The sequence below is a fragment of the Nicotiana tomentosiformis genome, chromosome 5 (genome assembly GCF_000390325.3).
Source record: "Nicotiana tomentosiformis chromosome 5, ASM39032v3, whole genome shotgun sequence".
In the NCBI taxonomy this organism is placed as follows: domain Eukaryota; kingdom Viridiplantae; phylum Streptophyta; class Magnoliopsida; order Solanales; family Solanaceae; genus Nicotiana; species Nicotiana tomentosiformis.
In genome coordinates this window covers 58,831,659-58,903,747 of record NC_090816.1, presented here as the reverse complement: position 1 = coordinate 58,903,747, position 72,089 = coordinate 58,831,659, and the positions used below count along the sequence as shown (strand labels likewise).

At 38.3% G+C, this 72,089-nt stretch overlaps 1 protein-coding gene across 3 annotated transcripts; it reads left to right on the top strand.

Moving 5' to 3' along the window:
- Window positions 1-14,458: 14,458 nt before the first annotated feature.
- On the top strand, window positions 14,459-68,207 carry LOC104113552 (DNA topoisomerase 3-alpha). Of its 3 annotated transcripts, none has more exons than XR_011407815.1 (24): window positions 14,460-14,849; window positions 15,233-15,411; window positions 15,513-15,585; window positions 15,837-15,959; window positions 16,049-16,170; window positions 16,251-16,323; window positions 16,417-16,533; window positions 23,390-23,473; window positions 27,668-27,847; window positions 28,010-28,138; window positions 29,825-29,899; window positions 34,412-34,501; window positions 34,668-34,772; window positions 36,208-36,242; window positions 40,866-40,995; window positions 47,400-47,452; window positions 47,523-47,622; window positions 48,265-48,303; window positions 48,946-49,049; window positions 49,151-49,218; window positions 60,260-60,338; window positions 60,441-60,512; window positions 61,435-61,518; window positions 64,532-64,697. XR_011407815.1 is itself a non-coding variant. In XM_009623754.4 (24 exons), exons 1-24 carry the CDS (start codon window positions 14,538-14,540, stop codon window positions 67,911-67,913), a joined length of 2,742 nt encoding a protein of 913 aa, XP_009622049.1. In that variant the 5' UTR covers window positions 14,471-14,537; the 3' UTR covers window positions 67,914-68,207. The 3 variants fall into 3 exon arrangements, 1 of the variants encoding a protein (XP_009622049.1); XM_009623754.4 differs by lacking the exons at window positions 48,946-49,049; window positions 49,151-49,218 and adding exons at window positions 67,126-67,246; window positions 67,715-68,207 and having other exon boundaries at window positions 14,471-14,849; window positions 64,532-64,699; XR_011407816.1 differs by lacking the exons at window positions 60,441-60,512; window positions 61,435-61,518; window positions 64,532-64,697 and having other exon boundaries at window positions 14,459-14,849; window positions 48,905-49,218.
- Window positions 68,208-72,089: the final 3,882 nt, after the last annotated feature.

The window sequence follows — 72,089 nt, the reverse complement described above, 5'->3', positions numbered from 1 at the left end:
CCTACAGAAATGATAACAAAGCCCTTTTATAGTGGAGGGATTTGGCTCTAAGCATAATAAAATAAATATTCAGTGGGAGACCCATGATAAGTCAGTTTTTCCATAATTTCTGCTAAGATTCTCTCTAGTGGGATTGCAACGGCTTTTGTCTGCGAGCTCGATCTTGCTTAGAACCCTCGATTTTGGTTTGAGCTTGATTTCGGCTCGAACTTGTGATCTTGGTTCGAGCTCGATCCTGGTTCGAGCCCTCGAATTGATTCGAGGTCAATGTTGGTTGGTCTCTGGATTATCAGCATGATATGTCTACTCTGCATCATGGTTCAATTCTTATTCGAGCTTGATAATGATATCGAAATCGACACGGATCAGCCTCCCCGGGTTTGAGGTTAGTTTGTTCCCCCTTCGGGATGTTACTTCGATAAATCACCATTCGAACTCGATCGGACGTGCCAAGGCCGAAATCTATTTCGACCATATACAAATAGTCCCCTCATTTCTCAGAAAGAATGTGGCGAGAAACAATATGATTTTTAACAGCTCGATCGGATTATATCCTATCGTTTCCATAGGGTTCGACCATGACGCATCTGGTAGCTGTCCCGTCGGTTTAGTCTTTCAAGGCATTTAATGCATGTCAGGTGGTGGTCGGCCACTGCTGATACTGAACCGCCATCGCTTGAACCTATAAATAACCCTTACTTTCATCTTTTACCACTTTTACATCTTCTATCTTCCAAAATTTCCCAAGTTCTTCTTCGTACTCTCCAACTTACCAGTAAATCTGTGATTTCTTTCCGCAAAAATCCCTCTTCAATTCTACCAAATCTCTATCACTTTCTTCTCTTCCTTACATTTGAATTCAAAAATGGCGAAAACATCGCAAACCATTCCTCAGAAAGAGAAGGCTTCATCTTCACAGTGTGCTGCCGATGAGACACTGGCAGAACCACGGCCTGAGGAGTGTGTTCCCGGGGCGTGTGTCCTTACTTCAGATTTTAAGGTTGATAAAGGTTTATCGGTCCATGGTCGGTGTGAGCCGGCATCGAGGTACATGTGTTCGATAACCGAGAAGCACCTCGATCAGTTAAAGAAGGATTGAAATTGGGGTGAAAAAGAAATAATAATTCCTACCCCTGACGAAGATATCACTTCTTACGTGAAAGGGTTTTTGAATGTGTATACTTACCCTTTCACTTTGGGTCCCCTCGATTCCGTCATTATTGACTTCTGTCGATAATATCAGGTAACCCTAGGTGAGGTCCATCCTTCTTTATGGCGGATCGTTATCCTGATCCGATATTTTGTCAGCAAAATCGAGGGGATGTCGTTCACTCTCGATCATCTTATCCGATTGTATCGTCCTCGACTTTTTCGAGGAGGGTTAATAAAACTCCAGCGTCGGGCTACCAAAGCTCTATTCTCGAGTATTGACGAGGACATGGACCGGGGTTGGATGGGCAGGTTCGTTCGAGTAAGGACTTCGGACCTGATTCCGACTGACAAAATGCCCTTTCCCGAGGAGTGGAATATGAAACGAAAGTGTGATCTTGTTGTTGCTTCTATTTTGTTCTTTCATTTATTCTCTTATCGACACTCCTTTTTTTTTTGTCATGTAGCGGTTCCCTAGATGCCCGGAGCAGTTCCCGATCTCAAGAACTGGGTACGAGCCCTTGTTTCGACCTCCACATACGCCGAGTGCTCATGGCGTGATTTGTCAAAGGGTCGGTGGGAGGCCAAAAATCACAGTAAGCTCATTTCTCGGACTCTGATGATCCGAACGAGGCATTTTTAAAAATATTTTTTATAAGGTTTTCCATATGCAGGTTTGGGTAAAGACGCGGTCTTGAGGCCCTTGTCCAATGAGGAGGAAATTCCGGCCTCTGTCCCAAAGCCGGTGAAGAAAAATAAAAGGAAGAGAGCCTCGGTTCCCGAATATCCAAAATTGAAGAAGAGGACGGCTCGTAAGCCGAACAAGAATGTCATTCCTTTGACCGTGGAATCCGTTTTGCGTCTAAGGTATGAAGATGAAGATGAAGAAGAAGAGAACGATCAGTCCGCGCTGGCGGTCCGAACGAAGAGAACCAGCGATGCCTTATCGCCGGCTGGATCGATGATGCTCTATAAGGCTCCGCCTCGAACTGAAGATATACCGGAGAAAGATTCGGGTAGAGTCCCCGAACTATCGGATATCGAAGATGCATCTCATCGGAGTCAACCAACAGGGGATATGATCGAAGAGCCCCTCGAACCCCTCCGAACCGAGGGGAACACTCCAAGCGAGTCATTTGGGCCAGCAGCGATCGAGGATTCGCCTTCCTTTCCCGCTTTTTCTGCAGGGTGATTCGGGAAGCTCAAGCTCTGAGAGCCCTCGATCTAGACAGGCCTCACGATGAAGAAGATCTGTTTCGTGACATGTTTACCGGCATTGAGGACGTTGCCGGTGCCGGTGATGAATCGGATCTTTTTCACAGATTGCGGCAGGCTTTGAATCAGGTGAGCTTTTAAAATTATTTTGTCGGTACTATCTTTTTCGTTAACTTCGCTTCTTGTTTCTTTGTAGGCAGCGGCAGTTCATCGAGAATAATGTTCTCAGTCCTAGAATAAGCTGCATCGATACGCGGCCGACCTACAACGGGCTACTGACGAGAGGAACTCCCTTAGACTTTCCTTAGGGCAGAGAGAGCAGGAAATAAAAGACCTCCAAGCTGAGCTGGCCAAGGCTTATCGAGATCAGACCGATTTGTCTGAGCAAGTAATGATGCTTTTGAAATCCTATGGGCTTGATACCGGAACGATAGCTAATATTTCGGTCTCACAGCTGCAGCAAAAAATTGAGATGATAGGGAAGCTTCGTGAGGAGGTCGACATGATAAGAACGGAGTCCTTGCGGTGGAAAGAAGGTATGGACCGCTTTGCTGCAGGAAAAGAGACTGCTCGAGCCCAGTTATCATCGTCCGAAACCCAACTTCAGAAAATAAAGGAAAAAGGACTAGTTCAAGCAAGAAGAATTGAGGAGCTTGAGGCTCGGTTGGCCTCTGTACTTGCCAAGTCCGAATCCGATGCTGAAAAGGCAAAGGCCGATGCGGATGCGCTCGTGGCCATCTATCGGGCCGATGCTAAAGCTACCCAAGGCCAGGCAAGAGAGGTAGCCGAGTCCGCCGATAGTCGAGCGCATTGGGTCGCCGAACTTGCTAAGTGCCGATCCAGAAGGGAAACTCTCGAGGAGATTCATGCTCGTGGATTTGATCTCGCTAAAGAGATAAAAAGGGCCAAAGAACTCGAAGCCGATGCTGAAGCTCTGGTTTCTGATAGCGATGACGATGACGATGGGAGCAAGAGATGATCCAAAAATGGGGGGGGGGGGGGACCTGATAAAAAAGAGACCGCTCCTGGTTGAGAAGTTTAGTTCTTAGTTTTTACGTTGTAACCACCCATGCAGATAAATTTGTATATAGACATATCTCCCTTTTTGCCGACTTGCTTCTGTTTTTGTTTCCCGTCTTGCGAGGACTTTATTCACACCTTATGAATGTTTCCACAATGATTTAAACAACTTAATCAAATTTGGACCTCGTAGCCTCTGTAACCGAGCGAGCGTTTACTCAAACTTGGGGCAATGTAGCCCTTTAGGCTTATTAGTTGTCAATGATTCGATCTTGAAGAAATATAACCCGTAGGCATAATGGTCGAGCGAGTGTTTGCTCGAACTCGAAAATAAAATAGTGAGTGTTAGCTCGAACTCAAAATAAAAGTAGCCCGTAGGCTTAGTCGAGTGAATGATTCGAACTCGAAGTAATGTAGCTCGTAGGCTTAATAGTCGAGTGAGTGTTAGCTCGAACTCGAAGTAGTGTAGCCCATAGGCGTAATGGTCAAGTGAGTGTTTGCTCGAACTCGAAATAAAAATAGCCCGTAGGCTTAGTCGAGTGAATGATTCGAACTCGAAGTAATGTAGCCCGTAGGCTTAATGGTCGAGTGAATGTTTGCTCGAACTCGAAATAAAAATAGCCCGTAGGCTTAGTCGAGTGAATGATTCGAACTCGAAGTAGTGTAGCCTGTAGGCGTAATGGTCGAGTGAGTGTTTGCTCGAACTAGAAATAAAAATAGCCCGTAGGCTTAGTCAAGTGAATGATTCGAACTCGAAGTAGTATAGCCCGTAGGCGTAATGGTCGAGTGAGTGTTTGCTCGAACTCGAAAAAATAGCCCGTAGGCTTAGTCGAGTGAATGATTCGAACTCGAAGTAATGTAGCCCGTAGGCTTAATGGTCGAGTGAGTGTTTGCTCGAACTCGAAATAAAAATAGCTCGTAGGCTTAGTCGAGTGAATGGTTCGAACTCAAAGTAGTGTAGCCCGTAGGCATAATGGTCGAGTGAGTGTTTGCTCGAACTCGAAATAAATATAGCCCGTAGGCTTAGTCGAGTGAATGATTCGAACTCGAAGTAGTGTAGCCCGTAGGTGTAATGATCGAGTGAGTGTTTGCTCAAACTCGAAAAAATAGCCCGTAGGCTTAGTCGAATGAATGATTCGAACTCGAAATAAAAATAGCTCGTAGGCTTAGTCAAGTGAATGATTCAAACTCAAAGTAGTGTAGCCCGTAGGCGTAATGGTCGAGTGAGTGTTTGCTCGAACTCGAAATAAATATAGCCCGTAGGCTTAGTCGAGTGAATGATTCGAACTCGAAGTAGTGTAGCCCGTAGGCGTAATGGTTGAGTGAGTGTTTGCTCGAACTCAAAAAAATAGCCTGTAGGCTTAGTCGAGTGAATGATTCGAACTCGAAGTAATGTAGCCCGTAAGCTTAATGGTCGAGTGAGTATTTGCTCGAACTCGAAATAAAAATAGCCCGTAGGCTTAGTCGAGTGAATGATTCGAACTCAAAGTAGTGTAGCCCGTAGGCGTAATGGTCGAGTGAGTGTTTGCTTGAACTCGAAATAAATATAGCCCGTAGGCTTAGTCGAGTTAATGATTCGAATTCGAAGTAGTGTAGCCCGTAGGCGTAATGGTCGAGTGAGTGTTTGGTCGAACTCGAAAAAATAGCCCGTAGGCTTAGTCGAGTGAATGATTCGAACTCGAAGTAATGTAGCCCGTAGGCTTAATGGTCGAGTGAGTGTTTGCTCGAACTCGAAATAAAAATAGCCTGTAGGCTTAGTCGAGTGAATGATTCGAACTCGAAGTAAGGTAGCCTGTAGGCTTAATGGTCGAGTGAGTGTTTGCTCGAACTCGAAATAAAAATAGCCTGTAGGCTTAGTCGAGTGAATGATTCGAACTCGAAGTAATGTAGCCCGTAGGCTTAATGGTCGAGTGTATCTTAATTCTGATTGCATAATAAATCTAAAAATAGAGGAATTTTCATTGGATATAAGATGCCGATAAAGAAGAGAACTTTCTTCGCACGTTATTACACGCCTGGGTTCGGGCCAATCTATATGAACATGGTTTGCTTAGACCATTTGGCTCTTACAATTTTTCTTATTGGGACCCTGTTGTTGTGAAATAACTTTCTTGCGAGACCTCGGATATTGTTGTAAATGATGCACGATCAATGGTTGCCTTATTAAAAACCTTGCCGAAAAACCCATTTGGGATAAAATCGGTCTAAGGGAAAAAGAGTGCAACGCATGCTTTCAAGCGAGAGATCTATCTTAGCCCTTGTTCGGACTTCTGCAGGGGTCAGTTTTGAGATATAAACGAATATGGAAAGGTTGTACCTTAGCAGTAGTACCGTTTTAGATGTGATACATTCTAGATGCTTGAGAGCTGTTTGCCGTTTATAATGCCGATCTTGTACGATCCCTTTCCGATGTTCTTGAGTACCTGATATGGTCCTTCCCAATTCGATCCTAGTTTCCCTTCATTCGGATTTCGGGTATTGATGGTAATTTTTCTCAACACTAAGTCCCCAGGCTTGAAATGGCGGAGCTTGGTTCTTCGATTATAATATCTTTCTATTCGCTGCTTTTGGGCGGCCAATTGGACGAGAGCAGCTTCTCGTCTTTCGTCCGATAGTTCGAGGCTTGTATTCATAGCCTCGTTATTTGATTCTTCCATCGCGAATCGAAAGTTGGTACTGGGTTTACCAACTTCGACTGGTATCAATGCTTCGGACCCATATACTAAGGAGAATAGGGTCGCCCTCGTACTGGATTTTGACGTTGTCCGATATGCCCAAAGGACTTCGGGCAGGATTTCTCTCCATCTCCCTTTAGCGTCGTTCAACCTCTTCTTTAAGTTTTGAATGACAGTTTTATTTGTTGATTCGGCCTGCCCATTCCCACTAGGGTGGTATGGCGTCGACAGTATCCTTCTTATCTTGTGGTCTTCGAGGAATCTTGTTACTTTGCCGCCAACGAATTATTTTCCATTGTCACATACTATTTCGGCGGGTATCCTGAATCGGCATATGATATGATCCCAAATAAAGTCTATAACTTCTTTCTCTCTTATTTTCTCGAACGCCTGCGCTTCAACCCATTTAGAAAAATAGTCAGTCATAAATAAAATGAATTTGGCTTTACCTGGGTTCGATGGCAGAGGGCCGACGATATCCATTCCCCATTTCATGAATGGCCACGGGGATAGGACTGAGTGGAGTTGCTCTCCGGGCTGGTGGATCATCGGTGCTAACCTTTGACATTTGTCACATTTACGAACAAATTCCTTCGCATCTTTGCCCATATCGATCCAATAATACCTTGCTCTAATTATTTTTCGGACTAATGTATCGGCTCCAGAGTGATTCCCGCAAGTACCCTCGTGCATTTCCCGTAGGACGTAATCGGTATCCCCCAGACCCAAGCATACTGCCAACGGTCCATCGAACGTTCTTCGGTACAGCGTTCCGTCCGAAGCCAACGTGAATCGAGCAACTTTAGTCCGTAGGGTTCTGGAATCTTTAGGGTCCGATGGGAGTTTTCCGCTTTTCAAGTATTCAATATACTTGTTTCTCCAATCCCAGGTTAATCTTGTAGAATTTATCTCGGCGTGACCTTCTTCGATTACCGATCTCGAAAGTTGAACAACATTCCCCGAGACTGTATCATCTACCTCGACCGACAACCCCAAATTCGCAAGCGCATTGGCCTTATTATTCTGTTCCAGTGGTACATGCCATAAAGTCCATTGTTTGAAATGGTGCAAAGTGATAAGTAGTTTATCTAAATACCTTTGCATTCTACCTTCTCGAACTTCGAAGGTTTTGTTTACTTGACTCACCAGCAGCAAGGAGTCGCAATTGGCTTCAATGACTTCTGCTCCCAAGTTTCTAGCGAGCTTGAGACCTGCAATCATGACTTCATACTCGGCCTCGTTGTTAGTCAACCTGATAGTTTTAAGAGATTGCCTAATAGTGCTACCCGTGGGTGGTTTCAAAACTATGCCCAGCCCGGACCCTTTTACGTTCGAAGCCCCGTCCGTAAATATGATCCATACCCCCGATGATGTACCTGATTTCAACAGTTCTTTTTCGACTTCGGGTACGAGGGTTGCGTGAAATCGGCCACGAAGTCTGCTAAAATTTGAGACTTGATGGTCGTGCGGGGTTGATATTCGATATCGTACCCACTGAGTTCGACGGCCTATTTGGCCAGTCGGCCTGATAACTCGGGTTTGTGCAAAATATTACGAAGCGGGTAAGTGGACAATACACATATGGGATGACATTGAAAGTACGACCTTAACTTTCTTGAGGCGCTTATCAGTGCAAGTGCTAATTTTTCTAGGAGCAAAAATCTAGTTTCCACCTCTCCTAAGGTTCGACTCGTATAATAAACGGGGAATTGCGTACCTTGCTCTTCTCAAACTAGGACACCGCTTACGGCGACTTCCGATACTGCCAAGTACAAATAAAGTTTCTCGTCTGTTTTTGGAGTGTGAAGTAGTGGTGGGCTTGATAGATATCGCTTTAGTTCTTCTAATGCTTGTTGGCACTCCGGGGTCCAAGAAAAATCGTTCTTCTTTTTGAGTAGAGAGAAAAATTTATGACTTCGATCAGATGATCTTGAGATGAACTGGCTTAAGGCGGCAATCCGACCAGTTAGCCTTTGCACGGCCTTCACGCTGTCCACAACGACGATGTCTTCGATGGCCTTGATTTTATCCGGGTTAATCTCTATTCCCCGATGTGACACCATGAAGCCGAGGAACTTGCCCGAACCGACCCCGAAAGCACATTTCTCGGGTTGAGCTTCATGTTGTATTTTCTTAAAATCTCGAACGTTTCCTGCAAATGAGTTAAATGGTCCTCTGAGCGTAGGGACTTAACTAACATGTCATCAATATAAACTTCCATTGATTTTCCTATTTGTTCTTCGAACATTTTATTTACTAGGCGTTGCTAAGTAGCCCCTGCATTTTTTAGCCCGAAGAGCATCACATTATAACAATACGTTCCATATTTGGTGACAAATGAAGTCTTTTCCTGGTTCTCCGGGTTCATCTGGATTTGATTATACCCGGAATAGGCATCGAGAAAAGTGAGGATCTCGTGGCCGGCCGTGGCATCGATCATGCGATCGATGTTGGGAAGTGGAAAGGAATATTTGGGGCATACTTTGTTTAAATTCTTATAGTCCACACACATTCTAAGTTTGTTCCCTTTTTTAGGGACTACAACTACGTTGGCTAGCCATTCGGGATATTTCACCTCCCGAATGGACCCTACTTTGAGAAGCTTGGTTACCTCATCCTTTATGAATGCGTGCTTTCTCTCGGACTGGGGTCTTCTCTTTTGCTTCACCGGTCTGAACCTGGGGTCCAAACTTAGTCGATGCGTCGTTATGTCCGGCGGGATCCCTATTATATCTAAATGGGACCAGGCAAAACAATCGATGTTATCGATAAGAAATTGAACGAGTGTCTTCCTGAGTTCGGGGCTCAACTCCGTTCCCAAGTATACCTTTCGCTCGGGCCAGTGATCGATTAATATGACTTGCTCTAGCTCCTCGATTGTTGATTTGGTGGCGTCAGAGTCATTGGGAATCACGAAAGATTGAGGGACCCTTTGATCATCATCCTCTTTGATTTTCTGGTTGTCTGGCTGGGTTGAAGCCGATGTCTGTGATTGCTATTTGGTGTCCCGTTCTCCTTCCGGGCCCGATCCTTTTATTGGCAAAAGTGAGGACATTGGTTTAGCTTCGTCGACGACGAACATTTCCTTTGCGGCTGGTTGTTCTCCGTACACCGTTTTGACACCTCCCGACGTCAGGAATTTAAGGGCCTGGTGTAGGGTCGAAGGCACAGCTCTCATGTTGTGGATCCATGGCCTTCCGAAAAGGGAGTTATATCTCATATCGCCTTCGATCACGTGAAACTTTGTTCCCTGGATGGTTCCGGCCACGTTTATAGGTAGGACTATCTCACCTTTGGTGGTTTCGCATGCCATATTGAACCCGTTTAGGACCAGAGTTGCGATTACAGTCTGATCCTGTAGGCCGAGCTGCTCTACTACCTTCAATCGGATGATGTTGGCCGAGCTACTTGGATCGATTAACACACGCTTAATTTTAGTTTTATTCATGAGTACGGATATTACCAGTGCGTCGTTGTGAGGTTGGATGACCCCCTCTACATCTTCATCATCAAAGGACAGAGTCCTCATGGGTGCGTAATCTTGAGTCCGAGATCGCTTTTCCCTCACCATCGATGTTTTAGTGCGTTTAAGCATTGGTCCCTGAGGGGTATCGATGCCGCCGATGATCATGTGGATGACGTGCTACGGTTCTTCTTGCTCGTTTTGCTTGCTGAAATCCCTGCTTTTAAAATAGTTCTTCGCCCTATCACTCAGAAATTCTCGAAGGTGCCCTTTGTTAAATAAGCGAGCTATTTCCTCTCTTAGTTGCTTGCAATCTTCCGTTCTGTGGCCATGGGTACCATGATATTCGCACGTTTGATTGGGATTTATTCGGGCAGGATAGGTCTGTATTGGTCGAGGCCATTTAGTGTCTTTGATGCATCCGATGGCTGACACGAGAGCGGATGCACCAACGCTGAAGTTATATTCTGATAATCGAGGTGCTTCTATAGGATCGGCATATTTATCGAAGCTGCTCTTACTCATAAGCCCCTGAGAATTTTGTCCTCGATCAATCCTTCGATTGTTCCGAACTGCGTTGCGTGCTGAACCATTATTCACCCGATCTGCGACGTACGGTCGATATCGGTCTCTATTCGACCTTTGTTCTCTGTCGATCTCCTTTTGTTTTTTAATAATTGTCCTGTTCTGATGAACGGGTCCGTACGAGGCTCCCAACTGATCATCCTCGACCCTAATTTTCGATTGATAACGGTTGTGTACATCTGCCCAAGTTACCACTGGATACTCGATCAAATTTTATTTCAGCCGATGTGATGCTGTCGAACTTAGCTCGTTCAACCATTGGGTGAAGGCTTGTACGCCCCAATCGTCTGTGATCGGGGGTAATTCCATGCGTTCCATTTGAAATCGGGATACGAATTCCCTCAGCATTTCATCCTGCCTCTACTTTACTTTGAAGAGGTTTGATTTCCTCGTTGCAACCTTTATGGCACTAGCATGTGCCTTTACGAATGAATCTGCTAACATGGCAAAAGAATCGATGGAATTCGGCGGTAAATTGTGGTACCAGATCATCGCTCCCTTCGATGGGGTCTCCCCGAACCTTTTCAACAACACGAATTCGATCTCATCGTCCTCCAAATCGTTGCATTTTATGGCACATGTGTGAGAGGTGACATGTTCGTTAGGATCGGTCGTACCGTTATATTTGGGAATTTTGGGCATACGGAATTTTTTGGGGATTGGCTTCGGTGCCGCATTCGACGGAAAAGGCTTTTGTATGAATTTTTTCGAATCAAGCCCATTTATCATTGGTGGAGCCCCCGGGATTTGATCGACCATGGCATTGTACGTTTCCACTCTCTTGTCGTTGGCTTTGACTCGTTTTGTGAGTTCCTCGAGCAATTTAGTAATTCCGGGAGTAGTCCTCGATTCTTGCTCGTTAGATTTCACTATGGCGTGCTCTGTTCTAGGGGCGACTTCTCGAGGTGGATTGGAATCCGACCTGCTTTGTGCGCGAGTTTGGCTCTGTAGCTGAGCTATCGCTACTTGTTGGGCTTGTAGCATCTCGAAGATCATACGTAAGATGGCCCCGATTTCCCCCGCATTTTGGGTGTCTCGGGCTACGGATCGAGTACCGCCCTGAATGCTTCTTTCCGGTTCGGAACGCTGGTTCGCCTCCAAAGCTATTTGTGAATTGAGATCCAATGGTATTTCGGCTCGAATTTCGGGTACTTCGATTCGAGCCTTGGGTGCCAAGTTGTTGGTTTCATCTTGAAGGCCAGCTTCGTAATCGATCGGTGAAGCCATTTGATTGGTGGTTATTCGTAGTTGATCCGAAATTCAAGATGTTTTCGGAAATAAGTGCTAAGCACAATGGCGTATTTTTTCAGATTTGTATCAAATGACCACTGTTATCCTCGGCTCCACGGTGGGCGCCAAACTGTTTATCCGAAAAATGGATAGAGCTGAATTTATACGCAATTCCGAGGATATGTGGCGTAACTTAATACAAAATGCAAGGATAAATAAAAATATAAATGTAGATTGGAGAGAATACAAAAATAGATAAGGTTACCATGAACAATGAATCTTAGGATTCAACAAATAGAATCAATCTAAGGAGTCTGAAAGAGCGATTTTTTTACTGTAGAAGAACATAGCACTTTTATTACAATGTAAGCCTCCGGAAAAACTTGTCCTACAGAAATGATAACCAAGCCCTTTTATAGTAGAGAGATTTGGCTCTAAGCATAATAAAATAAACATTCAGTGGGAGATCCATGATAAGTCAGCTTTTTCATAATTTCTGCTAAGATTCTCTCTAGTGGGATTGCAACGGCTTTTGTCTGCGAGATCGATCTTGCTTAGAACCCTCGATTTTGATTTGAGCTTGATTTCGGCTCGAACTTGTGATCTTGGTTCGAGCCCTCGAATTGATTCGAGGTCAATGTTGGTTGGTCTCTGGATTATCAGCATGATAGGTCTACTCTACATCATGGTTCGATTCTTATTCGAGCTTGATAATGATATCGAAATCGACACAGATCGTCCTCCCCGGGTTCGAGGTTAGTTTATTCCCCCTTCGGGATGTTACTTCGATAAATCACCGTTCGAACTCGATCGGACGTGCCAATGCCGAAATCTATTTCGACCGTATACACAAAGGTGAGGGTAGGCGTTTTCTTATGTAATTCCCTGTTTGTGGGTTTTCGTTAGTGAAGATGTATTTTGGAGCCTCTTATTTTTTATTTTATTTTTTAATGATGGAGTGCGCTTGATCACTGATAGTAAGCCATGTGAAATGAGATAGGTGTGCGTTTGAGAATCTTGTCGAATGGAGTCAAGAAATAGGGCTAACTGACGTTGGGCCTTTTTTTTGGTGGGGCTAGGTGACTTTGGGTCGGGCAATGGATAATATAAGGATGTGTCTTTTTTAGAAAAACTACCAGCTATGTCCATTTATAAGTAACTCATCCATGAAATTTTTTTTTCCGTCTTGCATCTAATGTTGCTGGTCACGCTTAAAAATATAGAAGGATATCTTTGCGTGTGTTTCTTGGAGAGAAAGAACCTTATTTATTTGGTTTTTCAATCTTTATACGTGGTTGACTAGTTTTGGTAAGTCTATGATTAATTGCTAGAGGTTGTTAAGTTGGAACTTATTTGGAATATTTATGTAAGATTCCCATATTTTTAATCAAGTGCAACCACGTGGAATTCCATCCAAAATAAGGATATATATGCTCTATAGTATAACGGTAGGGTCTAAAATGACATATTACAGAGGGTATATTTAAACTAATTTTGATAATACAGAGATATATCTTGCCCTTTTCCATTTATAAAATCTATGTCCAGCATTGGTAAGAATAAACAATGTAAAATAATTCGTAATCAGTCCACGTCCACAATAGTATCTATGTGACTTAGTTGGGTCACGAGAAGAAACTGAAGATTCAGACAATGATGAACTCTAAAAGAACTAATTTTACAGAAGGTGTAAATGGGAGAAATTGAAGAAAAAAGAGCAAGACGAAAACCCATAAGCTTATTTTTAGAGAAAATAATAGGCGAAATACATAAACAATCACTTTAAGTTGTCCACAACGATCAGACAAACACCTTAACTAACCCCTTTACCATTTAGACACTTCAAATAGGCTACTAAGTGTGTCAAGTAAACACATGTTGCTTATGTGGCATATGCATGTTTGCTAACAATATTTTGAGGGCGTGAGTCATTTTTTCAGTAGTCAAATCAGAAAATTAAAAGATTTAAATTAATTACGAAAATTTCAACAAAAAAAAGTCAGTGTAAGTGCTTTGTTATGCACTTCATTCTCGGGTGTTGAAATTATGAATTGAGTAAAATTTAATCCTTGCTATTGCTCTCGACCTCGAATCTGGAACGAAGTATCCGAAACCCATCTTAAATTCTGAAAATATGAGTTCGAGTTCCATCGTTCTTCACCGCCCGACATTGTGAAAGAAGATGAGCTATTTGGATCTGAAAATTGGAGGTCGAAATCAATTGGATTTTCGAAATCTTTGTTGAAAGCTTCTTTGTGAAGCGGAATCTATAGATTTAGGTCGATTTTAGCTGATTCGATAGGCTTTGGTTTGATTTTTGAAGTCAGTTCGAAGAAAATGATGGCCTGGTCTGTTCGAAGAAGACAAAATTTCAGGGTCTGTTCAAAGTCTATCGAAGAAGATGGGTCAGTTCGAAATTTCTGGTTCTGTTCGACGACTGATACTGGGTTTGTTCGAAGTCTGTTGAAAAAGACAAAATTTCTGGAATTTAGTTTGAAGAATCATAGCCTATGAAATCATCCCTACCAAATTCGAGTTGCTTTTAATTGTTTAGGAATGATTTGAGAAAATGAAGCTTGGAAGGGGGACGCAAACGGGGAAAGCAAGAAGATGGTGATTTGGGGGGGGGGGGTTGGCGCTGATTTGGAAAAGTTTTCTTTTTCTTGTTTAAATGTATATTTTTGTAAATATGTATCAAATATTTGTTACAAATTACACGTGTCATTCTTTAATTGGTTCATTTAATACATCATAGCAAGTGTAACTCATTTAGCTGCGCTCAAGTGTTTACTTGATATATTTAGTAGCCTATTTAAAGTGTCTGAATGGTAAAGGGGTGAGTTAAGATATTTGTGTGATAGTTGAAGACAACTTAAATAGGCTCTTTATTTCGCCAAATAATACTTAGATGAAGAAAGAAAAGAAGGTAAGACAAAATGGAGGAAAGAAACGGCTTGGGGCTCTTTTTTTAGGAGAATTCGGGTCGAGGTGGTATACGTGGGTCGAATGGGTGGAAATTTTAATTTAGATTTGAGTAAAAAAGGGAGCAATAATTGAGTGCCACGTAAAGGTTCTGTTTATAATGGTAGGGGTATTCAAAAGGTTAACCAAATTGAATAGGTTGGGGGCATTTTTAGCCCTTTTCCGAAAAACGTATAAAAAGAGGTTTGGTTAAGTTAAGCGGGGAAAATCCTATTGGAATGGCGGGAGGCGGAGGCGGAGGGCGGGTGATAAGGGTGCTGAACGTGGCAGAAAAGCCATCGGTGGCGAAGGCAGTGTCGGGGATACTATCGAGGAATCAAGGAGGTGGGATGAGAGTGAGAGACGGACGTTCCAGGTACAACAAAATCTTCGAGTTCAACTACACCATTCGGAACCAGCCTTGCCAGATGCTCTTTACCTCTGTCACCGGCCACCTCATGGAGCTTGAGTTTGACGATCGTTTCCGCAAATGGCACTCCTGTGACCCCCTCCACCTCTACGATGCCCCTGTTCGCAAGTATGTCCCTCAGGTACTACAGTTTCTTTTTGTTGGAAAAGAATTGATATTTCTTCTAGATGCAGAATTGGTATTTCTAATCTTCCGCTTCTTGCCCTTCAAGTATTCTTCTAGTCCTGCCTCTCCAAAATATACACAATGGCGTAACCTTCCCCCGCATCCCAAAGGGAAGTTCTAGATGCAAATTATGTATCCCCAATTTAAAATGTTTCCATATTTTGTATTCATGTCAAATATTGTTGTATTTGTTTCCTCCCTCTTGCTATGTTGTAAAGTGAGAAAAATATAAATGTTTTTCTCCTTTGGTTTATCGCAACATTGTTGTGATTGAAATTGAGACGTCATTTGTAAAAGAATATGAAAATATGGCCTATAATATTTTCTGGTCATTTGTAGGATAAATTGGATATCAAAAGGACACTGGAGGAAGAAGCCAGTAGATGTCAGTGGATTATATTGTGGCTTGATTGTGATAGAGAAGGAGAAAATATTGCATTTGAAGTGTTGGAAGTATGTAGACAAGCGAATCATAACCTTAATGTGTGGAGAGCTCGTTTCTCTGCCTTAATTGACAGGTTCTGCCAGCTACCTGACATCTTGTGTTCCATATTAAGGTTTTACGTGCTACTCATGAATTGTCATTTTACTTCCTGAAAAATACTTCTGAGATCACCAGGGAAATTCACCAATCAGCGCAGACCCTTGTTCAGCCAAACCAGTTATTTTCTGATGCTGTAGATGTTCGGCAAGTGAGTTCCGTTCCACAAGTCATTCTATTTTAAGACAGTGAAAAGCTTCCTTAGGTCTGAGACACCCAACTAGAGCTTGACCATCATCTTCCTTTGGCAATAAAATTGCAATAACCTTTTTAAATAATAAATTAAGTGCTAACCATTATATTTTACAGGTGGAGTCTTTATTACTGGTTGGTCAAGTATGACAGAATGCTCTAATATAGTTCTTTGTTTCTCATACTGTATTTTTCTATTTGAATTTGAAGGAGATAGATCTTCGTATTGGAGCTTCTTTTACAAGATTTCAGACAATGCTTCTGAGAGATGCATTTGTCCTTGATTTTGCAACTGATGATAGAAATCTTGTCTTAAGCTACGGTCCCTGCCAGGTAACAGATAGTATAACATTTTCACAAGGTGGATTTTATTTTACAGTGTGAGGTGTAAAATTTTGCTGTGTACATCGTATTTTCTGCAGTTCCCTACACTTGGCTTTGTTGTGGAGCGTTATTGGGAAATACAAGCACATGAGCCTGAAGAGTTTTGGACAATCAATTGTACTCACAATTTCGATGAAGGCAGTGCTACGTTTAACTGGATGTAATGTTGCACTTGGTTCCATCATAAGATTATTTCTGAAATAGATGGTCAACGTACCTATACTAATTTTGACTTGGCAGGCGTGGTCATCTGTTTGATTACACATGTGCAGTAACAATTTATGAGATGTGCATCCAGGAACCCACTGCAACAGTGAGCTCTAAAAAGCCAATTCTCATAGCTAAACCTTTTTATAGACCAGAAATTGAGGTTGCGAAGCTTAATTGATTATGTTGATTTGGGAAGGTTTCCAAAGTTAAACAGCAGGAGAAACTCAAATACCCCCCTCATCCATTAAGTACGATTGAGCTTGAAAAGCGTGCATCCAGATACTTCCGTATGAGTTCCGAGCAGACAATGAAGGTTGGCATTGTTCAAAAGTTTTTTTACTGGAAATGTCTCTTTTGCTGTTTTGCACATATTCTTTTCTTTAATTTCCTTATTATGGAAATATTGTTAGTTTTCCTTTTCTTTTCTTTTATTTTCCTCTTTGGTTTTTTTGTAGAATTGAGGCCCGCAATTAATATAGGTAAACTAAGGTATAAAATTTACACGACCGTTATATTAGGTGATTATAATCAGCTTCAAGCGCTAAGTTCTTTATTTGAGGCTTTGCAGATGAAGCTTCATATCCCAAGGTCATGGACTTTGTTGCTGTTAAACTCAAGGATCATCCTGTCGTTTTCTGTTGCTAATAGTTTTATGCATTTGTTTTCTTGATCTTAATGTTCAGATAATCCTTGGCATTTGGTGATGTACTTTCAAGGTTTTGCACCTCTCAAGCACAAAGAAGAGAGAAAAACAAAAGCACCCCGCTAAAGTTTTTTACAAAACTAGCGAAAGTGTTCTTCAAACTCACGTGAGAAGAATGTAAGATGAAAGGAACTTTACTCACACGTTCTTCAATCCTGCAAGATTGCAAGAAGCGTTGAATAAAGGAAGAAGAAATACACAAAAGAGAAATCACGTTTTTGAAGCAAGAGCTTAGAAAATCTAATCACCAATGTTTATTTTCAGCATATTGAGCTCTTTAAATAGGCGCTACAATGAGTAAAATTGATAAGGTTAAGGAAAACTAATCCTAATTAAACTAGAATAAGAATAAGGCTAAGAAAAACTTATTCTAACTAAAATAGAAAAAAGAATTCTAGTAGGAATGGAATACAACTAATCCTACTAAAATAAGAATTAAGAAATCCTAATCTTTAAGGAAAAGAAATCCTAATCTTGAATGAACTCTTGGACTTCTTCAATTTTATGAGATTCTTGGGCCTCAATTGGACTAAGTCTAATTAGTGTAAGCATTTTAAATTTGTGACCCAATTCTCCAAATCCATTGGCACCTTCGTGAGCCGAATAAGCCTCCATTGTTGTAGAAAACATGGCCTCCACTTGTGCTTCTCTAGCATCACGATTTGAGCTTGTATGTTCATCATTCTCCCCTGGTTGAAAAGGAATCGCTCTCGAGTCATCGAAATAGTAGAGAGCAAGATCTGCTACATTGAAGATAAGTGATATCTCAAAGTCATTGAGAAGCTCCAAGTGATAAGCATTATTACCAATCATTTGATGCACCTTAAAAGGTCCATTAGCTCACTTTTGTAATTTCGGAAACTTGCGGTTTGGAAACTCTCCTTACTCAAATGAACCCAAACCAAGTCGCCTTCCTTGAGCACCACATGTTTCCTATGCGTATTGGCCTTTTCTTTGTATTTAGCATTTTGCTTCTCGATATGTGCCCGAACTTTCTCATGTAGTTTCTTGAGTTGTTTCACTCTATCGGCAACATCTCCACTAAAAGAATGAGTAACTAGAAGAGGGGAAAGATCAAGTGGTCTAAGAGGATTCTTACCATAGACGACTTCGAATGGACTCTTTCCCGTAGTGCGATTGGTTGACTTGTTGAAAGCAAACTTAGCGGTAGGATTCAAATGTTGGCATAAAGGGTTTGCTTTTTTAAAACTTCAAAAATCTTCCTCAAGTGATTCAAATGTTGTTGGTCATCCTTGCTATAAATAAGTATATCGTCAAAATAAACAACGACAAATTTTCCCATGTATGGCTGAAAGATTAGGGTCATGAGTCTCATAAATGTGCTAGGAGCGTTAGATAAGTCAAATGGCATAACGAGCCATTCATACAACCCCTTGCCAGTCTTGAATGCAATCTTCTATTCATCACCCTCCTTCATTCGAATTTGGTGGTAGCGTGTAGAAAATATCTTGGCCCTATGTAATTGATCAAAAAGATCATCAACCCTAGGAATAGGAAATCTATACTTGATGGTGATCTTGTTAATAACACGACTATGAACGCACTTATGCCAAGATCTATCCTTCATAGGAATGAGCAAGGCAGGTACAACACAAGGACTTAAACCTTTCCTATTAGTCCACGATCTAGTAGTTCCTCGACTTGTCATTGAAGTTTCTGTTGTTGCGTTGGATTCATTCGATATGCCATTTTATTAGGAAGTGGTGCGCCTGGAATTAGATCAATTTGATGTTGAATTGACCTCATAGGTGGTAAGGAAGAAGGTGTAGTATTAGACACAATATCATGACTCATCCAATATTGCTTGAAGTCGTGGGTCAATGACTTCTAATGACTCTTTCTTGGTGATAGATTCCACTTCCTTAGGTACTACAACGAGAACTTCCTCTCCCTCCTTCAAGTGTTCTTCTACCTTAGCTCTTGTGATGTATTCCCCTTCACTTTAGGATTTGACTTCTTAAATCTTCGGTGTTCATTGGGAGCAGTTTGATCTTCTTTCCATCCTTAACGAAAGAGTAAGTGTTCTTAAAGCCATTATGAATTGCCTTTCTATTAAGTGTTCTTAAAGCCATTATAAATTGCCTTTCTATCATATTCCCATGGTCTCGCAAGTAGTAAGTGGCAAGCGTCCATATGCATTACATCATACCAAACCTTATCTTGATAAATCTTGCCAATAGAGAAAGGAACAAAGCATCGTTTATTAACATGTACATTCCTTTCTTATCCCGCAACCTCATGCGGTATGGCTTCTGAAATGGCTCTGTCTCAAACCCCAATTTGGTAACCATTTCTTCAGAAACTACATTGGTACAACTTCCTGGATCAATGATGAGCGTACAAAACTTTTCCCTTAGACGTACAACGTGTATGGAAAATATTGTGTCGCAACCATGGTTCTTCCGGAGGTCGAGGATTAGGGTAGAAGGTTAATAGGTAGTCGTGAGTTTCCCCTTTCCTTGCCAATAGTATTAGTAGCACTCTACATTTTCACATTCTTAGAGTTTTATTTACACTTGGTTGTTTCGGTTGCGTGAGCTATCATATTTTTCTGTTACTTTTTTGGTGCTACTTCTTCCTTTTCATCTTCTTCTTTTTCTTTTTCTTCTCCCTTCCTTTTCTTGTTCTCCTTCTTCCTCTTCTTCTTTCTTTCTCTTCCTCACCTTCTCTTGAGCTAAGGGTCTACCGGAAATAGCCTCTCTACCTTACAAGGTAGGGGTAAGGTCTGCGTACACACTACCCTCCTCAGACCCCACTTGTGGGATTAAATTGGGTCTGTTGTTTGTTGTTCTTGCAACCATGGTTCTTCCTTCTTAGAATCTGAATGAAGAACTCGTTGGATCATGAGGTATTCTCTATCATCTCCATATTCAACTACTTCTTCCAAGTTGTCATCATACTGCTCTTCATGATAATCTTCTTCTTCAGTTGCTCCTTCAAGGATAATGAATGCCTTTTTGTTAGGACAATCAACTTGTATATGTCCAAGTCATCCACATTTATGGCATCTCTTTTTAAAAATAGCTTCTTAAGTCATGGGCTTCCCCTCAACTTTCTGGACACTTGGTTTTGTCGTAGATGATTGTGACTTTGGAGAGCTCAAACTAGTACTCCCATGGTTGAAAGTGTTCGACTTTTTGATGGTAGTTGATGAAAATGTGGCTTTGACTTCCCTATGTTGTGTCTCTACGACCTTGGCTAGTTTGACAACATCTCCAAAGATCCAATGGGGCTGGAACCGTATCACATTCGCAATAGGCTTATTTAATCCAGCCAAATATCGAGCAATTAGGCGGGCTGGTTTTTCTTTAATGTCACTCGAGTCTAAGATATTTAAATTCTCTTGTGTACTCATCCACAGATAAAGTTCCTTCTCTAAAAGAATGAACTTCAAGTAAGAATTTTCTTCATATGTCTCTTGCAAGAATTGTTTGTGCAATTCTCTTTTCATTCTCTCCCAAGTGCGAATTCGTGTTTTTCCTTCAAGCTCTTGCTCCCTTTTGAGGGCTTCCCCCCATAGTAATGCATAACCTCTAAGCTTTATAGGAACAAGCTTGACCTTCTTCTCATCAAAATATTCTTTATAATCAAACACACGCTCAATAGTTATAAGCCAATCAATGAATTCATCGCCTTGAAATTTGCCATCAAACGCCGGATTTTCAAGCTTAATATCATCACGCTGATACCTCTCTCGATTATTATTGTGTGGCCTTCTCTGATGTCTCCTTCTATCATGTTGATACTGAACTTCGTCAGAGTCATACTCTTCACTACCTTGATCATCTGAGTATTCCGAATTAAGTTTTTATCATAGTGAGCATGGCGCCTCGGTACTCTTATGCCTTGGTTAGCTATAGCTTCTTCCGCTTGCTCAATATGTCATGCTCTACGCGGTTGAATTGGTGGATCTTGAAGTGGAAGGCGTTGTGGTAGCACTGGTATATTGTGTCTTCGTGGTGGTGGAGGTTGTAGGCGTTGTGGCGGATTTGGAGGCTGATTTTGTATCGCCAAACCTTCAACCAATTTTGCATTAATTTCTTTAAGCCATCTAGCCGCACTTTATTTTTTTCTGTCTCGTTCAAGGGTTTTAGTTCTTAATCTTTCAATTTGAAGTTGTTCATCAGTTGAAAATGATCCCAAGTTTGTTATTTTCTTGTCTGGTGACATGATGAATAAGATAACAATTCAAGAATTCGGACCTAGAACTAGTGCTTTGATACCAAATTGATGTTCTTTCAAGGTTTTGCATCTCTCAAGCACAAAGAAGAGAGAAAACAAAAGCACCCTGCTAAAGTTTTTCACAAGACTAGCGAAAGCGTTCTTCAAACTCACGTGAGAAGAATGTAAGATGAAAAGAACCTTACCCACACGTTCTTTAATCCCGCAAGATTGCAAGAAACGTTGAATGAAGGAAGAAGAAATAAACAAAAGAGAAATCACGTTTTTGAAGCAAGAGCCCAAAAAAAACTAATCACCAATGTTTATTTTTAGCATATTGAGCCCTTTAAATCGGCTTTACAATGAGTTAAATTAATAAGGTTTAGGAAAATTAATCCTAATTAAACTAGAATAAGAAGTGACCTAGTGGTGGTCAATGAAGTAGGTGGCAACAATGAGGTCTCATGTTCAAATCCCGGCAGAGGCAAAAAACACTAGGTGATTTTCTCCAATCTATCCAAGTCTTGGTGGATAGAGTTACCTGGTACCTGTTGCTGGTGGGAGGTGGCAGGTATCCTGTGGAATTAGTCGAGGTGCACCCAAGTTGACCCGGACACCACAGTTATATAAAAAAAAAGAATAAGAATAAGGCTAAGAAAAACCTATCCTAATTAAAATTAAAAAAGAATTCTAGTAGGAATGGAATACCAACTAATCTTACTAAAACAAGAATTAAGAAATCCTAATCTTGAATGGATTCTTGGACTTGTTCAATTTCTTGAGTTTCTTGAGCCTCAGTTGGACTAAGGCTCATTAGTGTAAGCATTTTAAATTCGTGGCCCAATTCTCCAAATCCATTGGCACTTTCGTAAGCCCAATAAGCCTCCATTGTTGTAGAAAACATGGCCTCCACTTGTGCTTCTCTAGCATCACGATTTGAGCTTGTATGTTCGTGCAGAATTTAGATATTTTTCTTTAAATATCCATAATTTCTAATGCATCAGAACTATGCTATCCACATTTATTAATTCTCGGTGTCAAAGGGGCGAGTTTGGGGAGGGGGTGGATCAAAATAGGGTGAGTCAATAAATGATTTATGACCCCAATTTTATGTGGAGCAAGATGGGTGATATCAGTTTTGACTAAACTATGGGTCATAGTTGAACCTGCTCAGATCAAAGCCATTTTTTCCACTTATTTGTTTGTTTTGTTAATAATTTATTTAGTTATCAAACCATTTTTTTTTCTTTATACAGAGAAAGATTGTGAAAGTATAAAGACAGAAATATCCATAACGATTAAATAAAATGTCATTTTGTATTTGTTGTCGAAGTTTACTTATGGGTCAAGTTGGGCTGCTCTGAAGCTTCTGTATGAGTTACCTTGGGTTTGGTGTGCCCAAATTGACCCATCAATGAATGTATTCCTAGCCCAATCTGCCCAAGCTTGGGGGAGTTGGACGGGTACGCTTTTCTAGACTAATTTGACTCTCTTAGTTTTTTTCTGGTGTGTTGCTTCATGCGTCTCAGAATGATTGGTGTTGGCAAGACATTAGTATTTTCATGGTTTTCGAATGTCCTACTTCCTTTGTCTTTGTCCCCATCTTAATGTGATGTTGTTCAACTTGCGAATTTTACAGTTTAATTTGAATTGTATATTTTTGTTGAAATAGAACAAAATGATAGTTGAAAATTTGTTTATATAGAAAATCTTAATGTGACTCTCTTAGTTTTTTTCTGGTGTGTTGCTTCATGCGTCTCAGAATGATTGGTGTTGGCAAGACATTAGTATTTTCATGGTTTTCGAATGTCCTACTTCCTTTGTCTTTGTCCCCATCTTAATGTGATGTTGTTCAACTTGCGAATTTTACAGTTTAATTTGAATTGTATATTTTTGTTGAAATAGAACAAAATGATAGTTGAAAATTTGTTTATATAGAAAATATTTTGTCGACTTCAAATTTGAAATTTTGAATAGCTAAATGTACTGAGTTCTTGACAAGTTCTCAAGAAAATTAATACTAGCAGCAGCGAGAAGAATTTTGGGAGCCCAGGATGCAAAGTGAATAACATAAACTAGGATAGGAGTATTATGTATCTTCTTCCAGTGTCTTTTCTATCGGTCAGTGAGTTGATTGGTCTAGTGTTCAGAATTTTACACTATTTGCCTCATTGATGTGGTATGCCCTTTAATATTTGCTGATGAATATGTTTAATTGCTCGACATGCTTCTGGATCAGGATTATTAGATTAACTTCCTCTGTTGCTTTTCGAGTTTTTGACAGGTGGCAGAAGATCTATATCAAAATGGTTTTATCAGTTATCCTCGCACAGAAACTGATTGCTTCTCGGAGAAGACTGACTTGCGTGTAAGTAACTATTTTTTTCACTTATAAGCTAAATGTAAGTCATGTTGTAGGTAATGTTATTCAAGCTGTGCCACTTGTTAAATCATGATAAGTATGTGAAGAGAGAAGTTATGAAAAAGCATGAGTCCCATCTATGTTGCTCGGAACGGGTGTGGCACCCGACATGAGTAGGGATCTAGAAGTTCGTCATCACCTAAATTTTAGGATTCGGGGATAAGCATGGGAGTATGTGTATGGGTGTTAAGGTAAAACCAGTAAATGCATATTACGAAGTATATAAAAGCCTCTTTGAAAAGCCACCATTGGGTGCAATTACACAATTTAAGATGTTTGTTTGGCCAAATAATTACACGGTCAGCATGGAATTAAGTGTGGGGGGAGGGAGGAGGGAGGTTGCAATTACAGTCTCCAATTCTGAAGGGGTAAGTAAGAATTTGTGGTAATTACACGTGTAATTATAAGCTTATTTAACTTTTCTAATTCTCTTTTATTTTTCTTTTTCCAATATTTAAGTGTTACTTTTTACACTATTTTTCTTCCATTTCTCTTATTCTCATTTTTCAACCTTAGAACGTATTGCTTATGGTGTGCTTCCATATAATTTTGCAACTTCACATGTTTTTTACTTTATTTTTCTTAATTGTTAAAAACAATTTCGTATTTTACTAGCTTTACTTTCCATTCATTAGTATAAATATGTATTAAGAAAAAATACCTTCTAAACTCATATATATCTTTTTGTTATCTAAAAAGTGCAAAAAATAAATTTTTTTCATATAATATTCATATGAGCGAGTAAAAAACTTAATTTCATAGTGAAAATTTGTATTGATTATTTTAAGTTAAGATATTATTTATTTGAAAGATAGTCAAGATACCGATTATTCTTTACGATATTAGTTATGCAGAATATATTGGGACTCCCCCTGCATGTGACGATTTTCATTCAATACACACCTAAACTTTAGGGTAGCCTAATTTCCCCCTAAACTTGGCAATCTGATAACCTTAACTCCCTTGACACTGATGTGGCAAAGAGTGTGAATACACTATCTTCTAGGTGCGTGGGAGGGAGAAAAAATAAAAAAAATCAGATTCCAAATGGGGTATTTTTCAACTATAATTGCCACATAATCAAATACAATAATTTATTTGTTCCAACTTTGTTTCTCCTTGTTTCATCTTACTATACATTGGATATTTTATCTCAATTGTATTTCTCTTCTTTTTTCGGGCAAATTCTTTGAAACTCCATTATTTTAGCCAAATAAAAAGATGTTTTAACAAAAGCAATTGAGTTCAAGTGGTGTATTTTCAAGAATGAAAAAAACTGTGTATTTCTTCTTCTCATGCAATGACTATTTGTTTAACTATGTATTAATTCCTTTTCGGGTCAAATTTGTTAGACATTTGGTTGGAATTTTACTTTTTGCCTTTTTAGCCAAAGGAATGGAGTTCCAACTGCGTATTTTTTATTACTTCTTTACATGGAATGATTATTTATTATAACAGTGTCATTTGTTAAAACAACTTTACCAGGATATCATTATCTTTAGACAAAATAATAAAGCTGTAGCCAAAATAACGTTTTAAAGTTTTTTCTAGAGATTTGGCCCCAAAAAAATGATCATAATAATTGGACTTAAAAAGATTAAAAAAAATATATTTTATTCTAAAAAATGCCACATTGACAAAAAATTCATGTGACGGTGCGTGTGCCACACTTGTATGGGTTGCTAGCGTTTAAGTTCGGGGGGGGGGGGGGTCTATTCTGTTGATAATTATTTAATACTTCTATCTTAAAGAAAAATATATAGTTTAAATAACTAGCGATAAATAATGTGTAATATTTCTTATATACATGTATTTTTCACACATTAACGTTTGCTTACTTTGTATTCTACTAGTTTTATTTTATACTCCCTCTGGTCCACAATAAGTGACCATTTTACCTTTTTATTTTTATTCTGGGGAGGGTAGAGTGTACGCAGACCTTACCCCTGCCTTTAAAAAGGCAGATAGTATGTTTCCGGAAGACCCCCGGCTCAGGGAGGAAAAAGGGAAGGGGCAATAACAAGCAAACCAATATGACAACCAAAGCGAAAATACAAAACTAACACTAAAAAATGCAAACAGAAAATCGAAACAAGGCAGCAATAAGTAATAACAGCAATCTAGGGATAAAAAGAAGTACCCGAAGTACACTAAGAGTTGTATCAAAGCTACTGTGACAAACAAGGACAACACTCGGTTACCTAACCCTCTACCTTTATTCTCAACCTCCACATCTTCCTATCTATGGTCATGTCCTCAGTCAGCTAGAGCAACGCCATATCTCGCCTAATCACCTCACCCCAATACTTCTTCGGCCTGCCTCTACCTCTTCGTTGGCCCTCCAACGCCAGCCTCTCACACCTCCTCACCGGAGCATCAATGCTCTCCTCTTTACATTTCCGAACCATTTTAGTCTCGCCTCCCGCATCTTATCCTCTACAAGAGCCACGCCAACAGGATGCTCGGAATTAAAAACTGGACTGCAAAAGATTGAGTAAAACCAACTTTTCTGATTTGGCAATAGTTTTGTGCTTTCCCTGAATCAGCTGAACAAGCTGAGAGCATCCAACCCAATACTCATACTCGCGACAAGTATTAGTAGAATATGAGTTAAAGTTCAATTATTGAAATTGAATTGTGTTAAAACATGAGATAACGTTAATCTTTTTGACAAACTTAATACTCTCTCTATCGTAAGAAGAATGGCAAGGTTCTGAGCACGAGGGCCAATGCATCTAATTTTTAATTTTGTAATTTTTTGGAATAAATTTGCATATCCAGGAAGTACATAAACGTACTATATAACAATCTATTATAAGTAAAACTATGTAAAAATGTTTCAACAAAATGTAGTAAAAAAAACTCCACAAATAATAACTTTCCTTTTAGATTGAGGAAGTACTTGTAGAAGACAAATAAGTCCCATGCTCCGGTTTCAGTTTGGGTAATGAAAGAGCATATATGAGTTTCCTTAAAAATCTAATTTTTCTCCAATGGAGTAATACAGAAGCATTTGGTGTTGTGGAAAAACCTAACTAGTAAACTAGACATAATTAACCAAAAATGAAACTAAGATAGTTAAATTAGGCCAATTGGTAGGGTTAAGTTGAGGGCTCATTGAGGCCTGCTAACTAAAACACCAGAACTTTTTAAATAGCTCTTAGAAGCCAAAAGCAAATTTACTATGAATTTGAATTAGAAAATAATTTTCTTTTGTTTTTGTTCTGCATTTTTTTTTCCAGAATGTGTTCAGATTTTGTATGTGAGAATGGTTTCTGGGTGTGTGCTGAGAATTGGCTTTGTTTTTTTCTTTTTCTTTTTCCAAAAAGAAAACTGTTGTTTTACAGCAAATCCCGTTTTGTTTTGAAAATCAGAACAATTTTCGTTCCAACAAACTATTGTTTTTCAAGACATACAGTTCCAAAGATAGTAACTGGACTTGTAGAGAGGGACAAGTATTAAGGTACTTGGGCTCTTAATCTCTAAGCTTAATAACTCATACATAACTTGTAACATATAAGGAGAAGTTCTCAAAACAATTGCTCCCTCTGTTTCAATTTGTTTGGCATAATTTGACTTAGCACGAAATTTAAGAAAGAAAGGAAGACGTTTAAAACTTGTGGTCTTACACATGCCATATCATTTGTGTGGCTATAAGACTTTTGAAACTTGTGGTCTTAAACATGTCATATCATTTGTGTGACTATGAAAGCTTCTCATTACGGAGATATAAAAATGTACCATTCTTTTTGAAACAGACTAATTAGAAATAGTGTCAAACAAAGTGGAAAAGAGGGAGTAACAACTTAGCCAAGCCATAATGACCTTATTGCCTGTACCCATGACATAGCAGAGAATAACTCAGCAAATTCAGGAAAAAGGTAGGAAGTTGTTGTTATATGATTTAAAATTAAATCGCTGGTAACAATTGAGCTGAGAAAATTTAGTAACAATTAAAGCGTGGAATTCAGCTGTGTCAGCTGACCAGAATGCCCATGCTGCTTAATTGTAATATTCAGGCAACCAGAATGGCTACTAAGGTTCTGTGATCTGTTTTGACTGAGTTGCTTGATTGTTAGAATACAGTCATTTTATGTATCATTAATGAAATTACACAGTTGATTCTTTTTATATACACAGACAATGGTGCAAGAACAAGGTGGTCATCCTGTATGGGGTTCATATGCGCAGCGCCTACTAGACCCTCAATCAGGACTATGGAGAAACCCTAGTGGAGGTGGGCATGATGACAAAGCCCATCCACCTATTCATCCAACCAAATTTTCTGCTGGAGAATCTAGGTGGAGCCAGGACCACCATGTTAGTACTGGACCTGACACTAATTCTTAGTTGGTGTCAATTTAGATAAGACTTCCCCTTGAGGCCTATGTTGACACTATTCATCCAACTCAAGGGGAAATGACTTCCCCTTGAGGCCTATGTTGAACTCCTTTTCTACAACTGACATTTGTTCTTGTGCAGAGAGTGTATGAGTTGGTTGTTCGCCATTTCTTGGCCTGTGTTTCTAAACCTGCTGTTGGGGCTGAAACTACAGTTGAGATTGATATTGCTGGTGAATCCTTTTTTGCATGTGGGAGAGTGATACTTGCAGTAAGTTTCCTATTGCAATAATAGCTTCTGTATGCATTCTGTCCGACTGCTGGCGCATGCTCTGACAGCGTGCCATTTTTGTTCTTTGATGAGGTTGACAGTGTGCTGCCACGAGCAGAATAAAGTGAAATTATAGTATGATACTGCTTCTAAATTGCTTTCTTAGTTCTAATTTTGTTTAAAGTGATTAAAGTCTCAAGCTAAGATTTAAAACTTAAAAACACTTGTCAAAAAAAAGATTTAAAACCTAAACAAGTATATTCTTTTAGTGCTTTATGCTTCTTCAGAATTCAGATAAAGCTAGTCTTTTTGGGATACAAGTTATTTGTGGATCAATTTTGATTTTTTATAACCATGGTGTCCGGGCCAGCTTGCGCACACCTCGGCTACTCATAGGTACCAGGTAACTCTATCTACTAAAGCTTGGACAGATGGGAAGAAATCACCTAGTGTTTTTGCCTCTGCTGGGATTTGAACCTGAGACCTCAAGGTTCTCAACCTATTTCATTGACTACTAGGCCACGGCCTTGGGTTGTTATGGAATTAGGTCTTCCTTTTTAAGTACAAACTGTTGCAGCAAAGCCATTGGGCTTTTAGTTGGGGTTTTTCTATAAATAAAATGAGTAAAAGGATGCCTACAACGAAAAAGCTGTGTAAAAAGGATTTCCGTGCAAGTTTGGGGGGATAAGGTGTGTATTAAACTTTTTATCCCATTATATGGGCCCTATGAGATGTTTATTTGAAGTCTACAATTTTTCAGTTACACTTGACGGTTCAATAAGTCGGTATATTGACAGTTTGCTCTTGATGAAAGCTTTCTTTCCCCTATGGACATTTGCCCTTTTTTGCCACCCTGCTGGTGTTTTCCTCACTATTTCACTTATCAGGTTCCAAACTGTGAGATCCCTATTTAATGCTCCTGGCGGTAGGCTGGAGAGGCTGTTTTGGTGCTATAGCTTAGGGTCCTTTTAATGATAGTTGATCAAAAGGACGTTTAATGTGTTGCTTCAACCTCTGAGGTTAGCTTTGCTCATATTTATCCATTAGTGTTAATGTCTCTGATTCAAAACCGAACATGAAACCTTGGTTTCATTTGCCTCCTTTATGGAGATGAGTCAATTTATAGATCTAAGATGTGAACAAAATTCAGTAAAAAATATTTTTACCCATAACATCTATGTCAGTTTTTGGTCTGAATACAGGTAAAATGAATAGATTTGTATATGATCCTTCTAGAAGAGGGGGATTCTAGTAGCCTTTCTAGTTATTTCGTTCTCTATTTCTATTTAATTGGATCTTGAGGAAAAGGATTTTGTTTCAGGATACATGTTTGATATATCGATAATGGAGGAAGAAGAAACCTCCAACTGCTAATATTGTTTTTATTTGATTTTTGAATGCTTTCCATTCATTCTCTTCTTTAGCCTTTTTCTTTTCATAATTTCTTTTGTTTTCTTAAACTGGACCAATTTTTACTATGAGGATAGACTTGAAACATCTACTTAGATACCAATACCTGGAGGATGTTAATTACCTCTTCTTCTTTATAAAATTCTTTTCGCACCCTAACTCAAGGATGTAATTTCTTCACTCAAACAAGAAAGTGAGAAACATGTAGAGGACTTGTGCAACTACGATCGTAATTTGGCTATTTGTAATGAATTGTCATTTTATCTATGTTCACAGAAAAACTACCTTGACGTGTACCGATTTGAATCATGGGGAGGTTCAGTGATCCCCACGTACACTTTTGGTCAACAGGTTCGTTCGTACTCTTTGTTTCTATCTAATCACCAAGTAATTATTTCGTTACTGACATTGCAATTATGCAACGGTGAGGCTAAGCATGCACTTTTTGGTGATTTTCTTTGCAGTTTTTTGATTATCACCTGCGCTATGATGATAAGCTTTATTATTTCAACCCATTTCTAAGTATATTTAGGAAACTTCAAGTTTATGAACTAAAAATTAGAGAATGAGCCTGTGGTTGTGGGGCTGACAACTGATTTCACATGAAATCTTGATATGCTTTTTCATATTCAGACTCGAGAATTCAGATTCCTCTTAAGATGCATGAGTCCTTTGGCACTCTTCTTCCCTTTATTACTTCTAGCAGTGGTTGGTTGCTAGATGTTACAAAATTTTCTTAAACAACTTCTTACATCCTATTCCCCCCTCTAGATCCCTTATCTTACCCCTTCCCTTTTCTCTAAGGATATCACTAACAATGAAAGTGGGCTATTATGAAGGCACGATTTAGGAAGCCACCAAATCCTATGTTGTTCGGATCTTCCAAAAATGCCGCCAGACCCATGTTAGATCCTCCGAAAACGAATAACTTTTGGAGGATTCGACATATTCGGAAACATTTTTAAGGATCTGAGCAACATAGACCAAAACTGTGAAAGCTAATCCAAACAAAGAGGGCGCCCCCAGCTACTGTCATCTAGTTACTTTTTTTTTGATTTACTTTTCAAGGTTTTCAATGCAGCCTCTTGGAAATGAACATTATTCCTCCCATTTGTATGTGTCTCTGCAGTTATCTCTTGACTGTCTTAATATTAAATTGCTCATCTAGTTTATGCAGCAAATTTAAATTCGATGATGTAAGTCTAGACTGGGCAGGTTGAATCTGCCAGGACTTGAAGAGGGGAAAGGTCAATAAGTTAACAGATTCAGCGGCTCTGCCCTCAACTTTGAATTGACTGAGGTTGGTCGCTGAGGAGGACAAAAGGTAGCTCAAGGGGGATAGTTAGGTGGTAGAGGGGGAATAGTGTGGGAAGATGAAAGTGGAGGCAGTGGTGGGGTTAGCAAAGGCCTATCAGCAGTTCCTTCTTCGATGATCAGCGCGTATGTTGGCAAAGAGGTTATAGCCCAGTATTCATTAATTATCCAAGAGTATGCACCAGCTATAAAGGGGTTCCCGCTACTAAATGCATCAAATGGTCTATACAAGTACATAATACACGTGCTCGAAAAGAGCCAAAAATAATTAGATCATGTCCACTTGGAGCTTGTTTTTTTTTTTTTTTAATCTTTTACATCTTTTTCTTGGGTTTTCCTTTTAATTCCCATCTTACCTCAAAAGTTAATTACATCATGTTGTGCTACTGAAATTAAAAATTCTCTTCATTTTACTTTTAGTTGGCTCAGTATCCATTTAAGATCAAATATTTTAGTTTGAGATGCAACAACAGTTTGAAGACCAGCGCTAACTTGTAGCTTTAGCTTGAACAACAATTCTGTAATTTACAAGTCCAAAGTCCAGTAAGATAGCTTCAGAGTTTTCGTAGCATTGAGGATCACTTTTAGCTTTCTTTTGCGTAAGCAATTTCTGATTTGCCGAATGGCCCAATTTTACATGGTTCATTTCATCTTCTTGTTTTTCTGTTAGGATAGTCTGTACCTTCAATAAACCAGCTTCAAAAAGCAAAACTTTTTTGCCTTTATGTTGAAAATGATGTTTGTGTAGATTTTGAGAAGAAGAAAAGGCTTCTTGTATTTCTGTATGTTTCTTACATCCCTAAGCATATGTATTTATACACTAGGTCCTATGACTATTTTAGGAAGGTAGATAAATTACAATCAATCAGAATAAAAATCAAATTCATTCAGAATCAAATCTTTCCTAATAATTAAGCCAATCAACACTCCCCCTTAAGTTGGTGCAAAGATGTCACACATGCCCAACTTGCAAACCAGTGTATGAAAAGTCCGTTTGTTGAGACCCTTGGTAAACACATCAGCTAGCTGTTTTTCTGGTGACATATGAAACAAGCTCAAGACACCACTCGTAACTTTTTCTTTGATGAAATATCGATCAATTTCAACATGCCTTGTTCGGTCATGCTGGACTGGATTATGAGTTATGTTGATGGCAGCCTTGTTGTCACAATATAAGAAAAGTTTCCACTTTCCAGACAGTCTCAATTACTCTAGTAGTTTTAGTAACCAAAAAGTTCACAGACACCCTAAGCCATAGTTCTATATTTTGCTTCCGCACTTGATCTAGCAACTACAATTTGCTTCTTGCTTTTCCAAGTGACCAAATTCCCTCCTACGAGTGTACAGTAACGAGATGTAGATCTTCTATCATCTAAAGATCCAGCCCAATCCGCATCTGTATAGGCTTCTCCTTGAAGGTGACCTTGTTTGGAGAAAAGCTGACCTTTGCCTGGAGCAGACTTTAGATACCGCAAAATGTGAAAGACAGCTTGCATATGAAGATCTCGAGGATCATGCATGAACTGACTCACAAAGCGACCGAATATGCTATGCCAGGTCTAGTATGAGAGATATAAATGTGTCTTCCAACCAACCTCTGATATCTGTCCTTATTAACCGGTTCTCCAACTCCTGTTGTAACTTGTGATTATTTTCAATGGGCGATTCTGCTGGTTTGTAACATGTCATACCCGTTTCTTTCAAGAGATCCAAAATATACTTCCTTTGAGAAATAACGATTCCTCATTTTGATCTAACAACCTCAATTCCCAAGAAGTACTGCAGTTTTCCTAGATCCTTGATCTCAAATTCGTGTGCCAAAAACTTCTTCAATCGGGTCATCTCCTGTCATTATTATGTCATCAACATAAACTATGAGAAGAGTGAGTTTACCCATTTGATGTCTTATGAAGAGGGTGTGATCAACATTGCTTTGTTGGTATGCGAAGGAGATTATTGCTTTGCAGTATCTGTCAAACCAAGCTCTTGGGGATTACTTCAGTCCGTACAAGGCTTTCTTCAATCTGTATACCTTTCCTTGACTTTGTGCAGTATCAAATCCAGGAGGAATCTCCGTATATACCTCTTCTTCTAAGTCTCCATGAAGAAATGCATTTTTCACATTAAACTGTTGCAAGTCCCGACCAAGAGTAGTTGCACAAGACAAAAGAATACTAGTAGTGTTCAAGAAAATTCCAAAAAAACTGACCACAAGGAGTTTGTGTTGCGGACAATCACCAAGAGAGAGGAAACTCGACCTCTTTGATAAAAACGAAACCCTAGTGCTGCGAGGGAGATAACTCACCTCAAAAAGGCAACAATGGCTCTGATACCATGTAGCTTTTGAGAGAAAGAAAAAGTTTCTTGTATTTCTGTATGTTTCTTACATCCCTATGCAAATATATTTATACACTAGGTCCTATGACTATTTTAGGAAGGGAAATAAATTACAATCAATTTACAATCAATCAAAATCTTTCTCAATCAGAATCTAATCTTTCCTAATAATTAAGCCAATCAACAGTTGCTACTGTGAAGCTGTGGGAATGACCCCCGAAATATTTTATCTAGGGACTGACTATCCATTATTGATATTGCAGCTTGCTGAATTTTATCTTTAATTTGCCGTATAGCTCTTTCTTGTAAGGGAACATTTCTACATAGCTTGAATGCTAGAATGAATTGATCTCATATTTAAAAAGAATTACTCCCTCGGATGTAGCTTGACTCGGCACGGGGTTTAAGAAAAAAAAAGAAAGACTTTTGAAACTTGTGATCGTAAAAAGTTAAAGGGTAAAAACTTTGTGGGTCAAATAATTTGTGTGGCTATACCAATTTCTCATTAAGGGTAAAATAGGTAAAACAAAAAGTATAAAATGTTATTTTTAAATGTAGAAATGTCTCATTCTTTTTGGAATAGACTAATAAGGAAAGTGTGTCACATAAGTTGAAATGGAGGGAGTACATTTTTCTCTCTTTCAAACTCTGTTGTGTATATATCGTGCATCCTGGAATTCTCGTAGTGTTACAGCTCACAGTATGCATGCTTGATAATTCAACCAGCTGAAGCAACCAAAAGCCTCGTGGCCGTTTCTTTCACCAATTAACTGAGTTATGATGGTCAATTAGCTAGGACAGATGCTGCATGTGGAATCAATTTCTGGTGGATGCATTGATTTACTATAGTTCTTGATAAGATGGGCGTGTAGCTTTTCCTTTTTTTATTTCTGGACATTCATCTCTAGATCTTCTGTGGTAGTACAATTGTTCGTCTCCCGAATCATTTCCTTTTCTATCTTTGATTTCATTGTGACAATCCATTTCTGCCAGCATCATAATGCTCTATATTTCGATCATATTTGCAAATACAACCTTCCTTGTTGAGAGATCATATTAGAAATTTTCCCTACTTGCATCAGATAATAAACATGCATTCTAGAAAAAGAAGAGGATATGTGAAGAATTGACTTATTTTGTTTTGTGGATTATCTTCTGTTGTCTTCCTGCAAGATGCTTGAACACATACCTGTTTGCTGTTGTAAAGTGCAGTTTATACCAACAAGTTTGACCCTTGATTCAGGAGTTACTAGACCTCCTCCCCTTTTAAGTGAGGCTGATCTATTGGGTTGTATGGACAAGGTATGGGTTCTGTGATGCTAGTTTTTTTATTTTTTGGTTCAAAAAGCTCTAACCATATTTTCGTGATAAACAGTGTCTCCTCATGTGTCTGACCTTCAGTTTTATAGGTCTCCCAGGTAATGATCACAGGGATTTTCATCTATTTCCTTATTGGTTTTTCTAATAGGCTGGCATTGGAACTGATGCAACAATGCATGACCATATAAAGAAACTACTTGATCGATTTTATGCAATTAAAGACTCGAGCACTCGGTTCTCGCCAACTAAACTAGTAATATCTTTATTCAGTCAGATTATTTATTATCTTATGCGTATTTCTTCTTTTTCTTTATTCCTTCTTCCATTTCCTTTTTTCACATTTGCATATATTGCTTTGCTTGGAAATGAAAATTTGGTATAAGCATAGTAAGATTTACATCGGATAATGGATACATTAAATAGGGTAATTGCATGTTTCTCCTTCAGTGTTTTCTTGAAGAACTTTGCCCTTCCTTTTATGAGAGCTTCTATAGAAGTATCAATTGGTGGAAGTAGATGACATTTAGCGTCCATAGTAAGAAGAGTGTCAAATTTTGGATATTCAGCTTTCTCATTCAGCAGCAATCATGTATTCAGTACGTGTCATTGTGTTCCTACTTTTACTGGTACCACTCCTCCCTTAAATTGCACTGGTAAAGAAATGATCAACCCCTTACTGGTTTTGCATTAGAGGTTTGAATTACATGCTGCAGGTGCCTGTTTCAGTACAATGTGGTATACAACGACATTATTCTTTGCCCGTTTGAAATACAAAATAGCATGTTATCACAAAGCATAACTGGAGTTTCACAAACTATATTCATGTGCATGTCACCATCCAAGTTTTGTAGTATACATTTTATCGGAATTCTTTCTAATCAATTGTTAGTCTGGTGACCACCAAATACTTCTTCCTCTACAAGCTGACTTGTTTCCATTCGTGGTAATTTACCATTAGATCTTCTTGGTCTTTACCTAAATCTTTTCATTTTCTGGAAGCCTCATTTTTACCTATCGAATTATACATCTCCCCTAGTATCTTTATTGGAGGTGAAAGTGCTTGAGAGCTGAAGGCATTCACCTATTTGCTGCTTCATGGTTAAACACAATACTTGTAGTCAAGCAGACTTGACAAATTCTTTGACTTTGAATGTTACATCATGTGTAACAAGAAGTTCCTCTCGAGTTGTTTCTCCTTTTGTCATGTGCTGCTGTTTCTGTATATTTGTAGAATGTTGGTTTTAACTTTGTTCTCTGCCACATTATGACTCTGGTTTCTCAAAATGGGAAAGTTACAGGAAGTAGGCCCTGGTGGCTGGAAAAAACTGTTTCTGGTTTGACTCTGATGCTCAAAATATTATGTTGCTGCTATGATGCACGGATAAAACTTTCTTTCCGATCTCTCAAATAAACCAATGACATGATGTGAAGGCTTTCGATTCAGCAGTGGTTCTTATTACAGATAATGAAAAAAAACATTTTTCCTCATCAAGAACGTCGCCTCTCTCCTTGTCCCTTTTCTTTTCCTCATGAGAAAATAAATTGTTATTTTTAGCTTTCAATATGTTTGTAATCTTTTTCCATTATAGCCTTGATTTGTTCTCTTCTCAGCTATTTCAAATGCAGTTTCCTTTGCATCTTCTTCACTTTTTAATTAATCTATTCACAAGGAGTTTTCTTAAATCCAGGGGGAGGCGCTAGTTATGGGATATGATGATATGGGGTGAGTATTCAGAGTTAACTTGTTTATCTTGTACTCTTATCTCGATGTCATCTTTATGCTGTCTATCTTATTCTTTTCTGATTATTGTGCAGTTGGTCGTCATATTAGAGAAAATGACCAAAATGGCCCTTAATGTATGAGGGTTGGATCATTTTGGTCCTTAATGTATCCCATTGATAGAATAGTATCCATGAGGACTATTCCTTAATGTTTGTAAAAGAAGTGACACATATGGTCTAAAGCCCTATCTAACGGTTACTCAAAATAGATGTTAAAATTAATGCTGCCTCCATAGGTGCAAAGCATCTCCCAAAACACAAAATAGAGGACTTCTATCGACCCTAACTTTGATGAGAAAAGGTCAACCAACTCTGAAAGCGTCTCATGTTCTCAAAAGTCAGATGATTTTTCTCGCCTACAACTGAATTTTTCTTGACAACTCAAATTCATCGGGATGGCTAGAGAGAGAGTGACTCCTTCTTCTCTTTAGAGGCAAGGAAACATAAACTCCAATTGTACAAGAAGGCTTTAGTGTGGCCAGCGCTGACTTTAGAAGGGGCTTGTAGAAGGGAGGGGAATGGGCGCGAACCCACTTTAAGATTGTCTCGAGATCACACGTTGTGGCAAGAAGGAGTTTCTTCAGATCCACTTGGTTGGTAAATTTGAAACTACGTTGGGCTCGATGGGGCTAGTCACTGACTGGGCAACGGAGGCTCGGGAAGTGTTGACGGGGTTGAAAGTATTAGCTATGGGTGATTCTTCTTTTCTCTTTCGATTTGTCACTGAAGAGGAAGCCTTGCGTGTCTTGGGCGATGGAACAAGATGGATGGGAGAAAATTATCTTCAGTTTTCCAATTTCAGACATGAAGAGAAGAAACATCAGTCGTGAATGTGGAATGTGGTTGGCCTGCTTGCACACTTCTGGTGCTATGAGCTCTGTAGAACAATTGGAGATGTTTGTGGAGGTTTTGTGGTTGTATATTGTAATTTGGCGGATATGGGCATGGTTAGGGTGCTTGTGAAGGAGGGAGATTCCATGTTCATGGTTTTGGGGGGGGGGGGGGGATTTCAATTTCAGGGTTTGGCTAACTCTAGAGTTCAGCTTTGAAATACTGGTTAAAGGTGCTGATAGTGTGGGGAAGGAGGGAGGAGATGACTGGGAGGGTGGATGAGGGGGCGAAATAGGACATGGGGAGACGTTGAGAGGAGATTGGTGTCTGAATTTATGGCTAAGCCGCTCGTAATGTTAAGAAGAGAGAGGTTGGGTGATGGGCATTTTGAATTTGGTAGGGATTCGAGAAGGAGAAGTGGTAGGAAAGAATAAAATAGAGTGTGGGACTTGTTTCTGGATAGCTGAGGAAGGCATACAACTAATAAGACAACAAGATGGGAGAACTTCATCCCTAAAAAATGCAATGGAACATGGGATTGTATGAGTAGGGTATATGCAATCTCAACGGGATGGCTATTCTTCTTCTCAACTACATTATTTTGAGATGTGTAAGGATAAGATGTATGATGAATGATCCATAAGAATTCATGAACTGCTGAAATGGAGAAGATAAATCTCTTGGTGCATAATCCCTGCGGATAAAAATATCGATTTTGGATTTCAGCGTGGAATTCTATAATCTAGAAAACAACTGTAATCAATTTTTCATCAACAATATCCAATTTCACTTGGAATAATCATCAATGAGACTAACAATTTAGTGGAATCTCTAGGTAGAACTAACCCGATTAGGGCCTAAACATCGGAATGAACTAAAGTGAAAGGAGATTCTGCCTAATTATCAATATATTGAGGGAAAGGGAAGCAAGTATACTTTCATTAGTTGACACGAGAGACAAATACTTTTTGAAGTTTTTACAAACTAGGATGTTCCAACTGTCTATGTAATAGATCAAGTGAATCAATAACTGAACAATTGTGGAGGGAGGAGAAGCTATGAACGATTCAGAAGGATAATGTAATAAAGTCCATATGATTTACGCTCGCTCCCAGTGATCCGTCATGTACTGCATTCTTGTATAACAACAAAGTTATTGAAGAATATTATTGAGTAGTTCAGTGTTTAGGATAAACGGCTAATGCATATGAGATTAAAAGAACAACCAAGAACTGAATTGAAGTGAAGGAAGGAAGTGGGCTAGCTTGACCTATTCCAATAGCCATGGTTTGCGATCCATTAACCATTGTGACTGTTTGATAAGATTGAGAATAAGAACTAGAGAAAAGAGATTTATCAGAAGAGATTTATTACCAGAAATGTGATGTGATGCACTTGAATCAATGACCCGAAGACTGAGAGACATTTGTCGCACTATTACTTATTAGAATGATAGGAGCTATCTTAGAGGATGTCTCCTTACGTTTTTTTGCTGAAGGATTTCAATATAATTAGGCAAAGAAATCATCCAACCATTCAACATATTGGATTTGATTTTGGCGCAACCAAATTTCTCAAATCCTAGGAAACTGCCAAATCAACTCAAATAATGAAAAATTTGAATATCGTTGCCAAAAGATCATGGTCACTGTTGTTGAATTTGAAACTTGCTGGAAATGTCGCAGGAATATTCTTAGAATCTGGTAAGGAACTCCAAAGTCCTAGGCGAGCTGGTCAGTGCTAAAAAAAATAGTGGAGATAGGTCTGTATTGTGCAAATTTGGCTAAACAATGGTCTAACAATACCAAAATAGGGTTCTGGTGATGAGAATTGAGTGAAAACACCGAAAAAGCTTAGAAAAGTTATTGAAAGTGGCCAAAAATAGGGTGGTTGACCACGTAATGTCTAGGCAACCCCAAGGATCAGAAACCAGCCTTTGCAAACTTGCCGGAAAAGTGAAAAATGACCAGAAAAGTTATTTAAGTCTCGTTGGAACCCTAGTCTGTGATCGGAATCTTCATAAACTTGGACGGGTAGGGGCGGAATGAGGAGACGAGACCACAAAAGAAGTTCAAGGAGATCTTGTCAGAGACAACCGCACACACAACAGACTTGTGCTGACGCGTCACCGAAAAAACTCTAGATTTTGACGGTGCGTGGAGGCATATATGACAGTAGTTACGAGCCTAGTGGTAGTCTTGGTTTTCACACAACATTGCCAAAAATTAAAGTTGAGTCGGACGACTTCTCTGGTCACTAAAAGCAGCACGACGATGAAGTTTTCCTCCTTCCTAATGTTGCCGGTGATTGCACAATAAGAGTTTTTACACAAGAGCTTTGATACCATGTAAAATAAGACGAGGAAGAGAAAATTTAATGAAACTCAGCTTGATTATTCGCTCAAGCTACTTGGTTTGATAGTGAACGTACAAGTGATAAAATAGGAAAGAAAATATTCCGACCACCTAATTACTGGAAAGAATCAATCTAACTAATTCTGACTAATCCCAGTCTGTTGAGTTGTGGTTTGCTAATGCAGATTGTATTTCATCAGATGTAAGGTAACAATTAAGGTAGGCATTAACATTGGTGCGGATATCGAGTGCGTCAGCGCTTTAAGCGGGAAGCAAAGCAACGTGGCCTCTGTTGTGCTTAAGAGAGTTGAGGCGAATCAGGTTTAGTGAAGCGCTCGCTTCTGCCTAAGAAGCAAGAAGCGTGTGCAGCGAGGAAGAAAAAACTGGACTTTTTAAGAAAAAAAGAAATCTAAACTTGTACCAAAATATTTCTCAAGTGACTTTCTTGTGCGACTGCAACTAGGGTTGTGGCTTTATGCTCCCCCTCTTGTTCTTCTTCTTCTGCTGCTGCTGATGATGTGTGGATCACTGTGTCTTTTTTTTTTTACTTTGTTAATTTAGTAATTGAAATTTTAAATTATTTCTATTCCCCTTTTCAGTTTTTTTAATTAGTTGAATTTATTTACTTATTTGTCTTCTTCTCTTGGTATTTTTTACATATGCTCTATTGTTTTTTCTAGGTGCTCTGTTTTTCTTCACTTTGTTAATTTAATTGATTTTTTATATTATTCTATTTCTTTTTTTTTTTTCAGTTGTTAATTTAATTGAATTTTCGTGCCCTTGTCTTTTTTTTCCGCTTCACGCTCTAAAAAACATTGGGCATTGATTGGTTGAGATGATGCATGTCGCGATAAAAAGGTGATTCAATTGATTAGGACGTTCTCCCTTTCTTACCCCAAACTCTTTTATGTGATCTGGAGAAAAACTTCGCAAGTTATCTAAATGTTTCATTCATTAGGCTTTTGAATTAGAACCACAACATTAGAAGTGTTAAAAACCCACAATAGAATTGATATGTGGCCGGGTGAGCGTTTTAAAGTTTGTGGTTTGGTGAGCTCTTTTATATCTATCAAGTTTTTCAACTTCCTTTCCAACTTGAATAGTAGCAGCATTAAAACCTCAACACATTATTGCACAAACTATTCAATGAGCATATTTCTTTTCAAAAATGTTATCTGAACTAACAAATTGATGGTATATTTCCCACTATATTAGCTTTATGTTTTGATTAAACATTTGTTCATGTTAGAAATCTTCACGTTTTCTTTTTAAGCATGATTATGTTGTTGCATATGTGCTAACATTTTTTACTACATTAGTACTGGCTTACAACATTTAGGTAACTTGCAACCTTTTATTCTTTTCTTTTTCTATTACAGTTATGAACTATGGAAACCATATCTCCGTGCTATGATGGAATGTGATATGAAAGCTGTTAGCATGGGGACCAAGAGAAAGACAGAGGTTCTAGAAACTTGCTTGCAGCAGATGAAAGCTTGTTTTTTAGATGTAAGTAAATAACAAAATTCAGCAACACAAATGATTTTCAAGATTTTCTTTCGATACTAAACTTAAAAGTTCATTTTGGAGCAATGGAATTACGTCTCTTTTTGAAAAGAGCATGCTACTTTGTCAAGATTCATCTCTTAAGACAATGGGACTTTGTTGATATCGTGGCACAAAGTAGAGATGTCGAAAACTAGCATTTTAGAAGGTTTCGACTTCCCTCTGAATGAATTCTTTTATTCCATATTTTACTTGAAATGCATTAATAGATGACAAAGCCTAAAGTATAGGTTTTCCTCTGAGTGCATCTACTTGTCTTAGGGCATGATTTTGTTACTCTATGAAAGGGTAGTAAACATTATCTTTTCTTTGATGCTAGCATTTGTAGTAGATGGACCTGTTGCGTTGGCTAAGGTTGTTTCCCACAGTTGTGAGGCTTGACAGGTCGTAAATTATTGCTGCTAGGGGTTTCAAATGAGCAGGTTGGGCTAAATTTGGCAGGTTGAAGCAAGTTAAGTTGATTAATGGATTGTGTTAATAATCCGCCCAAAATTTGCTTGGGTTAAGAAGGGCGAGTTAATTTAGGCTAAAGGATGGATCATAATCCAATTTGTTTTATTTCTTTGTTTGTTCTTTTATAATTTGTTTAATTGTCAAATCATAGTACCAAAAGCTTTTTGAGTTCTCAAGACTATATTTAGCTAAACAAACATTGATAATTTTATTTTCAATGTTTTGACAAGTTCTCTTATGGTTCAATTCGGGCATGATAGGTTAACCCAATTTGGCCCAAGCTTTTAGATGGGTTAATTTGGCTTATGCCGAAATTGACCCGCCAATAAATATATGCCTAGCCACACCTAGACTTGGGTTGGGCAGGATATATTGATATAGGCTAAATTTAACACCCTGAATTGCAACATTTTGTGAAGAGCACTGGTTACTTGCTTTCCCTCTGTGCCCTTTGTCACTCAAAATCATGGTCAAGGGAAGTCCAAGAAGCAAAATGGTGTTAGAGAGTACAAAGTTATCGAAAATGGTTTTGTAATGGTCTTGAAGTCCTCCTCTCATTGTTTAAGATTTTGGTTGGATGCTCATATTCTTTCACAAGGTATTAAAACTAACTTTTGACAAATTAGTAATGCCCGGCGAATACTCTATAAGGTGTAAGAAGTTGTCACAAATATAATGTAGAGGTGTGTCCAATATCGATCCCACTAAAAAACGGAGCTAGGATTGCTAATGAAATTATGACCTGACTAAGCCAAACAATTGCTAATAATGCATATTCAAACTAGTAACTACTTTCAACATTAAGTTACTTAATCCTATACCTCCTACTATGACCACACATCCATCTCATCATCCTCATCTCTGCAACTTTTATTAGCCATGAATCTCAATTCTTCCCACCATCTAACGAGCTTAACTTAGTTGACCTTTCCTGTTGCACTAAAATGCAGTAAGGCTCACGCGAATATGGTTACAAGGGCTGAAATTGGCCTAGTCCTAACCTTGTATATGCAATCAAACCAAACAAATAACATAAAAACTCAAGATTAAATATGCAAGAAATCAAGAATATATTTATGTAGACATGAGGTTTTATAGCAATCTTTGTTTAGAGCTTAGCCAAGAATCATGGTTAAGCCTAAACAAAACCAAAGAAATAAGCATTACAATTCATGCGCTTCAATAATCTTAAGGAGGTTGTGAGAAAGAACGGGAGAAAATATTATTAATTATCTAAAGTGTTGTACAACGCCCTATTTATATACAGTGATTACATAATAATAGGTATCTACTTCCTGATGTGGGACACTATACATGACCAACTACTTAACACTACCCCTCAAGCCAGTGCATATAAATCATATGTACCAAGCTTGTTACAGATGTAACTAATACAAGAATCAGTAAGAGACTTAGTGAAAATATCTGCTAGCTGATCATTCGACTTTACAAACTTTATAACCATATCTCTTGAGGGTAATTTTTTCTCTAACAAAGTGACAGTCGATCTCAATGTGTTTAGTCCTCTCATGGAACACCGAATTTGACGCAATATGAATAGCAGCTTGATTATCACACACCAGTTCTATCTTGCTGATTTCTCCAAACTTCAACTCCTTGAGCTACTGCTTGACCCAAACTAGCTCACACGTTGCATAGCCATGGCCCGATATTCGGCTTCGGCGCTAGATCGAGCAACTACATTTTGTTTCTTGCTCTTCCAAGAGACCAAATTACCTTCTACTAGAACACAATATCTAGACGTAGAACGTCTATCAGAAGGTGATCCTGCCCAATCAGCATTTGTGTACCCAACAATCTGCTCGTGGCCTCGATCCTCAAATAGTAATCCTTTCCCCGGAGCTGACTTTATATACCGAAGAATACGAACAACTGTATCTCAGTGACTATCACAGGGAGAATCCATAAACTGACTTACAACACTCACCGAAAAAGAAATGTCAGGTTTTGTCACTGTGAGGTAATTCAATTTGCCAACCAACCTCTTATATCTCGTACGATCTCTAAGAGGCTCCCCCTGTCCAGGCAGAGGCTTATCATTCAGATCCCTAGGAGTGTCAACAGGTCTGCAGCCCATCATTTCAGTCTCCTCAAGAATGTCTAAGGCATACTTCCGCTGTGAAATAACAATACCCCAGCTAGACTGAGCGACCTCAATACCTAGAAAATACTTCAATCTGCCCAGATCCTTAGTCTGGAAGTGCTGAAAGAGATGCTGCTTCAGATTAGTAATACCATCCTGATCATTGCCAGCAATATCATCAACATAAACCACCAGATAAATACACAGAGTAGGAGCAGAATGCCGATAAAACACAGAGTGATCAGCTTCACTACGAGTCATGCCGAACTCCTGAATAACTGTGCTGAACTTGCCAAACCAAGCTCGAGGGGACTGTTTCAAACCATATAGTGACCTACACAATCGACATACAAGATCACTAGACCCTCAATGAGCAACAAAACCAGGTGGTTGCTCCATATTAACTTCTTCCTCAAGATCACCGTAGAGAAAAACATTCTTAATATCTAACTGATAAAGAGGCCAATGACATACAACAACCATGGACAAAAAGAGACGAACAAATGCTACTTTAGCCACGGGAGAAAAAGTGTCACTACAATCAAGCCCAAAAATTTGAGTGTATCCTTTTGCAACAAGACGAGCCTTAAGCCGATCAACCTGGCCATTTGGGTCGACTTTGACTGCATAAACCCAGCGACAACCAATAGTAGACTTACCTGAAGGAAGATTAACATGCTCCCAAGTGCCACTCACATGTAAAGCAGACATCTCGTCAATCATAGCCTGTCGCCATCCTGGATGAGATAATGCCTCACCTGTAGACTTAGGGATAGAAACAGTGGACAAAGATGATATAAAAGCATAATGAGGTGATGACAGACGATGATAACTTAAACCGACATAATGAGGATTAGGATTAAGTGTGGATCGTACACCTTTGCAGAGTGCAATTGGTTGACTAAGAGGAGACAAGTCCGCAGTAGGTGCAGAATCTAATGCAGGACGTGAATCACCTGGGCCTGATGCTGGACGTGGACGACGATGATAAGTCAAGAGTGGTGGAGCTGCAGAAGGTTGAACTGGAATAGGTGGTGGAACTGGAGCTATATGCGGTGGAGCTGCAACTGGAGCTGAAGTTGTAGAGGAAGATGAATGGGAGATAGTGACTGAATCTCCTAAAGATGAAACTGGTAGCACCTCAGAAATATCTAAGTTGATTACCTGGACCTGTGAAGTATGATTGGGTTTCAAAGAAGGTAACATCAGCGGACATAAGGTACCGCTGGAGGTCAGGAGAATAGCATCGATACCCCTTTTGCGTTCTCGAGTAACCCAGAAATACACACTTGAGAGCACGAGGAGCTAACTTATCTTTTCCTGAAGTAAGGTTATGAACAAAACACGTGCTTCCAAAGACACGGGGTTGAAGAGAGAACAAAGGTAAGTGGGAAAACAGGACAGAGAATGGAACTTGATTCTGGATAGCTGAAGATAACATACGATTAATAAGATAGCAAGATGTAAGAACTGCATCCCCCAAAAACGCAACGGAACATGAGATTGTATGAGTAAGGTACGAGCAGTTTCAATAAGATGTCTATTCTTTCTTTCAGCTACCCCATTTTGTTGAGATGTGTACAAACAAGATGTTTGATGAATAATCCCATGAGAGTTCATAAACTGCTGAAATGGGGAAGACAAATGCTCTAGGGCATTATCACTACGAAATGTGCGGATAGAAACCCCAAATTGATTTTAAATTTCAGCGTGGAAGGTGTGGAAAATGGAAAACAACTCAGATTGATTTTTCATCAAAAATATCCAAATGCACCTAGAATAATCATCAATGAAACTTACAAAGTAGCGGAATCCTAAGGTTGAACTGACCCGACTAGGACCCCAAACATCTGGATGGACTAAAGTAAAAGGTGACTCTGCTCGATTATCAAAACATCGAGGGAAATGAGAGCGGGTATGCTTACCGAGCTGACATGACTCACACTCTAGAGTGGACAAGTGAGATAAACCAGGTACCATTTTCTGAAGTTTTGACAAACTGGGACGTCCCAACCGTTTATGTAATAAATCTGGTGAATCGGTAACAGGACAAGTTGTTACCAGAAATATGATCAGATGCACCTGAATCAATGACCCAAAACTTAGAGGTTGAAGATTGGGAGACACAAGTCACGCTACTATCTGTTTGAATAACAGAGGCTATCCCTGAAGATGTCTGTTTACATGCTTTGTACTGAAGGAACTCAATATAATCCGGTAAAGAAATCATCTGGATTGGATTCAATGCATTGGATCTAACGGATTGTGAGTCAAAGGCTTCTAATACGAATGACATCATAATGTTCATGCCGGAAAAATCGGAAACCCTTATGCAAATTACTATTAACGCCAGAAAAATCAGAAAATTTTCTGGAAATCACTGTTCACGCCGGAAAAATATAAAATGGTCGGAATTTGGTTTAAATTGGATGGGTAGGCTCGGAATTGCAAGGCGATGACACTGTCCAAAAGAAACTTTTTCAAATTCTGGCCGGAACAGTCTTCACGCGCCAACGCATGGGACTGACGCGCCGACGGCGGCAGCTCTCCGACAGGCGCGTGGGTGCGCGTGAGTGGGCTTTTTCAGGAGAATCTTTCTGGGGCTTGGTCGCCTCTCTCTTGGGAACCTTCAGGTGGTGTTGGATTTCGCACAACACTGATAATTAGTGACTTTGACGCAAATAGTCACTTAGGTAAACAGAAAATCGCACGGTGACTGAGTTCTTCTCGGATTTCGCTGGAATGACGCACAACGATCTCCTCACCGATGCTCTGATACCATGTGAGAAAGCAGGGGAGAAAATACTATTAATTATCTAAAGTGTTGTACAACGCCCTATTTATATACAATGATTACATAATAATAGGTATCTACTTCCCGATGTGGGACACTATACATGACTAATTACTTAACAGAAGTTTAGGTAGAAGACTTTCCAATCTTCTTATTTTGTGGAATAATCCAAGGGCTTTGGTATAGAACTTGCTCTTTGAGTCTCTCCCGTCCAAAGATTCTTCATAAAGCTAAGGGTTTGGGTATTCGTAGGCTTTCCAACGTCCTAGCTAAAAGTTGCATGACACAAACCATTACAAGCATGTCAATTTATGCTTGAGGAAGTGATTATTTCCCTTTTACACTATTTGGTGTCAAGTTGCTGTCTTACACGTTGGATAAATGCTGTCAGTTGCTGTTGTATAAATGAATTTGCAGAATACTGGGTCCTTGTTTCCATCCCCCTAGCAAAATAAAATGGCTGCATATTTCATGAGTTATAGAAAATACTTGTTTGCTAACTTGCCATTAAATTGGTCCCTGCATGTTATTTCTCTAGTTTGATTATATATGTCTACTTCATTAGCTCAAGTTGTTAGAGAAGGGAGAGTTCTGTTGACAACTATGGCCTCTAACGTAGTTTGCATACCATCTTTCCACAAGGATGTGAGGTACTTATTGCTAATACAGCAAGGCTTGAATCCAATATCTCATCAAATTGTGTCTTTACCTGATTTCCAAAGATTATGTTGTTAGTAATGGTGATCATACTGTTTACTAAAATCTTCAGCATGTGGTCCTACCAAAAGAATTTTGGCATAAGGCAGAAGTGCTTAGATCTTAAAAAAATTATAGCTAGATTTTTGCTTGAAAAGAGGTTCCACCTCTTATTTGTTACAGGACAAAGGGATGCCTATGCTAAGAAATAATAATCAGAATGAGACACAGTGCTTCATGTACCTTAGGTTCAAGGTACTTCGTTTTACTTTTTATGTACTTAGAGAAACTTTTTTGCAGGCCAGGGCAAACAAAGGAAAACTCTTTGAAGCCATGGCTATCTTCTTTGAAAGGTACATCTTTTGCTTGCTTTGCTGACGCCGGGATCATCCTTTTCATTGCTTGAGAATTGTGGCTCTGCAGATCAAATAGATCCAGCGGTGGCGAGCAACAAGCAGTTGGAGATGTCGTGCGGAGATGTGGACTTTGTCTAGAGTCAGATATGGTACTCAGACAAAAACCGGTAATGCTTACAATTACTTTCTTTCTTATTTTTTGGGGTCTCTTCTCCACCTCCAGCTCCATTGTGCCTCTTTCATTCAGCATGTGTCCTTTAATGGGAGACAACAGATTAATTTCTGAGAAGAAGTTTGATGATTATTCATAGAACTAGGATACCATTAACTTGAGTCCATCAGCATTCTCTTCATAAGGGCCATCAGAGGCGGATCCAAGACTTAAACTCTATGGGTTCAGCCTTTAAGATTCTTAATATTGAACCTGTTATATTTTTAAAGTTATGGGTTCATATCCACATGTTGTTGCAATTTTAGTAAATGTTTATACATATATTTATGCACTGCGTCAAAAGTTATGGGTTCAATTGAACCCGTAGGAGTTACGCTAAATCCGCCCCTGAGGGCCATCACTAAAGCACCAGGCCTAAAGTTTTCCTTTTGAAGACCAGCATGTTAGTGTAGATATCACTACATCAAGAGCCTGTCTGTTTTGTGAAATCATCTATTGGCTAAATTGGGATATATTAGACGGCTGCATGCTTAACAATGTCCGATTTGCATTTCTATAATCAACTATTTTCCATTTTCTGATTGGATTTTTCCTATTTTTATGCAAGGTTTTCTGATAAAATTTTACCTTAATGCAGGATGGTAACTTTATGGTTGGTTGCTTGGGTTACCCACAAGTAGGTGCTTTTCCTGTACTTCTGTTCAAAAATGAAGAAATGTTGCACAATTTCTTGAGAGCCTTTAATTCCAAAACAGATAAAACCTGCAAATGTAGATTGTAATCATCATTCATTGTTTGATGAATTCTAGCTACTTACAGTCTAGCTGGTTCTCTGCCTGAACTGCTGGTACTTCCCTTGCAAGAATTGCAAGGCAACCTATCAAGATCTATGAGACATTAAGATTGAAACTTTAGTATGAACTATGAAGTCAATTGAGTATAAGTGTGAAAAAGGCTTCATATCAACTAAACTCTCATAATTTTTGTAAGCACTAGGTCAGCCTTCATAAATATGCACAGCTAGATCTGTCTGACAAATGCAACTGACAAACCAAATGTAATTGTTGACTAGCTTGATTGTAGGAAACTTATTTTTAGGAGATTTTATTCTATTCTAGGAGATTTTATTCTAATTGATTTGTGTAATAACTGTAATTGATTTCCTTTCTTAAATTAGCCATAGGAGCCTCTGTATCAATACTAGTGCTCATTGGATGTAAAAACATACCGAAATACAAGAAGTTTCATTCTTTTTCTTGAAATTTTCATGGTATCAGAGTCATTGCTGCCTTTTCGAGGTAAGTGATCTCCCTTGCAGCACAGGAGTTCCGTTTTTATCAAAGAGGTCGAGTTTTCTCTCTCTTGGTGGCTACCCGCAACACAAACTCCTTACGAGTTTCCGGTGTGGCAACTACTTTTCAGGCGAGATCTACATCTTTTCGGTGAATTTTTTTCGGAATTTTATTCCAGATCTCGGGCCGCAGGCCTATTCCAACCCTTCATCCAAGTTCTAGTTTTGGCAGATTTCGACCAGACAGGATTTTTTCAGTGAGTTTTTCTGGCGAGATCAAGCTGATTCTATCTCTGAAAGGTTATTTCTTTATTTCTGAATATCCCTATTCGATTTTTGATTTTAAGGATTATTACTTTTTCAAACTATGAGTAATACAAAAACAAATAATAATTCTCTGTCTCACATTAGTGCTGTTAAATTGGATGAGGCTAGTACATATCTTGTTTGGTCAAGATCTTGTCTATTTTTTATTAAGTCTAGAAAGTTGCATGGTTATATTAGTGGAGAAAAGAAAGCACCTGCGGTGACCGACCTTAACTATGGTTAATGGGATTCTTATAATTCCCTTGTTATGACATGGATTTTGAACATTGTGCACCCTCGAATCTCTAAGCAATATTTATTGCTTGATACTGCGGAAAAGACCTGGAATTCGGCTAGGCGCACTTACTCTCGTAATGGAAATGACGCCTAGATCTTTGAGATTCGAAATAAAGTTCATGCGACTAAGCAAGGTGAGTAGACTATCACATATTATTATTCCGAGTTAAGTGGGTTATGGCAAAAGATTGATTAATATCAGGATCTCCAAGCAAAGTGTACCAATGATGCAGTTCTCTTTCAACAATTGGTTGAAAAGGAAAGGTCTATGATTTTCTGCCCGGTTTGAACCAAGAATATGATCAAATCCGGGTTTAAGTTCTCGGTAAAGTTCCTTTTCCTTCTCTTGAGGATGCATACTCTTATGTTCGACAAGAAAGAGCCGACAAGGGGTCATGCTTTATTCAGCACCAACGGAGAAATCCGGGTTAACTGGGTCTCATGAGCAACCTAGGGCAATCACTTCTGATAAAGATCACATGCAATGTGATTATTGTGGAAAGCCAAGGCACACAAAAGAGACTTGCTGGAAACTATACGGTAGACCAACTAGAGGTTGTGAAGGAAAGCGTGCAGGTCCATTAAGGGGTCATGCTAATATTGCAGAAAATGTGGAAACATCCGGAGAAACTGCCTCTAGAGAATCTTTGTTTTCAGACGAAGTTCAGCATCTTCACCATTCTAATGTTGCCAGTTCCAACTATGTGTAGTCAGGGATTGCCTTTAATGCTCACCTTAATTCTTCGATTATTGATTCCGGTGCGAATAGACACATGACAGGCTCCTCTAAATGCTTTCAAAATTACTCTCCTAGTCCCTAAGGGGATTATGTCAAAATAGCCAATGGCTCCCTAACTCTTGTCTCTAGAACATGTTCTGTTGTCTTATTACATTATCATACATTCTCCATGTACCTGAGTTTCTTGTTAGCCTGTTATCTGTTAGCGGCATCACCAAAAAAACTAAGCTGTAGTGTTGAGTTCTTCCCTGATCATTGTGTTTTTCAGGATCTTCAAACAAGGAAGAGGATTGGCAGTGGTTGATTGCATGATGATTTATATTGGATTGATGGAACTCAAAACTTTGTCTTGTCTTTTTTGGAGGAAATAAGGATGTCAACCAAGAAATAATATAGTGGCATAGACAGTTGGGGCACCCATCATTTTTTGCTTTGAAGAAGCTATATCCTAGTTTGTTTTCGTGAACTGAATTTGAATCTTTGTTTTGTGATGCTTGTGAATTTGCCAAGCATACTAAACAGTTTCTTTAAGTGATAATAAATGTACAACTACTTTTTCGACTATTCATTCTGATGCATGGGGTCCTACTCAAATAGTTTCTTTTGTCTGATAGTCGATGGTTGGTTACCGTGAGAAGTGTAGCACAAAAAAGTTCTATTAGTTATCTCTAAATTATTGTACAATGCCCTATTTATATACAGTGATTACATAATAATATGTATCTAATTCCCGATGTGGGACATTATACATTACTAACTATTTAATACTCCCCTTAAGCCGGTGCATATAAGTCATATGTCCGAGCTTGTTGCAGATGTAACTAATACGAGAACCAGTAAGAGACTTAATGAAAATATATGCAAGCTGATCATTCGACTTAACAAACTTTGTAACAATATGTCCTGAGAGTATCTTTTCTTTGACAAAGTGACAGTTGATTTCAATGTGTTTAGTCCTCTCATGGAACATCAGATTTGATGCAATATGAAAAGCGGCTTGATTATCACACACCAATTCCATCTTGCTGATTTCTCCGAACTTTATTCCTTGAGCAACTGCTTGACCCAAATTAGCTCACACGTTACCATAACCATGACCCGATATTCTGCTTCAGCGCTAGATCGAGCAACTACATTATGTATCTTGCTTTTCCAAGAGATCAAATTACCTCATAATAGAACACAATATCCATACGTAGAACGTCTATCAATCCTGCCCAATCAACATCTGTGTGCCCAACAATCTGCTCGTGACCATGATCCTTGAATAGTAATTCCTTGCCTGGAGCTGACTTTATATACGGAAGAATGCGAACTGCATCCCAATAACTATTACAAGGAGAATCCATAAACTGACTTACCACACTCACAGGAAAAGAAATGTCAGGTCTAGTCACTGTGAGGTAATTCAATTTGCCAACCAACCTCCTTTATTTCGCAGGATCGCGAAGAGGCTCCCCGTGTCCTGGCAGAAGCTTGGCATTCGAATCCATAGGAGTGTCAACAGGTCTGCAGCCTATCATTCTTGTCTCCTCAAGAATGTCTAAAGCATACTTCCACTTTAAAATAACAATACATGAGCTAGACTGAACCTCAATACCTAGAAAATACTTCAATCTGCCCAGATCCTTAGTCTGAAAGTGCTAAAAGAGATGCTACTTCAGATTAGTAATACCATCCTGATCATTGCTAGTAATAACAATATTATTAATATAAACCTCCAGATAAATACACAGATTAGAAGCAAAATGCTGATAAAACACAGAGTGATCAGCTTCACTACGAGTCATGCTGAACTCCTGAATAACTGTGCTGAACTTACCAAACCAAGCTCTAGGAGACTGTTTCAAACCATATGAGTGACCTGTACAATCGGACCACTAGACTCCCCCTGAGCAACAAAACCAGGGGATTGCTCCATATAAACATCTTCAAGATCACCGTAGAGAAAAACATTCCTAATGTCTAACTGATAAACAGGCCAATGACGAACAACCATGGACAAAAAGAGGCGAACATATGCTACTTTAGCCGTGGGAGAGAAAGTGTCACTATAATCAAGCCCAAATATTTGAGTGTATCCTTTTGTAACAAGACGATCCTTAAGCCAATCAACCTGGCCATCCGGGCCGGCTTTGACTGCATAAACCCACTGACAACCAACAATAGACTTACCTGAAAGAAGAGGAACAAGCTCCTAATTGTCATTCGCATGTATAGCAGACATCTTGTCAACCATTTTCTGTCGCCATCCTGGATGAGATAGTGCCTCACCTGTAGACTTAGGAATGGAAACAGTGGACAAATACAAAAGCATAATGAGGTGATGACAGGTTATGATAACTTAAATCGACATAATGGGGATTAGGATTAAGTGTGGATTGTACACCTTTACGGAGTGCAATTGGTGGACTAGGAGGAGACAAGTCCGCAGTAGGTGCAGAATCTGATGCTGGACGTGACTCATCTGGGCCTGATGCTGGACGCGGACGATAATGATAAGTCAAGAGTGGTGGTCTTGTGGCTGGGGATGTAGGAGGAGCAACTGTAGACTCCTTAAAAGTCTGTATATGTAGTAGTGGTTGTGGTGGTGTTGTGGATGTGGATTCCTTACAAGTAGGTACTAGGTACATGTAAGACCTCAGATACATTGGGATGATCAGAAGAAGTAAAGTAAGGTTGAGACTCAAAAAATGTGACATCGGCTGACGTAAGATATCTACGAAGGTCAGGTGAGTAGCAGCGATACCCCTTTTGAACCCGATGATAACCAAGAAAGACACACTTAAGAGCACAAGGAGCTAAGGTGTGAACAAAACATGTACTCCCAAAAACATGAGGAGAAAGATAGTATAAAGGTGACTTACGGAACGATACTGAATGTGGAATCTAATTCTGGATAGCAGATGAAGGCATCCGATTAATCAAGTAACAAGCTGTAAGAACTGCATCGCCCAAAAAATGCAGCGGAACATGGGACTGAATGAGAAGTGTGCGAGTAGTTTCAATGAGATGTCTATTCTTTCTCTCTGCTACCCCATTCTGCTAAGGGGTATACAAACAAGATGTTTGATAGTTTCTTGAGAGGTCATAAACTGCTGAAACTGAGATGATAAGTATTCTGAAGCATTATCACTACGAAAAGTGCGAATAGAAACACGAAATTGATTTTTAATCTCAGCACAAAAATTCTTGGAGATAGAAAACAACTCGGAATGATCTTTCATTAGGAAAATCCAAGTACATCTTGAGTAATCATCAATGAAACTAACAAAACAATGAAATCCTTAGGTTGAACTAACTCTACTAGGACCCCATATATCAGAATAAACTAAAGAAAAAATAGACGCTGAACGACTCTTAGCACTACGCGGAAAGGTGGCTCGGGTATGTTTCCCAAGTTGACACGACTCACAATCTAATGTAGACAAACTAGGCATCATCTTCTGAAGCTTGGATAAACTCAGATGTCCTAAGCGTTTGTAAATTAGGTTTGGAGGATCTGTAACTTGACATGCTGTGGAGGGATTGGGTGAGTTAAGGTAGTAAAGGCCTTGTGATTCACGCCCTGTGCCAATCGTCTGCCCCGTACTGCGGTCCTGTATAATAAAGAATCATCAATAAAATATATACCACAATGGAGGGCACAAGTCAAACGACTAACAGATGCAAGACTAAAAGGACAACCACAGACATAAAGAACGGAATCTAGAGTGACAGAAGATGATGGATTAGCTTGTCCCACTCCTTTTGCCCTAGTTTGGAACCCATTGGCGAAGGTAATAGTAGGAAGAGATTGTGAATACACAATATTCGACAAAAGTGATTTATTACCAGAGATATGATCGAAAGCTCCTCAGTCCATGACCCACGGTCCAAGAGTACTTGACTGAGAAACACAAGCAAAAGAATTACCAGCAACACGAGTATCACTCTGAGCAAGCGAGACTACTTGTGGAGATGTCTGCTTACTTGCTCGATACGAAATGAACTCATTATATTCCCCTTCAGTTAAAGAAAATCCTTGATTACCTGTAGTCTCGGTCTGAGCAACATGAGCGTTTTTGGGTTGTCGACCATGTAAAGAATAACACAGTTCACGAGTATGTCCAAGTTTATTACAATAAGAACACTTGGGTCGAAATCTCCTAAAACGACCTCCTCTATGTCGATTTTTCCATAGCCTGAGTTGTCCGATTTTCCCTTGTCTGATATGCGAGAATAGAGGAATCAACAGTTGGTGGTGAGATAGTGTAACTGGGTGGTGCAGCAAGATGAAGCAATGGAGATAATAGTTCATCATCAACTGTAGGGATCGAAGGACTAGCCAAAATTTGGTCTCTCACCGAGTCAAGGTCATTAAGCAGTCCAACAAGTGTAAGAACTAGAAACATCTTATGTCGTTACTCTTGTTGTTTTTCAACACTAGTAGTGACTGTCATCAACTTCTCAAATTCCTCCATAACTGCCTGCACCTGTCCCAAGTAGGTAGACATATCCAAATCCTGTTTCTTTAAGTTTGTCATCCGAGATATCACATCATAAAAACGAGATATGTCATTAGTGTATATAGTATGAGCCTTCTCCCAAACTGAATAACATGTCTGGAAAGAACGAAACAAAGGCATTATCTTGGAATCAATCGATCGCCACAACGAACTACATAATTGAGCATCAACTTTCTCCCAGAGTGCTTTGGCTTTTCATCTCCATTATAAGTCTTCTTGACTAGGTGATCTTGAACACTTTGACCTTTGCACCACAACTCAATAGAAGAAGCCCAGTCTAAGTAGTTTGAACTTCCCATTAAGGGTTCCGAAGTAATCATCAAACTTGAATTTCCAGAACCGTGCTTTTAGAACCAAAAACATCAAGTCCCAAAGACATTGTTAAACCAAATAGCACAGACAATTAAAAACAATAAAAAGCTCACAGGAACACTGAAGAAAAAACACTGCCTCTCGCCGAAAACTGAACAGTCGCCAGAAATCTCGCCGGAAAATAAAAAAGGCATCGGAATTTGCTCGGAATAGCCTCGCGAATAAGCTGTCAGGAAATGGCCGGAGGGCAACTCACGCGCCAGCGCGTGAGGAGATCTCACCGGAATTTTTCTTCTTCTGGCCGGCGCGTGTGGGCGCGTGGGGGGTTATTTTCCAGCGGGGTTTGCTGGGGTTTGATCGCCGGAGGGTGTAGGACCCTGTGATGGTGTTGGTTTTAGCACAACACTAAGGGAAACGTAGGTGACGCAATAACAACCCAAGAAGTCGCCGGAAATTGACTCGCGACGACTGTCCGGTGGAGTTCTCTTTTCCGGATGTTTCTCACCAACGCTCTTATTCCATGTGAGAAGTATAGCATGGAAAAGTTTTATTAATTATTTCTAAAGTGCTGTACAATGCCCTATTTATATACAATGATTACATAATAAGAGGTATCTACTTCCCAATGTGGGACATTATACATTACTAAACTATTTAACATTTACTTTTAATGATTGTTGTACTAGGATGACTTGGGTATTTTTGTTAAAGGCCAAAAGTGAAATTTTCTCTTGCTTTCAGTCATTTCATAAGATAGTTTGTACTCAATTTGAGAGTAAGATAAAATTCTTACGAACTGACAACGGCGCATAATACATGGATAAAAATTTTGGTGCTTATTTGGAGTCTTATGGGATTATCCACCAAACAAGTTGTCCTTATACTAGTGCACAAAATGTGGTTGCTGAAAGGAAGAATAGACATTTCTTAGAAGTGGCAAGATCTCTTATGTTTACTATGAATCTACCAAAATCTTACTAGGAGGATGCCATTCTAGTAGTTGTCTATCTCATCAACAGAATGCCGCTTAAAACCCTCAATTTTCAGTGTCCTCTGGAAGCTTTAAAAGGTAAAATGACCATGTTACTCCGAAGGTGCTTGGGTATCTCTGCTTTGTTCATGTTAGATAGTTGTGTAAATAGTCTTAGTCTCATATATAGTAGGAATAGAATATGTCCTAGTAGTAGAATATGTATTATATATATGACTCATTGTATCATTGTTAATAAAATAGATTTTTCTCCCGTGCATTCTCACATAGTATCAGAGTTTCAATGAGAAAATTATCGTTGTGCGTCATTCCAGCGACATACGGAAAGAAAGATCTCATCGCCGTGCAATTTTCCGGCAACATCGTCTTGTTCCCGGGGTTCATCACTGCTACTGTGGTACTATGCATATACCAGTACCACCATCAGATCCGAAATCATTGTGCGACCAAACCCAAGAAATTTCAGTCCCATCGGCATCGGAACAGAAAAGTCAGTGCGTCTTTCCGGTTGACGACTCAAGATTGATTTGCATTATCTTCTCATCGTTAAGTGTTGTGTGAAAACCAACATTACCATCTTGTTCGGAAAAGTCAGGCGACAAAACCCTAGTCAATCGCTCACGCGCCTCCACGCGCCGCCAGAACTAGGGATCCAACGAGTTACAGTAACTTTTCCGACGCGTGTGAGCCATTCCGGCCACTTTCTGACAAAACTTCTTCTGGACAAGTTCTTGTCCATTGATACCGAGCCTACCCATATAAATTACATCAAATTCTGACAACTTTTATTTTTTCCGGCGTGAACAGTGATTTCTAAAAAAGTTTTATTTTCTGGTGGTGTTTTAGAACCTATTTTGTAGTGTGGAATTCGGCCTAGTCTCACAATTTTCAAATGTATCCGACGACCTTTCGGCCAACTTCTGTTTTGTCAGCAACCACTTGATTTTGTTGCTCATGGGGAGTCTAGTGGCCTTGTATGTCGAATGATCATCTTGCAGATATTTTCACCAAGTGATTCACTAGTCCTCGTATTAGTTACATATGTAACAAGCTCGATACATATGATTTGTATGCACCGGCTTGAGGGGGAGTGTTAGATAGTTATATGTAAATAGTCTCAGTCTCATATGTAGTAGGAATAGAATATGTCCTAGTCCCATATGTAGTAAGAGTAGAATATGTATTATATATAGGGCTTATTGTATCATTGTTAATAAAATAGATTTTTTTTTCTGTGCATTCTCACAGTTCACACTAGAAACTCTGGGAAACTTGATCCTAGAGCTCTTAAATGTGTCTTTATCAGGCGTTCCCCAACACAAAAGGGTAAAATGCTATCATCCTCCCTCTAGGAGATCCTTTGTCAGCATGGTGTTACCTTTCAAGAATCTGAGCCCTATTTCAGTATTACACCATCACCTCTTCTAGGGGAGAGCTATAAGAAGGAAGAGATTATTCTCCCTAGAGCCACTATTGATACCACTACTACTATCACTACCACTACCACTACCACTACCACGAAGGAAAGTGAATTGGAGAAAGAATTAAGGGGGAGACTATTGGGCGTTTGGACAGACCTGATTTGATAACTTACTCAAGAAGAAATGGAGCAGAAAAAGCCATCAATGCAATCTACTGAAGATGAATCCTTTTCTGCCGAACTCTTTTCTACTGGTGAGTTATCTACATTTCCTAATGAGATAAATTTGCCTATTGCTCGCAGAAAAGGAGTAAGATCTTGCACCACCAAACACCCTTTATCTAATTTTGTTTTCTATATAGCCTTTGCCTTGTCTATTTCTTCTGTGTCTATTCCCCATAATTGGAGGGAAGCTTTTGCCGATCCTAAATGGAAGCAAGCTTTGATTGAAGAAATGAAGGCCTTGTCAAAAAAAGGCACTTTGGAGCATGTCACATCAACCCCAGACAAGAAGTTGGTTGGTTTCAAATGGGTCTTCACTGTGAAACACAAAACTGATGGCTAGGTTGAAAGATTCAAAGCAAGATTGGTGGCTAAGGGATTCACTCAAACTTATTGAGTGGACTATCAAGAAACATTTGCTCGTGTTGCTAAAATGAACACTATTAGAATACTTTTATCTTGTGTAGCTAATCTTGATTGGGACTTACAACAGTTTGATGTGAAAAATGCTTTTCTTAATGGAGACTTGGAAGAAGTGTATATGGAAATTTGATACTGAACAGAGTCGAGGAAATGTGTGCAGATTGAAGAAAGCCCTGTACGGATTGAAGGAATCTCCTAGAGCTTGGTTTAACAGATTTTGCAAAGCAATGATCTCGTTTGGTTACCAATAGAGCAATGCTGATCATACTCCCTTCATAAGACCTCAAAGCGGTAAAGTCACTCTTCTCATAGTTTATGTTGATGATATAGTAATGACAAGAGATGACAAAGAGTAGATTGTTCGGCTGAAGAAGCCGTTGGCACAGGAATTCGAGATCAATGATCTTGGAAAATTGCAGTACTTGTTGGGAATTGAGGTTGCCAGAAGGAAAAGGGGAATCTTTACTTCTCAAAGAAAGTATATTTTAGATCTCTTGAAAGAAACTGGTATGACATGATGCAAACCAGCAGAATCGCCTATTGAAAGTAATCACAAGTTACAAACAGGAGTTGGAGAGTCTGTTGATAAGGAGAGATATCAGAGGTTGGTTGGAAGACTATCTCTCCCACACTAGACCAAATATAGCTTACTCAGTCAGCCTGGTAAGTCAGTTCATGCATGATCCTAGGGATTCTCATATGCAAGTTGTCTTCCACATTTTGCGGTGTCTAAAGTCTGCTCCAGGCAAAGGTCTCCTTTTCTCCAAACATGGTGTATAGAAGCTTATGCAAATGCAAATTGGGCTGGATCTCTAGATGACAGAAGATCTACATCCGGTTATTGTACACTCGTAGGAACTTGGTTACTTGGAGAAGCAAGAAGCAAAGGTAGTTGCTAGATCAAGTGCCGAGGCAGAATATAGAACTATGGCCTAGGGTTTTTGTGAACTTTTGTGGTTACAAAAGCTACTAGAGGAATTGAAATTGTATAGAAAAGGGAAACTTTCCTTGTATTGTGATAACAAGACTGCAATCAACATAACTCATAATCCTGTCCAGCATGACCGAACGAAACATGTTGAAATTGATCGACACTTCATCAAAGAAAAGATTACAGATGGTGTTTTGACTTTAATTCATGTATCATCAGAGAAACAACTAGCTGATGTGTTTACAAAAGGTCTCAAGTCTCAACAGACGAACCTTCCACACTTTAGTTTGCAAGTGGGGCATGTGTGACATATTTGCACCAACTTGAGGGAGAGTGTTGACTAGCTTGATTGTAGGAAACTTAATTTTAGGAGATTTGATTATGTTGACTAGCTTGATTGTAGGAAACTTAATTTTAGGAGATTTGATTCTATTCTAGGAGATTTTATTCTAATTAATTTGTGTAGTAACTGTAATTGATTTCCTCTCCTAAATTAGCCATAGGAACCTCTATATAAATAATAGTGCTCGTTGGATGTAAAAACATACTGAAACACAAGAAGTTTCATTCTTCTTCTTGAAATCTTCAGTTATATGCCATTTATGTAATTAAGAAATCTCGTACGATCTGTCACTTAACGTTTTATTTCAAAAAGTGTCAAAATTTAGTAGTTATCCATTTGTTCAGTAGCACAAATAATTTCAGCAAAATACTATAACTATTCTAGCAACTGTCACTAGTAATATTACTTTTAAATGGAAGGATTTGGAAGGGAAGGGAAGGGAAGGATAGGGGACAATTTCTTGTCCTAAGTTTATTTTGAGAATACAATATTATTCTCTCCTTTTCTTTCCTTCAGTTCCTTTCCATTCTAAATATCGAGATTCTATACACATGATTTTCTGAAATTGTCTAGTAATTTTTATTAATTTGGTTTAGTTTGATTTGATTTGATTGAGTTAGTTGCTGTAAATCAGCTATATATTAGGAGATTGACATCAAGTCTCACTTCTCTTCAATTTCAAATCTCCTATTATTACCAATGTAAAATTGCAAATTGATAATGATCGCGTATTATGATTTGCTTTGGTTGATATATGGTTTGTGGAGTAGTGTTATAACAATTATGTAGTTAAGAATCCTAGTAAAATTATTGCTACTGACATGTTGCTGCTTTATCTTGTTCATACAGTGCAGAAATGTTGTCTGGCTACCTGGATCTCTATCAGAAGCTTCTGTTACAGAGAATACGTGCACCAGCTGCGGTCCAGGTTGCTTCTTGGAGTTTTTCTTTTCTTGTACTGGATTGGACAACCTTATCCTATACATCTTTTTCTATGTTTGGTTTCCTGATTTCCAAAGATGACATTCAGGACCAGTATACAAGATTCAATTTAGATTTCGCCGGCTGGAAATACCGCCAAATTATAGTGCTCAACATATAGGTAAGATGGAAAGTCGATCTCGTCTAAGTCTTCCTAAGAGACCCTATCCCTTTTTATTGTTCAATGGAACGTTAAATAGTTGAAAATATTTTCTTCCTTGAACAAATGTGTATAAAGAATTACAAGGCTTGCTGGCTCCCTTTTAAAATCTCTTCTCTTTGATTTCCTATCTTCTTACTTTATTTCCAATTATTTAATAGAGCTAATAGTCTTTTCGTTGAACATATGTGTTGTGAGTTCTCAAATGCTGAAATGGAGAAGTCTGAATGATGAATATGCTGCATGATAATGTACTGAAAGGAATTGAAAGTCATTCTATTTTAAATTATTAAGCATGAGAATGTGCATGCTCAATATTAAATTGTTTACAATCCACCTCTTCTTTTCTGGGTGCAACATTTGTTATAGATGGTTAAAGTTAAACAAATCTTTGCCAAGTTTGATACTTTAAAGTTTGGTGGGTGTTGATGGCGGGACTTCACATTTGGTAGTGACAGTAAGAGAGCGACGTGTGAGGCATACCGAAATGAACTAGTTGTGTTAAACATTCCAAGAGCGGCACAAAAGCGAATGAGATCACTGTGGTGTCATTGCTGACAGCACCAGTCATGGTGTGGTTGGTTGAGTTGGAGAATATTATTTTCACCAATCAAACAGAAAGAGACATATTTTGGTGCTATGATATATGATTGTGTTTTCTTTTCAGTGGCACAGGGGATCATAAATTAAAAATAAGGAGAGTCTGACAAAAGATTAAACTGTCACACTCTGCAAGGAGTTATCTTTTAGCATAAAATACAAAAATGTCTCAAAAATTATATATGCATTATAAATCATGGAACTTATGAAGTGCATGCACAATGTTAATGTTGCTTCTAGACAGTGCAGCTATATAACAGTGAAAGTTCTATAATCTTCTCAGGTTGCATTGGTGGCTGTGATGATATTCTAAGGCAGCTGGTGGAAATTTGCGGAACTGGTTCTCGCAGTAGTTCAAACACTTTCGGTATGTAAGGAACACCCGTCCAGAGCTTTTGTTTCGATGTAGTTTTATTTGCAATTCTGATGATTGCTTTCCTTTTTGAGGTTATCTTATGGCCCTTAAAACGATTGTTTGTTTTTCTAAAACAGAACATGCTTTCTTTTTCTTCCCAAAAAACAGTTGGAAAACAAAACTGGAAAACGAATCTCCCTTTTTTTTCTGGACGAAAAACGAAACTTCCATTGCCGTTTTCTTTTTTTGGAAAACAATAGGCTCCCTGTGGGACCACTCTCTGCAAAGGCTGTGTTGAGTTGTCCCACATCGGTGGAATTTGAGGTCCTTGGTCTCCTTATAGGGTCTTGGGCAATCCTCACCTTATAAGCTAGCTTTTGGGGTTGAGTTAGGTCAAGGTCCATTTATTATGGTATCAGAGCTACTCTTGTGTCAGCCTTGCCGATAGTGGGTCAGAGTTCGACTGAGTTTAGGCAAATCTCGGTTAGGCGGGGCAAACCTCAGTGCTGAGTCTAGGCAGCAAATCCCCGTTAGGCGAGGCAAACCTCAGTGATGAGTCTAGGCTAATCCTATAAAGAGGGGGTGTATGTAACACCCAAGACTTTAGACAGAGTCCCACATCGACAAAACTTATAAGTTAACAAGCCTTAGACCCTAGTAACGCATTTTAAACCCGTGAGGGCCTAGGCCCAGAGCGGACAATATTTCTAGCGGGTTGGGCTGTTACAGATGGTATTAGAGGCAGGCCCATCCTAATTATTGTTACCGATGTTGGACCCCCATTTATGTTGTCCACGCTCCAGTTTGCAGGCCTGGGCGTGAGGAGGGGTGTTAAGTTATCCCACATCAGTGGAATTTGAGGTCCTCGGTCTCCTTATATGGTATTGGGCAATCCTCACCTCATAAGCTAGCTTTTGTGGTTGAGTTAGGCCCAAGGTCTATTTATTATGGTATCAGAGGCAGGCCCATCCCAATTATTGTTACCGATGTTGGGCCCCCATTTATGTTGTCTACGCTCCAGTTTGCAGGCCTGGGCGTGAGGATGGGTGTTGAATTGTCCCACATCAGTGAGATTTGAGGTCCTTGGTTTCCTTATATGGTCTTGGGCAATTCTCACCTCATAAGCTAGCTTTTGGGTTGAGTTAGGCCCAAAGTCCATTTATTAGGCTGAAACGCCTTTGATCTCTTGCTCAAAAAGAATTATTTTGTCTGGATTTGATTTTTCCCCTTGAAATGAAAAATGATTTATTTGGAAATATGATTAGTAGCATCTGCAGATGTTTAATCAGTTTTAATCTAATTAATTTCACCCATATGAAAGTTCTAAAAAAATGCTTTAGTGTTTTAGGGTACAAAACCAAAACTAAGGCAAAACCAACCATTTTCTATATCAAATGCCCTAAGTTAGATACCTTTGAGTTACAGTCAAATTAATACTATGAACTTTTTCTTCTGATGTTTCGGTAGTTTCATTCATCAGAATTAAATTTGAAATATGATTGAATGCAGTTCTTACTATAATTTGGTTTAATTTCAAATTACGCTCTTCATTGAACTGTGTGAGGAACTTCTGTGACATGAGAAATGCCGAAGTTGGAGTTGCTGTTGTCCACATGTAGGGCTCATGAAAAAGAATCAGATCCACATGTGAGGGGCCGTGTTGAGATACAATATAATTAAGTAATTAAAAGTGTGCTCTCACTCTAACAGCTTAAGCTTTTAGATGAGATGTTCAAACACTTCAACTCTGATTTTCATATGGTTCAAGTTTGAATAGTGGTAGCGATTATGACTTGCAAATATTTCTGCTTTTACTTTGCTCGATCATTTCCCTTTAGCTCTTCAATTTAAATGTTTGTATCTAGTTTAGAGTCTGAGCATTACTCATCTGTTACTGGTGAGAAGTCCCTTCAAATCCAAAAGCCTACTTGGTCTGTTAGATGCGACAAGAGTAAATATTAACCTTTGCCATCTATAATCGTATTCTTCTTTTGCTAGAAACTTTGTCGCAGAAAGTACTTTTTGGTTATGTCAGCACGAAAATTTGCACATGAAATTGGGCCAAAGTAATTTGAGTTTCATCTCCAGCTAGTGGCCGGATATGGAAGCAAGCTGGATAAATGTGCAAAGCCATAGAGCTCAACCGGCTACAGGAACTTCAGCTTAGAATTTTAGGAGTCAAGCGTATAATCCTCTTTCCAGATGACCAAGTCGTCCAAGGTTTTTACCTCTTCATGACTCGTGTCAAGTAACTCCCTAGAATATGTGACAAGAGAGCTACAGTTGAACGTGGGAAGAAGGTGGTCAGTTGAGGTGCAACAGGGACAACCAAATGTGCATTGATCACTATGGCATGGCACTAGCAAGACCGTGCCCAGATATTAGAGATAGAATTGAGACATGATTAAAAATGGTTTATGCCCATAGCTGCTGGTCATATGCATAGGAACTTTTGTATAGAGAAGGACATATCCGATCATCACAACAATTCATACAACTTATTCTCATTTCATTGCAATTCTTTTAAGCTTTCTTTACAGCTTTTGTTTACAAGCTTTCATAGGTTCTCTCTTACACAGCTTCAGTACATGACTTTCAAACTACTAATGCTTTCAAGAAGTAAAACGAGAAATCCATAGTTGATATGGCAAGCAGTACTCGACAGTACAGCACATGCATCTCATCGTCTTGGGAGCACTCATAGTTATTTGAGTCATTGCATTAGGGCAGTAAAACTACAAAACCAATCAGAGTCCCTTCCTCAACATTAATCATTTGACTTTCATTTAGAAATCGTCTGTTGACGATTTCGGCTGCCACAGCCAACCCAGGAAAATTTCAATTTTGAGTACTCTTTAGTTTTTCACTTGATGATTTAGTTAGGAAAGATTAGTGCATAATGCCATCAAACATCTGAAACTTTTGGTATGAATGTCATGATTTATTTGTTGCTGGAGGGACTTAATTTCCTGAGTGATATACTTGACATCCTTAGGACTGACTGTAGCTGGGCTTTTTTTGCCAGGCAGAGGACGAGGAAACCCTAGAGCATCCAGCAGTGCACAGAGAGGCAATTCCAGAGCACAAGGTTCTTGTGCATACTGCAGGCAAACAGGGCATTTGTCAAATGATTGTCCTTCACAGGCTTCTCGTAGTCGCACTGCTCGGTCTCAGGAAGTTGACTTGCAAAATGGTTTGTTGCTCTTCTGTTACCTTATCTGTATATCTTGTGTACAATGACCAACAGCCCTGCAATTTTCTCACCTTCCCTGTGGTCCCCAATGAAAAGATAATGACGCAGAGGTAATGTTTGTTCACTGGTTGACTTGATGTCATGTCGAGGAGACTAACATCCATTGTTAAAATAATATTGTTAGTCCCACATTAGTTGAGGAAATGTGTTGTTGTTTCTTTGTATGTCTTGGACAATCTTAACATGAGTTAAGCCCAAACTCTTTTTTACATGGTCTCAGAGCCAAACCCCATCCTTTTCTTGGTTTTACCCAACTTTCGGCCCCCATGTTATGTTGTCGATGCTAGAGATGTCTAAAGCTAGGTATGCGGGGATGTTATAGTCTCATATTGGTTGGTAATCCTCACCTCATGAGCTAGTTTTTGGGTTGAGTTAGATAGAAGTCCATTTCTTATACAAATATTGGCAATAGTAAGTGTTGCTTAGTACTCCCTCCTTCCCAATTTTATGTGAAAGTGTTTGACTGAGCCCAAAAATAAGAAATAGAGAAAGATTTTACAAACTCAAACCATAGAAATTTGTGTGGCTAGAAATCATCACATTAAGAGTGAACAGGAAAATTTAAAGTTGAATTGTTACTAAATATAGAAAGATGTTATTCTTTTTGGGGCTGACTAACAAGTAGGGGTGTCAATGGATATTTAAAAACCGATTAAACCGACCGCACCGTACCGTACCGAACCGACTTTTAGGTTTCTTTTAATAAAACCGTAGGTTTTTATACAAATCTATAACCGTACCAATAATTAGGGTCAGTTTTTTATTTTATAAAAATAAATCGAAAAAATACCGAACTGTATCGAATAAATTTACAATGTAAAAAATATATTTATATATTAAGTTTAAAAATAATAAAGCATTAAATTTTATCTTGGGCCTTGGAATTATGAAACAGTTACAAGCCAACAAGTAATTTTACTCAAAATCCTAATTCCTAAACCTATTATGCTACTCATATTGAAACTAAATTATTTCCAACATGTTCACTAGTAAGATACAAGGAATTGTAGCGATTATGAGTCGCAAACTACAATGTATTGAATATGTTTCCTTTCGTATGATTTTGATTTATCTTTTTGAATATTTAATCTTCTATAGACTTTATTCTTGAATCCCAACTTGGTTAATATTTTTTCACTCGTGTGATTTATATTTTTTTTGTATTTGCTTAGTTTCTTTTACGCTGATGTAGAATAGTTGATGGATCTATACTCTAGCCATCTTTCATATTTTCTTTAATTTATCACCTTTTAAACTGTAAAAATGTCTAGAGAGTTTTACTAAGTCCTATAAAAGTACATATGTTATTGCATTCTACTTCTACTAGCGACTTTTACATGACATTAAAAAACATTACCGAAAATTTACCGAACCGCACTGATACAGAAGAGAAACCGAAATGATTGAGACGGTTTCGAAAAGTCTAATTTTGGTTATACATAATAGAATAACCGAAAAATTGTATGGTACAAATTTTATAAAATAACCGGCCAAACCGAACCATTGACTCCCCTACTAACAAAGAAAGAGTGTCGCATAAATTGGGACAGAGTGAGTGCAATGGTACCGATTTTTGAAATTAAACACAATGGTATTGCAACTTCGCCACTTCTATGACAAAAAAATTGAAACTTAGAGAGTCAATGGTTTTCTTCTATTGCTTCCGTAGTTCATTTTTGGAATGACAAAAGTTATCCTTTGGCCCACCAAATTGGTCAGAGTATGTGATATCGCGGGTGTTCATGAAAAATTGAAAAACCAAACCAAACCGATAAAAAAATCGACAACTTTTTGGTTGGTTTTGGTTTTGAATTTTAAGAACCGATCAAATTTGGTTTTGTTTTGGTTTTAGTTTTAAGCAAAAAATAACCAAAAAAACTGAACCAAACCGACTATAGAAATACCTATTTAAAACTTATTATTATATACACTCACACAATATATATATTATAAGTTTTTAAATTTTATGGTATACATATTAATTGTTTGGACTCTTAGTTGGTATTGTAGTTCTTTGCCTTTACAAAAATGTAGTTCTTTGTCTTAATTGGTTTGGTTTCTTTTTAGGAGAAAACCGACTCATACTGAACCATGAACACCAGATATCCATAGAATTTTGGTTATCCCGCTATTTACCTCCCTTACTAACCTGAGGATGTTCTCCAGTTACTTTTACTCTCTATCCTTTCCAATTCTCACCCTATCAAATAGAATATTGTTAAAGCAACTAAAGAGTACATGAAGTGATACTGTGAGGACAGAATTCAAAATGCGAAAAAAATATATTGGTATGTGATGTGATATAGGATAGATCCTGCTCTATTGTTAATTACAAACTTTATAGCTAATCCTTTCTAACAATGCAGGAGAACCTTTGATCCCTTGTAATTCATGTGGAGAGCCTTGCAATTTGCGCACTGCCAATACTGCCAACAACAGGGGAAGAAAGTTCTTTTCATGTCAATCACGGGAGTGCAATTTTTTTGTGTAGGGAAAACTATATTTCAACATGATATTTTATTTTTGGAAATAGTTTCCACCTGAAAACTTACTATATGTAATCTTTTCTATCTTGTTGTACCTTCTCTCTCCAGGTCTTGATTATAAAGCTAAAAACACCATGATCTAGAAAGATATAACTCTGTAAACCTTGACAACTAATTATATAGCTCACCAAAATATTGCCTCAGATAGTTGATATTCTGTTCAGCCAACCTGTAAAAAACTGCTACAACACTTGTAGCTGACGCTCATTTGCAAATAGAATTCATAGCATTATACTGCTGGAAAATCATTTGTATATTGGAGTAATTACTGTCCTAGAGGACGACGAGATTGAATTTCTGACATTGGAACTTCGTTATAATTGCTTAGATTTATCTGTATTACTCAGAGCTCTTGATAACATTAAAGTAGTTTGCTAGTTGATACAATCTTTTTTGCCTGGCATTGCAGTTGGGAAGATACCCTCAATGGAGGTGAGCGTACAAATACTTCTGCGTCCACTAGCAGCAGAAGAGGTGGCCGTGGCCAAGGTGGTCCAAATACCAGTGGTGTGTCATTTGTGTCAGCAACAGGTGAACCAATAACTGGCAGATGTTTCATTTGCGGTGATCCAGGTCACTTTGCTAATGTATGTCCACGTCGTGGTTGATGAATTTTGAATTCTCTTGCATTAAAGATGTTTTTGCATTGAAATAGGCCAATCTTAACTCGCAGAATTAGGTTCATTCTTTTTATGGTACCATTATGTGTGCTTCGTCATTCTAATTGTTGGTCTCTTCTAAGTAGGATGTGAATGTATCACCTCTTTTGGTGTATATAGCATAGCAGTTTTAGGAAACTTTTTAACTCTGTTCAGTAGTTTCTGTAGTATATATGTATTGAGACATTTCTTTTGGAGTGAAATGTTAAGCTTTGCACAATCTCAGAACTCCGGTTTTACATATGGACCTTTGCCTATTGAATGAACTCTTTGAGCTTTGTTTATTACTCTCTCCATTCCAATTTATATGGCGGTATTTGACTCGGCACGGAGATTAAGAAAGAAAAAAAATCTCTCGAAAAACTTATGGTCTAAAATAAGCTATAGATATTTGTGTGGCTATAAATCATCTCATAAAGGGTAAAATAGAAAGTTTTAAGTTAAATTGTTTCTAAATAAGAAAGTATGACATACTTTTTAGGACAGACTAAAAAGAAAAGTATGACACATAAATTGAGATAGAGGGAGTATTGTAATACTTCCGGTTCTTGTTGTAGCAAGTTACTTGACGAACGTGTATAACTTTCACTGGGTTTTATCAAAAAGATAATTTATAAAGTTTTAAAACCATGGTAAGCTTGTATTTTCTTTTAGTCCACTAATTTTGGTTTGAATTTTGTGAAATCTCTTCCATTTCCTTTAATTAGAGTTTGAAAGATTTAGGTTCCAATTCTTACACGCAAAACTGATTAGAGTTTAGTTTTGGGTCCCTTTTCTTTTCTAGTTATTTAAAAAGAAGAAGATATAACATCCTTTCGGGTGCTTTGTAGCGCTACTTCCCTTGTTGGTTTGGGATATTACACTTACATTTCTTTAGTTGTTCAGTTGAGCCTATATTTCTCTTGGACATGTATGTGTTAAAAGATTCATGTATAAGTAATATATTTTGGACCTAATAAATCGAATGGGTTGTGGAATCCCTTTTCTGCTTTTGCCTCTCTTATGTCAATATTTTTGTAATGAAACTTGTTTTGATGGATAAATTTTTGGGTTAATTATATTAAATATCCTTGTATTTTAAAATTAAATAATTACACCTCCTATACTATGGAAATCCTACACGTACACTCCTTATGAGGTATATATAATTAATTTTATTAAAACATAATTGTTAAAAGATAAATTAAAATCATAAATAAAAAGTTCTTATATATTTATTTTTTATAAATTTCAAAAAAGAAGATATTCGTGTAAAAGGAGAATATTTTTAATGAGATTTTATAATTTTTTTTAATGAAATTTTTTAATAAGATATTCGCGTTCCTTAACTACCCGTTCTAACCCTTAATACTAAATTCTAAGTTGTAACATGAATATCTTCTTTAAAAAATAGAAGAAGTTGCTATAGTAAAAGATTAAAATCAAGAAACAAAGCAGTAAAGCAAAGTCATAGTAAAATACAATCATTTTATTAAAGTATATTTCAAATTTAAGTGATTATAATATTTTGAGCAAGTTATTCTTTCTTATATCTATGCGCTAGTGATGGTATGGCTCGGGCCCACGATTATTTAGTATTTTTGGTGATAAATTTAGGAAATTTTACCTCGTATATACCCTATTTATTATACACCAAAATTATTTTAAAATATTATTTTTATAGCTATCTTTTATATTTTATAGCAAAATAAGTATTTATGGTATATACTACCATTGAGGCATGAAATATGCGATTTATGTTTTTCCTCTCTTTCTTTCAATTAACACAAGATTCTCTCTCAGATTTTTTCTTCTTTCTCTCTCTCTCTTCCTTCTCTCTTTCTTTCAATTAACACACGATTCTCTCTCAAAATCCCAACAAAATTTTTCTTCTCTCTCTTCCTTTTCTCTCTGTTCGAGCAAAAAACCTGCTTAGTTTATACACCAGATGTTGCAATGGATTTGTACTGCAATATTAGAAAGAAAGAGACTGCGGCTTTTTCTACGCCGGATATTGCAATGGATTTCTCTATACGGATACTGCAATATTTTTTACGCCGGAGAAGATTTGAGGGTCGGGGTTTTTGTTCGTCTCCAATTTTAGTTATAATACAATATATACAATATTTTGCTTGGCCGGGAAGTGCCATATCCGACGAACTTTCTTCCCTTCTTTGCTATTTAGTCACATACAATGATACAAACACATTATATTCTGTATAAATTCACTCAAATACATTGTATTTTTGTATAAATACATTATTTTTTACCTGTATTTATGTATTTCGAAGGTTTATATTTTTTTTAATACAACTGAATACACATGTATTCATGTATGAATACAAGATATAAATATTGAAATACACTAAATACAAACATTAAAATAGACCCGAATATAAATAGTGAATACATTTAATTTTAAAATACAGTAAAATATAGTAAAATATACTGAATACAAATGGAAATACAATGAATACAGCCAATGAAATATACTGAATACACTAGTAATAACATGTATTAGGAATAACTAAAATGCTGCTAATAGAAATTCATTTGAATACACTAAATATAAAATAATGAATACAATAAATACAAAAGTTAGGCGCTTTTTGCTGCTGTATTCACCGCGCGAATACACTACCGTAACAACTGAATAGTAACTATAGGAAGTAACTATATATATGGTAGTTATAAAAAGTTAATAGCCACAAAATAATAGTGGTTTCTGAAAATTCCTCTTTAAATTTACGGAGGAAGGACAGAAATGCACCAGTGACAAAAATTAATTCCAGTCGGTGCTCCCAAATATTGAAATTACTGTCGTTGCCCCATAAAAATTTGAAGGGAGACCCAATTTCTAATGCAAACCCATGAAACGGCTCCTGCTCAATAATCTATCTATACTATATTAAAAACACGAAGGCCCTTAGTGATATGTCGTTCGCCTTTTTTATCCCTTTAAAATATAATTCACATTGTACAAAATAGTCATTTGATTATCCTAATATTTAGGACCTAAAAATTCATTGAAATTTGGTTATTAAATCTTTACTTGTTTAAACTAGGTACCTAAAATGTAGGACTTTAAAATCCATTAAAACTTTACCTTAAATAAATAATTAAGAAGTCAATTCCGTTCTTTTGAAGTAATTTTTATATGGCAATTGAAAAATGACGGTACTTTATCACGATGAACAAAATAGTTTTTTTTAACATCAATGAGTAATGTTTTAGAAGAAATTTTTACTCCACTTAGTATTTGCAGCAAAGCATATTAATTTATAGTAATTACACGGTAAATAAAAATTAAAAACTATTAAATATATAGGAAAATAACGTTTCACTTAATTTTTTTCTTCTTCAATCAATCCAGACTATTATAAAAGTACGAAACTTAAACGCAAAATTTGTCGACCTTTTTATCATATAAAATAAATTTTACATTGGATAAAATTAATGTTTAATTAATATTTTTAATATTTAGGAAGTTAAAATTAATTAAAATTTTGATTATTATTTTTTTTTTTCATTTGAACTATATAAGAACTCCTAATATTTAGGAATGTAATCCCAATAAAATTACTTATATAAGTTGATTAAGTTAATTTTCACAAGAATAGATAAGGAATTGTTATTTCACTTGGAATAACAATAATTAAGGTGACATTTAAGATACCAAGAGATGAAAACTTAAAGCAAAACTCAGGAGCTCACAATTATTTTCAAATTTGCTAAAATTTTAAAGATTTAAGGTGAATAATGTTAAAAATGTTAGCTATTTCAAAATATTCTTTTTAAAAAAAGAATGTTAATAAAACACTTTCCAAAGTTGTTGTCATATAGTTTCATAATTTTTCATAGTGTCGATAAATCTATTAGCTGATAGATATTGCATGTAATAGCAAATAAATATCAAATTAGGGCTATGTGGCTAACGGATATACCCATCTTTATTGACCTAAGGGAAGTAACGATGTTTATTAGTATGTATAATTTCTTTATCATGATAATGATTAAATCAATCTCTTTATTAGGATAAATCTACCCCTAACAAAAGTTCAAATAATAAGGTATTTTGTAGAGCAGAGATATTCTTTTATCGAGTTAGATAAATGTGATTAATGTTCATCATTTTTTTAGGGATTT

Excerpts from the sequence above, each read along its gene's own strand:
- LOC104113552 (XM_009623754.4), top strand. The coding sequence starts at position 14,538 with ATGGCGGGAGGCGGAGGCGGAGGGCGGGTGATAAGGGTGCTGAACGTG. Across the intron at positions 23,474-27,667 it reads CGGAGAAGACTGACTTGCGT|ACAATGGTGCAAGAACAAGG; the intron begins GTAAGTAACTAT and ends TTATATACACAG. Across the intron at positions 28,139-29,824 it reads GTGGGAGAGTGATACTTGCA|AAAAACTACCTTGACGTGTA; the intron begins GTAAGTTTCCTA and ends CTATGTTCACAG.